The 72,089-nt window shown below is 37.8% G+C and overlaps 4 protein-coding genes and 2 long non-coding RNA genes across 6 annotated transcripts; 3 read left to right on the top strand and 3 right to left on the bottom strand.

The window, feature by feature from the left end:
- Positions 1-16,390: 16,390 nt before the first annotated feature.
- LOC118485886 lies at positions 16,391-18,695 on the bottom strand. The gene is made up of 3 exons (XM_035982397.1): positions 18,600-18,695; positions 17,962-18,167; positions 16,391-17,201 (listed from the first exon to the last, which is right to left on the bottom strand). The coding sequence occupies exons 1-3, from the start codon at positions 18,693-18,695 to the stop codon at positions 16,856-16,858; spliced, it is 648 nt and encodes a 215-aa protein (XP_035838290.1). The 3' UTR covers positions 16,391-16,855.
- Positions 18,696-34,539: 15,844 nt separating this feature from the next.
- Positions 34,540-35,793, top strand: LOC110882002. The gene is made up of 3 exons (XR_002559965.2): positions 34,540-34,671; positions 35,212-35,265; positions 35,571-35,793. It is a non-coding gene; the product is annotated as an uncharacterized LOC110882002 (long non-coding RNA).
- Positions 35,794-42,457: 6,664 nt separating this feature from the next.
- On the top strand, positions 42,458-43,713 carry LOC110882003. The gene is made up of 3 exons (XR_002559966.2): positions 42,458-42,589; positions 43,130-43,183; positions 43,491-43,713. It is a non-coding gene; the product is annotated as an uncharacterized LOC110882003 (long non-coding RNA).
- A 17,344-nt stretch (positions 43,714-61,057) lies between these two features.
- Positions 61,058-62,343, bottom strand: LOC110881894. The gene is made up of 4 exons (XM_022130036.1): positions 62,248-62,343; positions 61,937-62,142; positions 61,695-61,839; positions 61,058-61,144 (listed from the first exon to the last, which is right to left on the bottom strand). The coding sequence occupies exons 1-4, from the start codon at positions 62,341-62,343 to the stop codon at positions 61,058-61,060; spliced, it is 534 nt and encodes a 177-aa protein (XP_021985728.1).
- A 6,097-nt stretch (positions 62,344-68,440) lies between these two features.
- LOC110881893 (uncharacterized mitochondrial protein AtMg00810-like) lies at positions 68,441-69,670 on the top strand. The gene has a single exon (XM_022130035.1). The coding sequence runs from the start codon at positions 68,441-68,443 to the stop codon at positions 69,668-69,670; it is 1,230 nt and encodes a 409-aa protein (XP_021985727.1).
- Positions 69,671-69,847: 177 nt separating this feature from the next.
- Positions 69,848-70,852, bottom strand: LOC110881891. Its single transcript, XM_022130033.2, has 3 exons — positions 70,757-70,852; positions 70,439-70,638; positions 69,848-70,354 (listed from the first exon to the last, which is right to left on the bottom strand). Exons 1-3 carry the CDS (start codon positions 70,850-70,852, stop codon positions 70,075-70,077), a joined length of 576 nt encoding a protein of 191 aa, XP_021985725.1. The 3' UTR covers positions 69,848-70,074.
- Positions 70,853-72,089: the final 1,237 nt, after the last annotated feature.

Here is a 72,089-nt window from a genome sequence, read left to right as displayed (position 1 = left end):
TGTATTATAACAATATATATAATACTATATAACACCATATAAACACCGTATAACAATATGTAACACCATATAATACCATATAACACTATGTAACACTATATATCATTATATAACAAATATAACACTATACATCTATCATAGACATGCTATCAGACAACCTATAGTGTTATATTTGTTATATAATGATATATAGTGTTACATAGTGTTATATGGTGTTACATATTGTTATACAGTGTTTATATAGTGTTTATATGGTGTTATATAATACTACCTCCGTCCCACTAAAAGTGTCATATTTTGAATTTTCAAAGTCTTTATTTATAAACTTTGACTTTAATTATATATTTTTGTGTTATATAAAACTTGATGAAAATTAACCCGATAAAAACACTTGTAAATCACACTCAAATCATATAACTTTCTTCAAGTATTATCTAACACAATTAAAATTATTTAAGGTCAAAGTTTATAAATAAAGACGTTGAAAATTCAAAATAGGACACTTTTAGTGTGACAGAGGGAGTATCATATATAGTGTTATAATACATTTCTCACACTTTGAGCACTTTTTACACTATCCTTACCCTATATATATATATATATATATAGGGTAAGGTTCATGCGAAAACCATCCTTATTGCGAGAACCGCGAGAACCAATGTGAACACAAAATAAAATCTAAAAAAAATCAAAATGCACTCAAAAATTTTTTTATTTTTTTTTAATATTTTTCCTAAAAAAATCGCTATATTTCGTTACCATAAAAAAACGTTTTTTTTCGGTTAACAGTTTTCCATGCACATCTGCATATGTATCATTACTTCGACAAATTCGGTAATACGTTATTAGGAATAGACAATTGCACTTTAATTTACAATACCATTCATAATACACTACTTTTTACATTACCAATATTCAAAATGCACATGTGCATCATTATGTATAACCATGATATAACGTGTTTTGGTACAAAAAGTTTGTGATTTTGAATGGAGAAGTATGCCCATATACATGTTTTTTGGTTAGTTATATCTAGTGGTTGATGGTTGGTTATAGTTGTCAATTTATGATGTAATATGTTGATTGGATGGTATAAATGGTGTTTACATACATGTAATAAAGTGAAAATATTGGTGATGGTATTGTATTATGGATGGTAGGAGGTAATGGTATTGTATTATGGATGGTGGGAGGTAATGGTAGTGTATTATGGATGGTATGATAGATGTAAAGGAAAGTGTATTCAAAGTAGTGTACCAAAACACCTTATTTCATGTTGATACATATAGATGCACATGTGCATTTCTAATATTGGTAATGTAAAAAGTATTGTATTACACATGGTAGTGTAAATGAAAGTGCAATTGTCTAATAGTTGTAAAGAATTACGGAATTTGTCAAAGAAATGACAAAAATGCACGTGTGCATGTTTGTGTATTATGGATGGAATGATAGATGAAAGAAAAATTAGTGTACCAAAACACCTTATTTGATGTTGATACATATAGATACACATGTGCGTTTCGAATATTGCTAACGTAAAAAGTAGTGTATTACACGTGGTAGTGTAAATGAAAGTGCAATTGTCTAATATTTGTAATGAATTACGGAATTTGTCAAAGAAAAGATACAAATGCACATGTACACATTGGTTCTCGCGAGAACCAGTGTGAACACAAATAGTAATACCTAAAAAAATCTAACTATGCGCTTAAAACGCTAAATATGCGATTTAAGAGCGTTTTCGGGTTTTCAAATTAAATCTGAGATTTTTATATTTCCAGAATACTTAAAATAATTTATTCATCATATAAAATCAGTAGAAAAAGGTTTCGGGTCAAAAGGATGTGTAAAACTCATTTTATGGCTAAAACGGTCAAAACCGACATAAGCCGAAATGACTAGGCGATCTAGGATCCGTTCAGCCAAAAATTAATTAAAAATCATCAAAATTCCCAGAATATTATATTACTTCTGTTGGTAAAGAGTTTCGTATCAAAACGTGGCCAGAAACGGGTTCTACGCGAAAAGGACCGTTTATGTAAATTTATAATATAGTTTTACGCTAATGGCCATAACTCACAATCTGGACCACCAACTGATCCGAAATTTTCGGTGCAAGTTTATATATTAGAAATAAAGATTTCTATCCTTTCACTTTTCCAAAAATCACGTTTTATATCAAAAAGGGCAAAATAGTCAACTTTATGCATAAATCGGAAACATGCATTCGAATCGGCTAAGCATAGACTTATGACATAAAATTTCCAGAAAGTTTAACTAAAATGCCAATGGTCAAAAATGCTCTAAAATACAGATCTCACACATGCATGTACGGATCCGAACCGATAGTTTACGAAAAAGTCGTTTATTAAGACTTTCGGTTCCAATCCGGGTTTACACTAAAGATCGTCGAGTTGATCGTGGTAAAATACATTCTTATATTCATAATAAAGCTTTCTATGAAGATCAAACAGATTGCATGTCATCTATATCATTATTCATGTCATTTTTCACAAAAATCGCTTCTGTTGACTTTTTAGAAATAGGTTTGACTCGACATTTAGCATGCATGTAGTGGGAATCAGAGAGTGCCCTTTAGAGGGTTTGTTTCCCACTTAAATACCAACATATAACAGGTTTCAATTCGAGAAATGACTGATTGAAAACCGTTTAATCAGAAAGTCAAAGCTTATGAACAAATAGTTTGACTTTTAGCAATAATCACAACAAGAACGGATTAAAGATTGAATTGAGAGCTTACAAGAGTCCTATAGGTGTTTAGTGAACACTAGGATTCGGCCTTGATGATCAGATTAACTCCAGAAAGCTTGAGAGAGTTCTTGAATGTAGAGAGCTCCTTGTTCACAACTTCAAGTGCCAAGAACAATGATCTAAATCTGATTTAAAGCTGGAAATTAAGTCTTGGGAGTAGCCTACTGTAGTAATAGCCATGCATGGCATTTTATTGGAGCAAAAGGAGGCAAGAACCAGCTGTTTACAACTCAAATTCGGACCCAAATCAGCCTAAAACGAATTTCCTGTCGCTGGCAGCCCCACGCGGCCCGCTTGGGTCATGCCAGGCGGGTCGCCTGACCCCTGTTCAGCAAAACAAGTTTCAATCTTTGACAGCTTTAGTCCCTGAGCTTGCGTGTGATGTTTCGGCTGCTTAAATTGACCCGTAAACCCCCAAACTTGGTTTTTAAGAACCTTAGGACTTTTACCAACATGGTAATGTCCTCGGTACATTTTGCGCTCAACCGAAAAGCCCTGAAATTCGACGTTGACGCTTTTAGTCCCTTAAGTACGGTTTTGGCCATAACTTTCTCATACGTTGACGAAACTTCATGAAATTTTTACCACATATTCTAGTGAGTATATTTTAGCTATACAAAACTTTGGGTCTGCCAAAAGTTCACTCAGAGGTATAAATTAAACATGTTGACACTTTTGGCCCCTATAGTTTACAATACTTCACTTTGGTGCAATTTCCGCGTCGTATGATCCATGAACCATCCGTTTAAGGTTATAAACATTATGTGGGGTTATCATAGAGTCTATTTATCCATTGTTGACACTTTGGACCCTTACGTTCCATAGTTTTCACCGTTTGTCACTTTTAGTCCCTCTAAAGTATGTTTTCACATAACGGAACCTTATGACATGTGTCAAGACATTATTGGACGAAATTTTTCGAGGTGTTACAATGTGTTAGGCACAAAAGACAGAAATTGCTGAATTCTTTTTTTTTAAAATTATCCCTTCGGCGCTTTTTTTGATTTTTTGGCCCGAAAGTCTTAAAAACATGTATATTACATGTGTTATTTTTTTCAAAAAAAAATGTCGGGAGGTTGGGTTTTCTAGGGTTTTTTATATAGATAGGGTTTTCTATATAACCCAACCCTATATATATATATATAAATAGGTAGAGGATCCTGTAAAAAGTGCTCAAAGTGCGAGAAGTGTATTATAACAATATATATAATACTATATAACACCATATAAACACCGTATAACAATATGTAACACCATATAATACCATATAACACTATGTAACACTATATATCATTATATAACAAATATAACACTATACATCTATCATAGACATGCTATCAGACAACCTATAGTGTTATATTTGTTATATAATGATATATAGTGTTACATAGTGTTATATGGTGTTACATATTGTTATACAGTGTTTATATAGTGTTTATATGGTGTTATATAATACTACCTCTGTCCCACTAAAAGTGTCATATTTTGAATTTTCAAAGTCTTTATTTATAAACTTTGACTTTAATTATATATTTTTGTGTTATATAAAACTTGATGAAAATTAACCCGATAAAAACACTTGTAAATCACACTCAAATCATATAACTTTCTTCAAGTATTATCTAACACAATTAAAATTATTTAAGGTCAAAGTTTATAAATAAAGACGTTGAAAATTCAAAATAGGACACTTTTAGTGTGACAGAGGGAGTATCATATATAGTGTTATAATACATTTCTCACACTTTGAGCACTTTTTACACTATCCTTACCCTATATATATATATATATATATATATATATATAGGGTAAGGTTCATGCGAAAACCATCCTTATTGCGAGAACCGCGAGAACCAATGTGAACACAAAATAAAATCTAAAAAAAATCAAAATGCACTCAAAAATTTTTTTATTTTTTTTTAATATTTTTCCTAAAAAAATCGCTATATTTCGTTACCATAAAAAAACGTTTTTTTTCGGTTAACAGTTTTCCATGCACATCTGCATATGTATCATTACTTCGACAAATTCGGTAATACGTTATTAGGAATAGACAATTGCACTTTAATTTACAATACCATTCATAATACACTACTTTTTACATTACCAATATTCAAAATGCACATGTGCATCATTATGTATAACCATGATATAACGTGTTTTGGTACAAAAAGTTTGTGATTTTGAATGGAGAAGTATACCCATATACATGTTTTTTGGTTAGTTATATCTAGTGGTTGATGGTTGGTTATAGTTGTCAATTTATGATGTAATATGTTGATTGGATGGTATAAATGGTGTTTACATACATGTAATAAAGTGAAAATATTGGTGATGGTATTGTATTATGGATGGTAGGAGGTAATGGTATTGTATTATGGATGGTGGGAGGTAATGGTAGTGTATTATGGATGGTATGATAGATGTAAAGGAAAGTGTATTCAAAGTAGTGTACCAAAACACCTTATTTCATGTTGATACATATAGATGCACATGTGCATTTCTAATATTGGTAATGTAAAAAGTATTGTATTACACATGGTAGTGTAAATGAAAGTGCAATTGTCTAATAGTTGTAAAGAATTACGGAATTTGTCAAAGAAATGACAAAAATGCACGTGTGCATGTTTGTGTATTATGGATGGAATGATAGATGAAAGAAAAATTAGTGTACCAAAACACCTTATTTGATGTTGATACATATAGATACACATGTGCGTTTCGAATATTGCTAACGTAAAAAGTAGTGTATTACACGTGGTAGTGTAAATGAAAGTGCAATTGTCTAATATTTGTAATGAATTACGGAATTTGTCAAAGAAAAGATACAAATGCACATGTACACATTGGTTCTCGCGAGAACCAGTGTGAACACAAACAGTAATACCTAAAAAAATCTAAAAAACACCCAATTTTTTTTTTTATTTTTTTACTATTTTTTTTTTGTAAAATTCGCTAGATTTCCTTTTCAATAAAAAAATAAAAAAAAAATTCTGGGTCACAGTTATCCATGCACATGTGCATTTGTATCATTCTTTGACAAATTCCATAAATCATTACAAATATTAGACAATTGCACTTTCATCTACACTAACACGTGTAATACACTACTTTTTACGTTAACGCTATTAGAAATGCACATGTGCATCTATATGTATCAACATAAAATAAGGTGTTTTGGTACAATAATTTCTCTTTCATCTATCATTCTATCCATAATACACAAACATGCACATGTGCATTTTTGTCATTTCTTTGAGAAATTCCGTAATTCATTACAACAACGATTAGACAATTGCACTTTCATTTACACTACCATTTGTAATACAATACTTTTTACATTACCAATATTAGAAATGCACATGTGCATCTATATATGTTAACATGAAATAAGGTGTTTTGGTACACTACTTTAAATACACTTTCCCTTTCATCTATCATACAATCCATAATACACTACCATTACCTCATACCATCCATAATACAATACCATTACCTCCTACCATCCATAATACAATACAATTACCAATATTTTCACTTTATTACATGTATGTAAACACCATTTATACCATCCAATCAACATATTACATCATAAATTGACAACTATAACCAGACCATCAACCACTAGATATAACTAACCAAAAAACATGTATATGGGTTATTTCTCCATTCAAAATCACAAACTTTTTGTACCAAAACACGTTATATCATGGTTATACCTAATGATGCATATGTGCATTTTGAATATTGGTAATGTAAAAAGTAGTGTATTACGAATGGTATTGTAAATTAAAGTGCAATTGTTTATTCCTGATAACGTATTACTGAATTTGTCGAAGTAATGATACATATGTACATGTGCATGGATAACTGTTACTCGAAAAAAAAGTTTTTTTTATGGTAACGAAATATAGCGATTTTTTGAAAAAAAATATTAAAAAAAAAAAATTTGAGTTCTTTTTTGATTTTTTTGTTAGATTTTATTTTGTGTTCACATTGGTTCTCGCGGTTCTCGCAATAAGGGTGGTTCTCGCATGAACCTTACCCTATATATATATATATATGTGTGTGTGTGTGTGTGTTTGTGTATATATATATATATAGAGAGAGAGAGAGAGAAACTGGATTAGGAGAAAACGCCATAAAATGTGAGAACATTGAGAACGGATCCTGGCCCAACACGTGACACATGATAGTGAAGGGCAGAGGGGCTTTTTTGTCATTTTATATTCTTTTTTTTTCAATGCGTCTCACAACATCGCTTCTTTTTTTGGCATCAAATATTTTTTTGACGTTTAGTTAAATTCATTAACTGTCTGGCGTTTTATTGTTTTTTAAGATCACGTGCATAGTTAATATTTTGGTGTGGTATCCCCAAATTCATTAAAATCAATTAGTAATTATTACCTCTTTTTGTCCATGGCGTTCCCAAATTCATTAGGCGTTTTTGTAGATTTCAACAGTTCATATATGTTATAAAGGTCAATTTTTTGGCGTTCATAGCGTTTTTAAATTCATTTGTAATTCAAAAGAGTACAGCTAAGACGAAATCAAATAAAAACTAATAGTCCGGATGGTATTACATCAGAGATGTAACCATCGCTTTGTTCATCACTCTCATCAGACTCATCATCATTATCATCATCATCATCATCATCATCATCATCATCATCATCTTGTTCATTGGCATATAACGCCATAATCTCTTCTCTTCTTTGTTGCATCCTATACTTAAATGTCTTCACAACGTTAGATCATGCATCGTTCGAAGGTGCTAAATCACATAGTTTTTCAAGAAGATGTAGTCTATATGTGTTCAGCACTTCGTCCATTGTCAATGAATAATCCACCCTGTGCTGTAGGGCTATTCACGAGCCGAGCCGAACTGAGCGGACCTTTGCTCGTGCTTCGCTCGTTTACAAACCGAACTGAGCGGAGCGGCTCATTTAAAACCGAGCCTCAATCAATCGAGCATTTTTCGAGCAATAAAAATTCCGAGCAAGCAATAAAAATTCCGAGCGAGCATCGAGCGAAATTCGAGCGATTTGGACAACCGTGTCGCCCGATTTAAATTTGCTGAAAGAGGTAGTGACAATGTTGGGTCTCAATTTTTTATGTCTTTAAAAATATGCACATTTAATGGCACAATATTTTTCTTATTAATAACAATGTTGTGGCCCTCGAGGCGATGATCATATTGCACTAACAATTACGTTGAGAGCAGGAGACGATCGACTTAGGGTAACGACATGAAACATTGAGATGATGAACAAACTATATTTTATCGGGTTAAGGTTTAACTTTTAGTTTTAATGTCAATTTTTTTATTGGCGTGGTTGGGCTAGTACCTATAGATATAGTTGTAAAATTGTATATCGTTCACCAAAATCTAATACAGTGGTACAAATAAAACTATAAATTTAATTTATATTTAAGTATATATGTATGTGTAAGTGTGTATATATATAGGTGTGTGTATTATGTATAATTTGTATATATATATATATATATTTGTGTGTGTGTGTATGCATGTTTAGGAGGCCGCTAAAATGAAAACCACATCCAGTTGTAAGAACCATGAGAACTACACCGTACGGGGCGAGTTGGACTAAAATTTTTTTTCAAACACGTAGATGTGTGTATCATAAACACATTTATAAAAAAAAAAATCAAAAAAAAAATGTCGTGTCTTTAGTTTTAAGCACCACAATTTTGTTTTTACGGGTACCGTAAATTTTATTTAAAATTGGGGAAATGGACTGTATCACCCTAAACTATGCAAAATTGGCCAATACCACGCCCAACTTTCAAGTTGGCTCCCACCACCATCTACTCGACATTTAGGTGGCAGTGTCACCCCTTCGTTAAAAAAACACTAACTGAGTTTGTTTATTTTGCTGATGTGGCTTTTTATCTGATGTGGCAAAGTGACATAGCTTTTTTTAATTATAATTAATATAAATATATAAACACAATACAATCACTTTATAAAACCTATTCTCTCTAACTCTCCTTTTCTCTCTACTTTGAAGGAAATGGCGATGACAACATCCTCCACCTGTAACTCTGGCTGCCACAGGAGCACCACCGCCACCAGTCCACCACCCTACAATACGGTTATCTATTTTCCCCTTCGACACCACCTTGCATCGCCGGCGACTCACACCACCTACAAATCTACTCCCCCACCTCCCTTTCCTCTGAAACCTTTCGGTGACACCACTGCCGCACCACCTACAACTCTCCTCCTTCCCCCAGCCGTGATATTTTTTGTGTCGAATGGAGCTTTTAGTCTTTTGTCTTATCATATAGACCTGACTTAATTTTTAGGGCTTGACAAGAATCATTTAATTGGGATTTAGATGTGAAGGATGGAGGATTGTCAATGGTGACGGTTACAGGTGTGAAGGTTGGAGGTTGTTGCAGCAGCTCGAGGTAGGAGTGGTCGGCGGAGGTGGTTTGGTTGCAGGTGGCCTGGTTGCGTGTGTTGGGTGGTAGGTGAAATGTGTTCGATGGTGACGGGTTGTGGTAGAGGGTAGAGGTGATGGAAGTGCAAACAAGACCTGGTGTCTCTATCTTGTCTCAATTCATCAACACCAAATTAGGGCTAAAAAGGTTGTTGTCTGTTTGTAAACACCATATTAATTTTTGAACATGTTGTTGATTTAGGATTTATTGAATGATTTGGGGATTGATTTAGGATTTATAAGTGGGTGGTTATGGTGGTTTGGTGTATGCTGGTGGTAGAGAGAAATGGCAGGATGGTGTATTTGAGGATTTATTTAGGATTTATAAGTGGGTGCGTGGGATGTCGGAGACGGAGGTGGCTACAATGAGGTGGTAGCAGTGGTTTTCGACTGTGGCTACAACTCGGTGGTGGCGGTGGTGTATGCTGGTGGTGGAGAGAGATGGCAGGATGGTGGTGAGACTGAAAATTTATAAATTGATTTTTATATGTATAATATATATATATATATATATATATAAGTATTTTTTGTTATTTATAAAATATGTTCCAGATCTACCAGCATGCCACATTGGATAAATTAGCCACGTAGGTTGTCCACCTCATCATCCCCATGCCACGTAGGATTAAAAATTAAACTCAGTTAGTGTTTTTTTAACGAAGGGGTGACACTGCCACCTAAATGTCGAGTAGAGGGTGGTGGGAGCCAACTTGAAAGTTGGGCGTGATATTGGCCAATTTTGCATAGTTTAGGGTGATACAGTCCATTTCCCCTTTAAAATTTACGGTACCCGTAAACACAAACTTGTGGTGCTCAAAACTACACTCACGACATTTTTATTGAATTTTTTTACAAATGTGTTTATAATACACGCATCTACGTTTATGAAAAAAAATTTTGGTCCAACTCACCCCGGATCAAAAAGTTCTCATGGTTCTTACAACCGGAGCTGGTTTTCATTTTAGCGGTCTCCTACATGTTTATATATGTATGTGTATATGTATATGTATATGTATGCTAATTAAAATAATAACTCAAGCCAAACCGAGCCGAGCGAACCTTTGCTCATGCTTGGCTCATTTACAAACCGAACCGAGCAAAGCGACTCGTTTACAACCGAGCGTCAAATCGAACGAACATTTTCCGAGCAGTTTTCGAACGAGCGGCGAGTGAGCGGCGAGCGATTTGAACGGCCCTACTGTGTTGATAGCTCACGTTGACCGTTCATCCAGACTCCAACTCCAACTGGTAACTTTTGGCAAATCAGTATCGTCAACATCATCATCATCGTCATCATCCTTCTGGAAATTTTCTCTTTAATCTTCTTGTTACCGTTCGAGTCCTTTCACAATCGTAGGCCACTAGAATTGTAACGCCTCGTATTTTCGTATTTCTATTTTAAAAATGTTCGTATTCGTATTCTAATTCCAGAAACCTTACATTCGTATTTTAATTTCAATCTCACAATTTGAGGCGTTAATCATCATAAAATTCATATTTTATACATATTTGTTATTCACACAATCGATCATTTAAATATGTATTTATACGCAAACCAACACTATTTATACGTATAAATACTTATACGCACCTCAATACTTGAATTATACTTTTATACTTTTTATATACTTAATTACAGAATATATACCCAAGAAATACCAAGAAATATACCAATCATCCTTCCACCTCATCAATCCTCTTCCACCTTCTTTAACCAATCATATTTCACCCTTTCCACCTCCATTTTCCAAGAATCATCTTTCCACCTCATCAATCCTCTTCCACCTTCTTTAACCAATCATATTTCGTCCTTTTCCACCTTCTCCACCTATAAATATCAACCTTCTTCTATCATTTTCTTCACACCATTCTTCTCTCCATCTCTCTAATTCTCTCAATCTCTCTAAATCAAGAATTCTAAGAATTCTAAAAGGACACTAAGTGTTCCAACCATTCTTCTCTCAACCTCTCTACTTCTCTCAAATCTTCCAAGCAAGGAAGAGAACTCTAAGAGTTCTAAAAGAAAACACTAAGTGTTTTAAAGGAAGCTTTGAAGCTCCAACCTCCAACTCTTCACGGAATCACCAAAGGAAGACTTAGCAATTTTGTGAGTATAATTGACCCATTTTACCGTTTTCACACTCTTTGGGTGTAACATGTTTATTTATACAAAACACATTTAGCACTCATATTATTATGCAATTATACAAATAAACAATCCAATACATTCTTACTATTTGTTATGCTCGATTCGTATTTTCTGGGTGATTCTTATGTGATGAACTTGTCATTAACTTCGATCAAGCCCCCCTTAACATGTATAGCGCTATAGGAGTAACTCACCACCTGTGAACGAGAGGTCATGTTAAGTTAATCATTCTTTATACTTGCGTTAATCTTTGGTTTGACTTGTTTGTTCACATGTCAGTTTATACGTTAATCTTGATAACTAGGTTTGCCATGTGGATTGTTCATTATCATTTTTATACTTATATGCTACTGCACCAAACTTGTATACTCGCCAATACTTTTGTATTGAACTACGCTTTTAAAACGTGTTGCAGGTTTAATGATGATGCTGATGATGCATGGAACATAGTAGGATGCCTAGATACTCATTTTAAATTTTGTATACTTATTGTAATGTAATTCTCTTATTTCAAGTTATTGTAATTGTATTTTCCTCTCCATGTTGTAATCGAATTCTTATAGCAATAAAATGAAATTCATATTTAAATACTTGTTGCAAATTTTAGTGTTACGTGTAAGGAGCAATCTATTTTGTCTCACTCCGATGTTTCCACCATCGGTTGTGGTGTGACAGGAATCACAAGGGCTAGAATATCCCTCTGAACGGCTTCATCCATACTAAGTATGGCCTTGATTGTCTTGACTTTCACCCTTCTCCTTCAGAGAACTTTAGAATGAAACGTCTCTCTGACCTCTCAAACCTCCATGCAATAACCTGAGCTATTTTTTAAGTTGTATGGTGTTTTAGACAGTGTGTGGCGTGTTTAGTAAATGTGTGGAGTGTGAAGCTTTGTTTAGATGTTGAACTTATATAATGGGTTTTTTTTTTGTTCCAGGTAGATATATGTTTTTGACGGTAAAATACATCAAGTAATTTTTTTGATGTGTATTTTGTGTATTAATTGTTGTGCAATGTAGGATGCAGACCTATAACGTGACAGGTAATTATGAAGATTTAAAAAGACAAATAAACTCAATTACGATGATGTGACTTTTAATATAATAAATGTTAGTAATAAATTTTTCCGTCGTTTCAGTTACAGTTTGCAGTTATTGTTTTGTTCAGCTTCATCTGTTAAGGCTGTAACCCTTCCCATCTTTTCAGGGTTTGGTATTTTTTTAATCGCGTTTAGATAAAGATGACACGTTGTTTCATACATTGTTTTCACAGTTTTCATACTATTAGGCGTTTGGTGTTTGTAGTTTTTGTCTTTTTATAAACATTTTTTACAGATATAATGTATTTTATTAGTGGAGAATTAGATAACAAACAATAGAAAATGATCCCCTAAAAAATAGAAAATGAAAAAAAATTATAAATGCTAATCTAATTTCTCATCCAAATCTTCACTGTCATCAGCCTCTTCTTCTTGAATTTTTTGTGTCTTGAACCTTTGAATACCCTAGCTAGATGCCGATTTTCCTACCTAACGCCCGTCTTTAGACGAAGCTGATTAGTGGCATCCTGTATTTTGGTGTGATATATTGTTGTTTGGTGACATGTGGTTGAAGATCAACGCTTGTGTGGATGCTATTAGTTAATGGTAGTGTATTATGAATGTTATGATAGATGAAAAACACGTTATATCTTGTTCTTACGTATAAATGCACATGTGCATTTCTAATATTTGTAATGTAAAAAGTATTGTATTACAAATGATAGTGTAAATGAAAGTGTGAATGTCTAATACTGGTAATGTATTACGGAATTTGTCAAAGAAATGGTACATATGCACATGTACATCCATAATTGTTACTCGAAAAAAATTAAGAAACTAAAAGTAGCGATTTTTCTATAAAAAAAATTGTGTGTTTTTTATGTATTTTTGATTGTATTCACATTGGTTCTCACGGTTCTCGCAATAAAGGGTGGTTCCTAACCGATCATTATCATATATATATATATATATATATATATATATATATATAGAGTAAGGTTAACATACAAAAAGCCTTATCATACATCACGTAGGAGACAATGGTAACCGTTGGATCAGGGGTATAATCACGCATGGGACCACATAATCACGCATGGGACCACATGGGACCACATAATCACGCATGGGACTATAATCACGCACGTTCTATGATAATAACGCATGTTATATTTTTTGTCATGTATGTTAATGTAGGTTAAGCCCTGAAGTACATTATACTTTCTCTATATATATATATATATATATATATATATATATATATATATATATGTAGTGTGGGGTTCAATATAGAACACAAAAAAAGGTGGGGAAGCATGGAACACTCTTAAAAATTCAACCTAACATGTTAAAAATCAATTTTAGATGTAAGAAGACAAAAAACGAAAGATTCAACAACCCAAAAACTCTATTGCATCGATTAAGTCAAACGAAACCATGTTCCTATTGAGATTTGTGGAGGCTTTGATCTAGGATTGTTTGGTTGTGATTTGCTATCCAAAGATACCAAACAAGTGATATCTTTGGATGACACACTATGGTATCAGAGTTTTTGACTCTTGTTCGGTTAAAATCTTTCAAATGTTTCGTACGTGGCTCTGTGGTGACAAAAATGAACAGAGTTTTCAAAGATCTATTGTCGCTGCTAGTAAGACTTGAACAACCACCACTGTAAATGACAACCAAACTAGACGTTATTGGTCATTTTCTTTTGTATTTTTTTAAATGCAGGTAATTAATTAATGTTTAACGTACGTTTGGGTACTTGTGGGTTTTATTGTTGACTTGCCTATTTTTACGATTTATGTAAAAATGTTGTAAACTCGTGTATCAATGTGACAACGTTATACATATAAATTTGTTTTTGTATATTCTCTTCGTAACGAGCTAGACGTTATTGTTTTATGCATATCGATGTATTTTTGTTTAATACACATCTTCATACTTGAAAGTTATAATCCCTACACATCCTAAACTACAAGGGTTTTATGGTAATTAAAGAGAAGAGTGGCGGTTACAAAGTTCAGGGGGGAAATTGTGACAAATCAGAACTTGGTAACTACCACCCCAAGGGTGGCGAAATCCCTTGGGAGGCACCCATTCGATTTCAGCCACACACAGAGAAGGGACACGAGTCTTGGACAAGAAGACACAGCCCTTCATGTTTAATTACATCCACATGTTTTAGAGACGCACCCGTTCATGAAGAGACGCGTCTATTGGATCGCACCCTTTAGAAACTATAAATAGGAATAGATTTCTCATTTGTAAATCACTCTCAACAATTCCATTGTATTGTATTCAAACTCTTAGTTTATATATTCAAGTTATTCGATTGTCTAGAGATCAAAGATCCATTTTGGGGCCAACAATTGGTATCAGAGCGTCAGGCTCTAGGCATTGGGAGTCGCAAGGCAACGAATCGGCGGGAAGTCATTCGCGATCAGGTTTCATCATTCTATTTTTCAATTCGCAAGTTTTTAGTTTTATGGGTTCAAGGTTATCGAACCAGGGTTAGGAATCTAAGGGTTTTTTGATTCCGGGGTTTACTGCGAATTAGATTGTTTGATTATTACGCGTTGGAGTTATACGGGGGTTAAAGATTTGAGAGTTTGTTGAATTCAAGGGAATTGAATTTACCGGTGCAGTGGTTCGTATTGGTGGCCAAGAAATTTTGAAACAAGAAAGTAAGGATTGTGAGAATTCTAAGTTAGCAATCAGACTAAGGGTTCGTGAGTGTATCGAACCAAGTACAAGAGCGCAGGACAGGGTTCTTTGTTTCATTTGGAGGGCCAGGAAGAATCAAAATTTAATTCGGTAGTCATACGCGATCAGTTTTATTCGCGGGTGAAGGTTTGAAGGCCTATATCATAGTATAGAAAAGAAAATGCGAATCAATTGGGAAAAAGAAAATCGAGTGAGTCGATTGTGAAGAAGAAGCCAGTAAAGACGGAATCATTCGAGTGATTCGAACTGTGTTCGAAGAATCTAGAATTACCAAGTGAAGGTTCCAAGTTTTTTCAATCAGAAACAAAGTACTATGCGGAATAGACAATTGTAGATGCAGTGAATGCAAAGAAACACGGTGATGCAGCGAATGCAGAAAATGGAAAGAAAGTAATGCAGTGAATGCCGGAAACGAGAAAAATGTTGCAATGAATGTAGAAAAATAAAGCGCAGTGAATGCAGAAAAGGTTGAAGTTATTGAAACAATGAATACTATTGGTGAGACATCAAAAGGGTTTGTGTGATTCGAAACCGTGTGAAAAAGTATAGTCGATTTGTGAGGTGTCGAAGGAAAGAAGAATCGTGTGATGCAGAGATAACTTGTGAAAGGTGCAATAAAACAATCCAGTGAGTGGATCAGGTAAAAAGGGAAGAATCCGTGATGGAAGCAATCAATGATGAAGAACCCGTTGTGAGAGACAACCGTGATGACAAGATTAAATCTATGATAGATCAAGAAGAAGACACGCGTATCCTGTGACTGGGTCAGAAAATTGTTGTGTGATACAACCGCAAGAGAGATCTGAGTGAGTCAGTTTATCAAAATCTATGCAAGATGGATTCCGATCATGTGATATGATAGTGGGCAAGTTAATCAAGACCGGGTGAAGTTCGTGTTGAGACAACTACACAAGAAAAGAGGTTCATGTGATACAAATCAAGTACGGTCAAGACAAGTGTGAAGCAAGTTCGTGTGAAGTGAGTTCGAGTGAAACAATGTTCGTGAGGAGCAAGGTTGGTGAATAAGAAGATCCGTGTGAAACGTCGGATACCGAGGAGTTTCAAGAAGATGGAATTGATCAAAGTTCAAGATCTACAACTAAAGGATGTTCGTGATTAGGGGGTGAATGAAAGTTATAATCCCTACACATCCTAAACTACAAGGGTTTTATGGTAATTAAAGAGAAGAGCGGCGGTTACATGGCGGTTACAAAGTTCAGGGGGCAAATTGTGACAAATCAGAACTTGGTAACTACCACCCCAAGGGTGGCGAAATCCCTTGGGAGGCACCCATTCGATTTCAGCCACACACAGAGAAGGGACACGACTCTTGGACAAGAAGACACACCCCTTCATGTTTAATTACATCCACATGTTTTAGAGACGCACCCGTTCGTGAAGAGACGCGTCTATTGGATCGCACCCTTTAGAAACTATAAATAGGAATAGATTTCTCATTTGTAAATCACTCTCAACAATTCCATTGTATTGTATTCAAACTCTTAGTTTATATATTCAAGTTATTCGATTGTCTAGAGATCAAAGATCCATTTTGGGGCCAACAATACTATGTATATACTTTCTTGGATGCGCATATGGTTGGAAAAAAATAGAAAGAGAGAGTGGAGATCAGAGGAGAGAAAATCAAAGGAACACAAAACAAAAAAAAAAAAACATAGACAAATAAAACAGTGTTACATGTTACACAAGCAATAGCGACGAATCCAAATGTTTCTGCGATGACACTTGTGGCTTCATGCCAACACTGATTGTTGGTGGTTTCTTGCCATCTGGGATTGTAAGTTTCTTGAGTTCTAGACCTACACACAGTTTCTCAGCTGCTTCACGACGTTGAGCCAAGGTATATAAAAAGTAATAGATGAGACCGAGAAGCACGCTCATGAGACCCATGATACCGGCTGCAGAGAAGAGCCCGGACATTGCATAGTAACAATATAACGCACCGTTGATGTCTGTCTGGACACTATTTATAAGGCTTAACTGTGCACCCACAAAAAATAAGACTACAGCAATAAAATAGGTAATCCTGTATAAAAATAAATAATGTTAGCTAAGTTTATTATTTATTGAAGTATTTTATTTGGTTTATCATTTATCTTTAGGTTTGTATGTTAGTCACTCTACCATATTTGGTTTGAATATAATGATAGTTATTGGACTTAGGGGGTGTAAAAGAGAGCTCGAGTTCGGGTTGTTTAACTTAAGAGAGCTTGAACTTGGCTCATTTAAAAATCTATTTTAAAGCTTGAGCTTGGCTTGTGCGTTAATTTTCAAGCTTGAACCTGGCTCATTATTGTTTATTTAATAATTTTATTTTTATAATTAGTTAACTTTCTCTCTCTCTCTATATATATATAGATATATATATAATTGCAACTTTTAGATATGACATAATATATGTCAATAAATTAGTTTTTATCATAATTTTATGCATGACGATTTTACGTAAATATATATTTAATATATTAAATAAAAGACTCGTTTAAGTTCGTGAGCAGACACGAGCTTTGGTATGTAAAGCTTGGGCTTGAGCTCGTTTATGAAATGTGCCTCAATAAAAACTCGAGATCGCCCTCGAGCTTGTTCAAGCTCGGATTGATTCGGGTTTTTAGCGAGCCGCTTCCGAGTAGCTTACGAGCGGTTAACCTCATTTACACCTCTAGTCATTGACTTTTTATTGGTATGCTAGTATCCTGTAATTCAGTTCCTGAATTTATCAAACTGTAACAAAAAAAAAAAATTGAAATCTTGAGTTAGAATGTTCGTTTTATGAGATAACTACATACCATGTAATAACCATACAGACTAGGCCGATTTTGGGCATCTTAGGGAGTGGTTGGCAACACAAACAACAATCTGCAGTGGTTGAATTGACTATGGTACGCGCTAGCACAAGAGCCACGGCCCCTGCTATGGCTAGACCAACGGCTGGACTACTTGGGTAGTGACATTCAGGTACGTGACCATAGTAAACCAATCTAACTTGAGATCTCTGCCATGCATGAGTCAATAAATGCATGTTATTATAGATTAACTAATACTTACTACAACCACTACTTGCTATCGGTAACCGAAACTTAGGATAAAAAACAGTCGAAAGTTAGCGACAGGTTTTTGATGAATCTAAGATTGCGACCACATACAAAACAATTGCTAAAAACAGACGCGCAAATGTCGCAATCGGAGTTCTCAGAAACGATCACAAAATATCGAATCACAAAACTTGACACCCGAATATTGGTCGCCAAAAGCCCTCGCAAATATTCACACTCAGTTTCGCGACTAGGTTTGTGACTAATTTTTGGTCACAAAAAAGTCACAATGATCTATAGCGACCGATTTACGACCAAGATGGCAGTAGCAAATAATGTTCCACAAATTATGTTTTTCATGATTTGTTGATTGTGTTAGCTATATGGTTTACCTTAGCCTTCGTGGCTTCAGCAGCGAAACCGGCAACCACGACTACTATTCCCAGTGTCGCCTGGAGAACTGTGACCGTAACAATTTTGCGCTCCATTTCTTCCTTCCTCAAAGAGATGGTGTTATTGTTAAATGAAAATGGTAATCTGGTTTTATAGTTGGGGGGACACGATAACGAAATGGAATCTAGCCTTGGGGGTGACGGAATCATCCTTGGGGGCGTACAACTAGATAAATTAAAGCTATACTAGTTGACAGATTTTAAAAGATATAGTAACATTAGTGAATATTGAGTGAAGTTTCGTGGATTTAATCAACTAACTTGTACTATGTTTTAACAAGCCGGTCATATGTTATTGTCAAAAATATGAATTCCTTCTAAATATAAAATAAACAAAAAAACTGTTAACTAACAAATTCGTTAGTAGACACTAGAGTATATGTCTTTAAACTATTTATAAAAACAAAAAGTAAAACCAGTGAATCACAAAATTAGGGATCTAAAAAAACTCTTAGCTCGGAGCTTGCTCAAAGCTCGCTCAAATTTAGCTCGGAAAAAGCTTGCTCGATATGGCTCGGTTTGAAAGTGAGCCGAGCCGGCTCGGCTCGGTTAGAAAGTGAGTCTAGCTCGGCTCGGCTCGTAACGAGCCGGATTGGCTTGTTTTGGCTCACTTGGTAGCTCGGCTCGGCTTAGCTCAAATTATTTTATTTATAATATATTTTCTTTTTATATACATTATAATATATTTCAAAATATTTATTATTATTTATATGTATTTTGCCTTGTATTTTGATATATATGGCATATTTAAAGGTTGGTTACCATGCTAATAAACTAATATTGTATTTCGTTGAAATATAAAACTTATTTTGCGTTGTTGAACTTGATTTTGTCTTGTAATATATTAGGTTGAACTTATTATGAATATGTTTTTTTAAAGTATTAAATAATATTGTTGACAACTGAATTTTAAAAGTTGTGTCTTAATTTTTCTTTTTAAAATCGAGTCAAACCATGCTGAGCCGAGCCAGCTCGGTTTAAAATCAAGCTGAGTTCGAGCTTAGATTTTCAGCTCGGTTTCAAATTCGAGCCGAGCCGAGCCAGCTCGGTTTATGATCGAGCCAGGTCCGAGCTTACCCTAGCTCGGCTCGGCTCGGCTCATTAACAGTCTTACACAAAATCATGTAGATCCGTAAATTACTTTTAAATAATAAACAAAAAACTGTTAACTTACTAGAAAAAAAAAGTATATGTCTTTAAATTGTTTATAAAAACAAAAAGCAAAACCATTGAACCACCTGCAAATTATGTATATCCGTATTGGTTTTCTTTGAAATAGTGTATTTTTTTTAATGAGAACTGTTGATGCAACAAACACGGGACCAAGGATGGTAGCTGAATTGGTTAGGTAAAAGGGCTGAAGGGTTCAGTTTTGCCTAACGCAGGTCGCGGGGTCCCTCCACGTTTGCAAAACGTGGAAGGAGGTTCACTAGTATGTAATTGTTATTTGCTTTGAAGTTCCTTCTCCGAGGCAAGCTCGAATCCAGAAAAGAAAGCAAATAGAATGAGTGTGTGGTGAATGTGATGAAGAGTAACTTGGAAGTGATCAAGTACTCTTTGAATGACCAGAGATTAGGGAATCTCTGTGTTTCGGAATGTCCCAGGAGTGAAAATGAGTTGTCTTCTTATAGGGGAAGACATCTCCTGAAATGGCATATACAAGACTAGCGAAACCTGTTTGCAATGGAGGGTTTCCCCTTTTGGGGTTGAAGGCTTTGGACCCCTGGTTAATAGAGTGTACTTGTGCAGACCTGCTCTGAGTTTGTGGGCGTGAGTTGGTGAGGTGAGTTCTCAGATGTGACTGATTACTGTTCCTCGCTTTTCTCACTTTACAGCTTTCCATCCGATGAACCTTTCAACCTTTTAAGCTCTTGCATATTAGTCATTTTATTTAACCTTGGGCTACCCCCGTCGTCAGCCCCCCAAGTCAGAGGTTTTTGGGGTAATATGCTCAAAGACTTCTGACTTTTATGCATATGTTTTAAAGGTTTCAAGGGTTCGTTGCTTGGAGGCTTGAAAGGCTTGAGGCAGTTACTTTTTGATTTTTGAATTTTAAACGATTGACAGTTGATTTGATTGATGTGTGTCAGGCGACGGTTTTGCAGGAGCCATTTATTTACCTTTATTACCCCTGTTTTAAAATCATATTTATTTTATACTTGTAAAACTTTTTCATTTTACTCACAATCATTCCAAGTTTCTTCCTTCAGGTTAGTTTTCTCTTCCATTTTCGTTTTTACTTTCTTCAAAAATGGGTGCCCTTAAAGATTTAGCAAAGTCATTCTCTCGAATGACACAAGAGGAAGTAGACTTGTTTTGTTTGGAATATGGTATTGATAAAAAATTTAACCCAACTGCCCCTGCTTGCGATGTTCCTGTTGACAAACCAAACCCTGGTTCGATTGCCTTGTATTGTCGTCATTTTCAGTGGTCTAATCTTCGTTACCCTTTTTCGTTTTTTTGTTTTGAACTTGCTTGAGTATTATCGTGTTTCTTTTGGGCAAGTTCATCCGAAGGGGATGGCTAGGGTTTTGCATTTTGAAGTGTTGTGTCGTGCTCTTGGGTATGATCCCTCTTTGTTGCTCTTTTGGAGGTTTTTTCGTTTAGCCAAAAATGGTGACTGGTTCACCTTTGAGACATCAAAGGTTGATACTTGTCTTATTTCGTCCATGGTTACAACGCTTGGGTCCTGGAAGGATCGTTTTTTCTAGGTTTCTGAATCTATCGTTCCTTTCAAAATGGTGTGGAGGCATCCGGATGCTGTTCTTAATGATCCGGAGCCTTCTGAATCTGAGTTGAACGATGCTTTTCTTACAGCCATTCGGGGGTGCCCTTCGAGGGTTCATCCCTTTCCCGAACATTTGTTAGTGCTTTTAGGGGTTAGTAATATTTGGGGAAAAGCCGATCGGGATCCGGTGTTAATGAGAAATGGCATTGGTATGCATTTTCCCCCTTATGCCTTTTCTTATTTTACTTTGCTTATGACTTATTTTCTTTTGTTTGTTTTTACCAGTTATGTCTGCTTTGGATTTTATCAAGAGTGACGACACGTCTGATGTTGTCTTTGAGGATGCCCCGTCTGTTCCGGGTGAGAATGTTGTGGTTAGGACTTCCGAGCAAAGGTTTGAAGGCACGGGTTATGCTAGTGTTGCCAACGTTAAGGGTTTTACCATGTCTAATGCTCCCAAGTTTTCAACTCGCCGATCTTCTCGTCGTTTGTTGAAAGCTGGTCCTCAATCCACTTCTACTGAGCCAGTGGATTTGAGTGATGATATTGAAGTTTCGGAGGATCAAGTTGAAGCAGGTGTTGAGAAGGACAAGGAGTTGGTTGTTCATGGTAAGAAGGTTCGAGGCAAGAAGGTTGTCTCTACCCCTGTTCAGGAATCTTCAAGCAGGGACGTTGAAGGGTTGAACCCTGAAGGTACTTATGTGCCTGCTTGGTTAGTAAAGAATGATGACACCTTCAAGGATGCTGCTGTTTGTGAGGATGCTCTTAGTCATCTTGCTCATCCTTCTGTGCACAAAACCATTGCTGAGATGGATGATCACTTGATGTTGTCTCGCATGGTTTTAACCACCTGTAACCTTGCTGCTATGCTTCCTCAAGGGATTACTCGCTTTCGCCAAAGGATGCAGGAATATGAGGACTTCTCCAAGAAGAAGGATAAGATGAAATCCTCCCTAGCATCAATGAAGAAGGAAATAGCTGGGTTTGCAGAGAAGGAAGCAGCGTGGCGGAAGGAGGTTAGTGATTTGAAAAAGATGCATGATATTGAGATGGGTGATCTGAGGAAGAGCTTTGAGGCTAACTTGCTGAAGCTAAAGGCTGACCGAGAGGCCTTGGCTGTTCAGCAGCAGGCTTTTCGTGAAGAAAAGGAAGGGTTGAAAGCTTCGGTTGGCCAAGTTACTGCGGACAATCAGTGGTTGATTGAGCATGGTTTCCAGCAGGTTGTCACTTACCTTTTACATTCCAAGGAGTTTAACTCTGCCCTTGGTGATGTTTACACTAAGCTTTTGAACCTGGGGAAACATCAAGGCCTTACTGTTGGTTACAAGCTTTATGAGTCTGGACAACCCTTGGAGAAATCACCTATGTTTCGCCCCGAGGCTTCTGATGTCTTCAAAGCTTCTGTTGAGCAGATGGAGAGGCTAACCTACCCCTACATTCATGAAGTTTCTTCCTGCTTTGGTAAGCCTTTATCTGTTTTACAGGATTTGAAGCCTGAGGGGTTGAATGAGAAAGTGTGTGCTTTGGTTTTGGGTTCCCTGTCAAGGAAGAGGTCTTACTCTGGGGATAGTGACGATACCCTCTCAAGTTTGCCTGATGCTTCAAAAGATGCTGGTTTAGAGACCTCTGCGGTTGGTGGTGATGAGGGTGCTAAGGCGAAGAAGACTAAGAAAGCCAAGAAGTCTAAGGTTGAAGGTTCCAAGCCTTCTGCCACCTGATGTTTATTCGTAGCTTTCTTAGCAAACACTTTATGTCTGTAATGTTTTAAACAATATTAGGTTTTTAGGAACCCTTAAGGTTCCTGTGGTTGGTTAGGCCTGTATGGCCGTTTGAACACTAGTTTTATTTGCAAGTTACTAGAACTTGCTTTGACTTCCTTCTGAAGGTCTTTTATGGCCTTCCTAATTATGGTATGATGGTTGCTATGTTGTTTGTGTTATGTTTGTTTACTTATTTTGCTTGGTTTGTTTTGTGGGTTTTCAACCCTTCAAGCCTTTTTGTGCAGTTGTTAATGGGTTGGAGCCTTTAACCTTTCGAGCTTATTTTCTGTTGGCTTGAAACCTTGGTAGCTTCTGGTTTGGTTTGCATGTTTAATTGATAAGTTTGTTTATTTTTGTCAGTTATTTTTATTTTCTTGCCTTGTCTTTGTTGAGTTTACTTTGTCTTTATGTTTTTTACACTTTAAAGGGTTCCGTGCTGCAGACACTTTACCTTAGTGTTTATTAACATCAAGACGTAGTATCTATCCTTTTCCTTATTTCTTTGTAGTTTGCTTGATTTCGTAAGTCTGTTTGTTGATTATGTTTCTAAGACTTAAGGAACGATTGGTGTAGGTTGTTCAAACCTGTCTATGAGACATTATTGTTTTTTCTTAATAAATCTCATGGAGTTGTATTGATCTAGGAACTCACCCCTTATATAGGTCCATTCAACCCTTGAACCTATTGAGCGATATGGCCTGGGAGCTCATCCCCTTACATGGCCCTTGCCATGGAGTTTTTTGCTAGGTTCTCAACCTGATATTAGGATAGAAAGACAAGTTTGATAAAATGACTTCATTCATTCAAGCAGTATCTGCTTTTACAAAAGGTTTTTGTTTTGATACAAACCAAACTTTCTAAACATAGAACTTTCTCAGGGTTTTTCCGTTCCAATGCCTTGGAAGCCTTTTGCCTTCTGAGTCTGCCAGCTTATAGGATCCGCCCTTGTGTGCTTCGAGGATGGTGTATGGACCTTCCCATTTTGGGCCTAGCTTCCCTTGATTTTCTTTTTTGCTAGCTTCATTGTTTCTGAGGACTAGATCCCCTGGCTTGAATCGTTCGTTCTTGACCTTCTTGTTGTAGTAGGCTTCCATCTTTTGCTTGTATTTGGCTTCTTGTATTGCCGCTTGATCTCAGGCTTCCTCTAGGACTTGTAAGTTCAAAATGGTCTCTTGTTGGTTTACTTCGGGATCCATGTTGACAATTCGTTGGGTTACAACTCCTATTTTAGCAGGGATTACGGCCTCGGATCCAAATACCAAGCTGTAAGGTGTTTTCTTGTGACTTGTTTTTTCTGTTGTTCTAATTGCCCATAAAACGCTAGGCAATTCTTCAAGCCAATTACTTTCATGCCTCCCCAATCTTGTTTTAATGCCTTCCACTATGCTTCTGTTGGTCCTTTCAACCTGGCCGTTTGACTGCGGGTAAGCCACTGAGCTGAAGATTTGGTTGATCCTGTATTCCTTGCACCAAAGGCTGAAGGGTTTCTCGGCAAATTGTTTCCCATTATCGGTGACAATTACCCCTGGCAGCCCATAGCGGCAGATGATATTTTCCCAAACAAAGTCTATGACTTGCTTTCCTGTGATCTTGGCAAGGGGTTTAACCTCTGGCCACTTGCTGAAGTAGTCAATTGCTACCAATAGGAATTTTACTCCCCCTTTGCTTGGAGGGAATGGCCCGACAATGTCCATTCCCCATTTATGGAATGGCCATGCCGAGGTTATGGGAACCAGGTCATGTTTGGGACTTTTTGGTATTGGGGAATGGATTTGACAGGCATCACATTTCTTCAGCTGCTCAACGGTGTCACGATGCATTGATGGCCAGAAGTATCCAAGGTTCATGAGCTTTGCAACCACCGACCTAGCTCCAAAATGAGCTCCACATATTCCTTCATGCACTTCCTTAACCAAATACTTGCTTTGTTCAGGGCCCACACATCTTAGCAAGGGTGCAAGGTAACCTTTTTTATAGAGGGTTTCTCCTTGCAACACATATTGTCTTGCTTTGATCTTTACCCTTTCGGCTTCTGTTTGATCATTAGGTAGTTTATTGTCTTGAAGGAATTTTTTGATAGGAGTCATCCAATTTGGATCTTCCTCGGTGACTACATCTTGCACTTCCAATTCATCAATCGACCGGGCCTTTAACACTTCAACCAACACCTTTTTCGTGAGGTGGGCGAACGTGAGGGATGCCAATTTGCTCAAGGCATCGGCCTTTTTGTTTTGGGACCTTGGAATCTGTTTGATGTTGCATGTCTGGAAGGTGTTCATTAACTCCTTGGATTTTTCTTTGTACCTTCTCATGTTGGGCTCCTTGGCGACATAGCTGTCATTAACTTGGCTTGATACTAGTAGTGAATCAGTGAACACTTCAAGCTTTTTGACTTTCATTTCTTTGGCCAGTCGTAGGCCAACGATCAATGCTTCATATTCAGCCTTGTTATTGGTGGTCTGAAATTTAAAACGGAGAGCATATGTGAATTCTAGCCCCTCAGGGTTGATTAGGACTAAACCAGCTCCTGACCCTTCAACGCTTGAAGCCCCATCAGTGAATAATTTCCAGGCTTCAGGGTTGGAGGGTTCAGCGGTTGTGGTGTTTACTTCTTCAATTGTTTGGTTTGGGACTTCAACTAGGAAGTTTGCCAGGACTTGAGCTTTAATGGCTTTTCGTGGGACATAGGTGATGTTGTGTTCACCTAGTTCCACTGCCCATTTTGCTAGCCTTCCTGAGTTCTCAGGTTTTTCAAGCACATTCTTGACAGGTTGGTCAGTGACCACTTGTATAGGATGTGCTTGGAAGTATCTCCTAAGCCTTCTGGCTGTTTGAACCAGGGCTAGAGCGAGTTTTTTGAGGGGAGGATATTTGGTTTCAGCTAGTTTTAGAGTTTTGCTGAAAAAATAAACGGGTACCTGAGCCTTGTCTCTTTCAATAGTGAGAACTGCACTGATGGCTTCGTCGGCAACTGAAAGGTACACCGATATGAGCTCCCCAGTTTCTGGTGCTGCAATATCTGGTAGGGAAGCTAAGTGCTGCTTCATTTGATTGAAAGCTTCTTCAGCTTCATCGGTCCATCTGAAATCTTTTTTATCTGAGCAGTTCTTGAGCGTTTTGTAGAATGGTAGAGACCTTTCGGCCAGTTTTGAGGTAAAACGCTTCAAGGCTGCGAGCTTCCCGTTTAAGCTTTCAACCTCCTTCTTGGTTCTCGGTGGTTTAGCTTCAAGGACAGCTTTTACCTTGTTAGGGTTGGCTTTGATACTTTGCTTTCCAACGATGTGCCCAGGAATTTTCCTTCATCGAATCCAAACGAGCATTTTTCCGGGTTGAGCTTCATGTTGATCTTTCTAAGGTTTTTGAAAGTTTCTTGGATATCATCAAGCATTTGGTATTCCGTTTTGCTCTTAATCACCAAGTCATCGACATATGCTTCCATGTTTCTACCGATTTGGTCTTCAAAGGCTTTATCAACGAGTCGCTGATAGGTGGCACCTGCGTTTTTGAGGCCAAAAGGCATCTTTTGGTAACAAAAAATGCCTTTGTCTGTGTGGAAAGCTGTCTTTTCTTCGTCCTCCTTCTTCATGAGGATTTGGTGCTTTGTATGCATCAAGAAAACATTTAAACGGATACCCTGTGAGGGAATCAACCTTGAGATCAATTTTCGGGAGCGGGTAGCAATCTTTGGGACAAGCCTTGTTAAGATCTTTAAAATCTATACACATTCTCCAAGAGTTGTCGGGTTTTCTGACCATAACAGGATTTGCAATCCATGATTGGTACTTGACCTCTCGGAGAATGCCAGCTGATACAAGCTTTTCAACCTCTTGGCAAGCTGCCAAGCTTCTCTCGGGTGCCAGGCTTCTTTTCTTTTGAACCACCGGCTTGACATTCGGTGGTATTCTTAACTCGCGTTCAGCAATGTTTCGAGGGATCCCAGTCATATCTTCAGGAGACCAGGCAAACACATCGCTGTGATGCTTCAGCAGCTTTTCGAGGTATGAAAGAGTCTCTTGGGAAAGGTTGGGGTTGACCCTTACTCGTTGCTCAGGGTATTTAGGGTTTATGACTAACCCTTGCTTGTCTTTCTCACCATTTGAGCTTTCACCCTCGATCAGGTAAGCTTCCTGAGAGGGTTGAAGGGTTTCTATCCCTCTTTCAGTAGGGAATTTGACTGTGCCATGGCCGATAGACACTGCCATGTAGAATGCACATTGTCCAGGCCTCCCTATGATTACGTCATAGTTTGAAGGGATGTTGATAACCACAAAGGTCAGTAATCGGGTTCTTTCTTTTGATCCCTCCTTAAAACAAACGTCAAGGGTTATCTGCCCTAAAGGTTTCAAGGTTACATCGGCGATACCTTTTATGGAGGTTCCGGAGGGTTGAAGCCTTGAATGTTCCTCATCGCTTAATCGGTTGAAAAATTTCTCAAACATGATTTCAGTGGTTGCTCCCGTGTCTATGTATGCTTTACATGTTTGTAATGTGCCCACGGTGGCTTCAACCACAAGGGGACCAGGAAGTGGGTCCTTCCTTGTTGGGGGGAAGCAGACACACTGAAGCTCCCGATCTTCCAACCGCTGCTTCTTGTAAGGAACCTTTTCATCAGAATACACCATGTTTACTTCCTTCCCTTTGCCTTCAGCCATTTTGTCTCGAACCCCTTTTACCAAATGAGCGAGCTCTCCTGACTTAACAGCCTCTTCAATTCTCTTTTTCAGTTGGAAGCAATCATTGGTGTGATGTCCCTTTTCTTCATGGAACTCACAGAATTGCGTGGAGTTCTCATTTTTTCGACTCTTGGGGAGAGGCCTGGGAGGTCTAAAGTCTTGCTTGACTTCTTCCGTTGCCAGGATTTCTTGAGGGGTTTTGGTGAGGGGAGTGAAACTCATGCCTTTATCTCTGCCTGAAGGGTTTCGTCCTTCAACCCTTCGAGGGTCTGAACCCTTTGGGCGTCTGTCGTAAGAGTTAAAGTTTCCTCTTTTTCTGGCTGGGCTACTGCTTCGCCAGCCAGACCCCCTTTTCCTTTGTTCTTTGATATCCACAGCTTCCTCTCCCCGAATGTGAGCTTCGGCCCTTTCAAGGGCTTCCTCCAAGGTTTTGGGTAGAGATTTGTTGAAATCTCGTGTGAGATATTTGGAGGTTATGGCGTTCATAAAACCGGCCACTCTCATTTTCTCGTCAGCCCCTACATAGGTTAGCCCTTCTTTCTTGTACCGTTCAATGAATGCCCGAAGGCTTTCATCGTCGCGTTGTTTTATCTGGAAGATTACTGTTGCGTCCTTAACGTATCGCCTTTGTTGGGAGAAGTTTGCCAGAAAACCTCTGCTGAGATCGTCAAAGCTTCGAATGCTTTGAGCAGGTAGGTCGTTGAACCAGATTCTGGCGGATCCAACAAGAGTCTGCATGAACATTAGGAAACATTCAGCATTTGACCATTTTTCTATTCGAGCGGCACCAGTGAAGATCTGGAGATGATCTTCGGGATCTTCGGTCCCATCATACGTTCTGATGTGGGCTGGCATCTTGATCTTTGACTGAAAATCATAATCAGCTATCTGCCTTGAGAAGCAGGAAAGGTTACTTGGCTTGTAAGGTTTAGCCAAGTCTTCTTCAGGTCTTGTACCTATATTGTTGCTATTGCCATGGTTCCCCTGGGTGGCTAGCACTTGATTGATGAAGTGTTGCCATGGGAAGTTGGCCATCATCTGTGACATCATGTTAGGTATAAGATTGAAACCCTGAAGGCTTCATGGACCAACTGAGCAGTTTACCCCGAGAGGGGTGCTAGTAACAGCACTTCGTGCTAAAGGGAGCACGGACAGAGCTTGCTCCCACGTGGTAGTTAGAGAAGCGGGACAGCTGGTCACCGGGGACTGTAGGAGTTGATCAAGTGTTAACTCGTGTCCCAGAGGAGTGCCACTAGCAATTGGTTGGGAAGAGAGAATAGGATGAACAGTTGGATTTGTCATAGTGGATAGATAAGGATGAGGGTTTGAAGGGTTGCTGGGACCAGCCTCACCTCTTGTAACAAAGGGTGGTAGGGGTGGCCCAGGAGACAACGTTGGCTCAGGTTCATCGTAATCTAGACGAATCCTTACCCCCTTTTCCCTTTCTCTACTCACATGCTGGTTAAGAAGTGACCTTAACTCGAGAAAGTTATTAGCGACCCCCTCGGGGGTAAGTTCAACACGTGCCGGGGTGTCCGACACACCAACGTTGGGAGACGGAGCCCCAGATCTGGATGGGGTTGGTGTGTTGAAGGTAAGGAACTCGGGTGTACTCCCCGGAGTTGAAAACGGTGTTGTTATAGTTGTGTGAGCTAGGCCACTACCCGGGGTGGAGGTGTTAGGGATCTGGTTCACCTCTCCCGGTGATCCACTTTCTGACATGCTGGTTTTGAGTGAAGGGAGCTACACTACTAGGTCTTTTTTGAGAAGAAACAGCGGCGTAGCCCCACGGTGGGCGCCAACTTGTTGATGCAACAAACACGGGACCAAGGATGGTAGCTGAGTTGGTTAGGCAAAAGGGCTGAAGGGTTCAGTTTTGCCTAACGCAGGTCGCGGGGTCCCTCCACGTTTGCAAAACGTGGAAGGAGGTTCACTAGTATGTAATTGTTATTTGCTTTGAAGTTCCTTCTCCGAGGCAAGCTCGAATCCAGAAAAGAAAGCAAATAGAATGAGTGTGTGGTGAATGTGATGAAGAGTAACTTGGAAGTGATCAAGTACTCTTTGAATGACCAGAGATTAGGGAATCTCTGTGTTTCGGAATGTCCCAGGAGTGAAAATGAGTTGTCTTCTTATAGGGGAAGACATCTCCTGAAATGGCATATACAAGACTAGCGAAACCTGTTTGCAATGGAGGGTTTCCCCTTTTGGGGTTGAAGGCTTTGGACCCCTGGTTAATAGAGTGTACTTGTGCAGACCTGCTCTGAGTTTGTGGGCGTGAGTTGGTGAGGTGAGTTCTCAGATGTGACTGATTAGTGTTCCTCGCTTTTCTCACTTTACAGCTTTTCATCCGATGAACCTTTCAACCTTTTAAGCTCTTGCATATTAGTCATTTTATTTAACCTTGGGCTACCCCCGTCGTCAAGAACCATTACTGGAACATCTAAGGGAGTTACCAATATCATATAAGCTAATAAGATCAGTTGAACGTAGATTGGGCTTGATGTGTGATCTTAAAGGAGGGTAAAGACACAAAACAGTGATAGGTTGATTTAAATATGAGACCTATAAAAGGACTCAAAAGGTTTACCATTAGGTAACTACTCGAAGGTTGGAATAGTGTAATTTGGTAGTTGAAGGGTTGGTTCCAAGTTAGAATAGTGTTATTTGGCATCTAGAAGGGCAATCTTTATCCATTTCTGGTAAAAATAGAAATTAATATATCTAAAAACTTGGTTAGAAAAAAAACGAAAAAAGAAAAAAGATAAGAGTTGAACAGAGAGGATATAGAGAAATTGCTAGTTATTGGAATCCACTAGGGTCGTTTTATTGGCACATTTGGGATTCTTAAAAGACACCATTAATATGGGCCGTATAGGTCTATACGATCCTATTGAGTAAAAATCAATTTCTAAGGTCTGTCAAAAGTTGACAATGTCATCACGTGCAAACGCTATACGGGTCGTATAGACTTATACGACCCATATCAAGTACGATGTTGTCATTTTGTCACTCAACAGTTAAGAAAGTGACGAGGGTAATATTACGACAGGCCGGTACGAGTCTTATAGGGCTATACAACCCGTATTGATATGTTAAGAATGAAGGCAGCTTCTGCCTTTATAATTGACGACGAGAGGAGGAAGATTTTATTATATTTTGATCTCTTCTTCCTTTCTTTCTTTCGACAAACAATTTCAAACAATCCGCCATGTCTTGGTTTGACCTCAATTACTATTTTTGCGAGTCGTCCAGCAACAACACGAGCATGTTTATTCCGGAGAGCAGTATTATAGTATTTTTTTAAACTTGTTTTGTTTATGATATATTTACCACATTGTTGTTTTAGAAGGGGTTTGATGTCCCTGATTCTTACGATGGGAGACTAAATGATGATCACGCGGAGAAGGTCGTGTCCGACTTTCGTTCTTATCACAAGGAATCGTTGTTTCTAGACCTGAATGAGGTTAGCATTTATTTACTTATTTTGTATTCGGTGGTAAATTTACCTTTATCTTTTACCTGTTGTTTTTTAGTTTGTAGTGTCTCGCAAACCATTGTTGCCATACTTGAACAAGGTAAACATTTATTTACTTATTTTAATTAAGCGCTAGATTTACGGCCATCTTTTAACTGCTAGTTTTTTCCGGCTGTTGTGCCTAGCGGTGATTATGGTTACGGGTGTCCGGGGTATCAAAACGGTTACGGTGCTTCGTTTGGACAAGAAAACTATGGCAATAACTTTTTCATTAGTGAGCCTTCTTACACCCAAGAGTCATTGGTTGACAAGCAACCCGCTTCCCGGAAGTTTCGTACCAAACTGATCAGGTATCAAAGATATATAGCTTGTTAAAAATATTACTATAAAAGTTATATATTTTTTAAAATGTATTATAAATGTTATATATTTTTGTTAAAAAATATTGTAAATGTTATGTATATTTTCCGTTTATGATGTTTAGGATTTTATATCCCGCAATGAGTTAGAACTTTGGGTAAACAAAGGGATTTTGACAACAGATACATTTTTGTTAATAAACAGTATGTGGCTCCATTACTGCCATAGCGGCTAACATGAAAGTAAGGCCATGTTTAGGAAAACTGACATCAAAAAACGCAGATGCCCTTTTATGGTGACAGGTCATCTTGATCAAAGTTGTCGCGCTTGGTGGATAGATTACCTTTACAAGAATTATACCACTAAACATAACCACGACCCTTTTGAACATCTAGATAGAGGGTTACGCGTAAGCTAGGATACTCACTCGTAATGAGTTTAGATTGGTGCAAGAGTTGATGAATCAAGACATAGAGCCCCATACAATATGGAAAGCTATACATGAGCGAAATCCTGAAAACAATTGTGTTTCGAATGACATACACAACGCTCGCCAAAAGACTAGGGCCTCAAAGGTCAATAAAAAACGTCTCCCATGCAGAGACTAAACAAATCCTTCAAGAGAAAAATATGACCTATTACATACAGAAGGATCCACCAATGCCGTTGAGAATATATTTTTTTGGTAAGAAAAATCCTTTGGAATGTGGCAGGCATTCCCGCATGTGCTTGTAATCGAAGCGATCTACATAACTAACATGTACAATCTTCCATTTTTGCAAGTTATGGGTATGCGTCGATAAACCACACATTTTGTGTTGCGCATGCATTTCTTTCCAACAAGCAGAAAGTGACGTACGTCTAGGTCCTAGAAAGGATCAGGTCTATGCGAAAACGATACAAACTAAATAGAAAGCCTAGTTCTAGTGGGAAACGCGATTGAAAGCACGGTCCTTAGTTTTGTCCTTCATGACTGTGTACCTACTCGGTAATCGCTGAATGTTGCAAAGCATAAAAATTGATCGGTTTGTGAACTTTCACAACATACTGAAAAATCAATGTGATTGTGTTTTCATTGTTAAAAGATTTAATTTTTTTTATTTCTTTATTTTGTTTAACCATTGGACATCCCCTGCGTATACGAAAGTATCGAACAGGATGTTAGTGCCCGAACGTTTCTGCTTTATTTTACTTAGTGTTTCGTTATGTTTAAATATTTGACTTTCTCTACGTATTGAAAGATCGACCTGATTGTTAATGTTTAAACATTATGTGTTATTTTTACACAAATCACAGTTGATGAAAGTTTAAAGGCATTACTTGAGTTAGTGTATTACACAATGAGGGGATATGTTGAGATCGTGGGGACCATAAGAACTTAGTAGCAAATTAAATGTACCTTAGCGTATCAGTAAGGATTACAAAAGTTTTTAGATTGAGTTTATATGGACAACAATACCGACAATCCATGTGAAATGTTTAAACTAAATGTTTCATAAAGATCAATGGTGCAAATGATATGTCTCAATAAAACTAAGATGATCCTCTACACATTTTTTCACAAAACCATTGACTATAAATATTTCATTTGAGTATGTTTACATTTTTGCATTTTATATTCAAAATCCATAAAGGTTTTCTTTCAAAATCTTCCATTAAAACCTAATAATGTTGACTGTGAGCCGGACAAACTAGACTGTTGAGAAATTGTTTGTGTGTAGATATCTAAAACTCAAATCTGAGAGACTCAGAGCATCATTCAAGGGGGAGACTGTGTTTTCACTTGAAGTTGTTGATCAAGAGTGCAGATCAAAACTATGGCAACATCCAAGGGAGAGACTGTTGATGCATATGTCTGTTTCCTACATCTTGATGTAATAGGGATAGATACTGTCAAATATGAGTTGTGTTTGTAAACCAAGCTCATCCTTATGGATGTAGTACATCCGCGATGTAGCTTATACGCACCAATGAGCAGGTTCGTCCGCACGAAGATACACGTCCATACGAATGTAAGACCTCTAGTCCGTACGAATGTAACTGTGTATATATAGTTGTTCGGACTGAGTGTTCGGTACACGTGTGACGGACTGTGAGGCGAAACGCTGTTAAAATTTGTACCAGAGCTATGAATTATATAGAAAACACAGAAAAATTGTGAAATCTTATGTTTCTACCTATTTCTGATGGATTCCGCACATCTGACTTAGGATTAGATATCTCCGTAAACGTGAACATCGGTCCGCAAACTGGACCTACTGTCCAATTTAAAAATCCCAATAGCAATTTGAAACAGTAATCCGAAACAATCCTTATTCGAAACAGCAATCCGAAACAGTTCGAAGTAGTGTATCCGAAATAGCAGCTATCTAAAATGCATTTTGAAATAGTGTATCCAAAATCTGCAAAACAACAGCTATTAGTAACTAAATTCTGAATAATCAGGGATCCGAAATCTGATAAACTTGGTAACTGAAATCCCGAAAAATCTTGTAACAAATTTTTCGAGATCTTCCAAGAAAATGTGATCCGAAATCAGTAGAGATTTATCTCAAATAGCAAAGATAATCCGAAAATAGTAGCAGATGCAGACAATCTTCAAACAACTTTATCTGAAACCACCAAGGATGATCTACAATTGATGAATGATGATCCGTGTAACACCCCAAAATATGCAATTTATTTATGTTATTTGAAATGTCTAGACATGTTATATTTAACCTAGTTAAGTAGTTATACTAGTAATTGATTAGAAGGAAGGTTATATGATAAATAAACAAACTAAGTAAGTGAAGGGACTAAACTTGTCAAAAAGATGGAAAGTTTTAACTAAAACAAATAAAAGATAAAGGGAAAACACAAACACACACTCTGGTGTGTTTGTGGGATCGATCAAGAGAGCAGAGGCCAAGAACAAACCCTAACTTTCAGAAAATCACAAGATTAGGAAGGAATTAAGGGCTTAAATTGATGCATGAGCTCCAATCTTTAACTATCTAAGCTTGTTCAACACAAGGTAAGTCGAAAATTCTGATTTGGTGATTTGTAGAAAGTGGGTTTTAACCCAATCATGAATTTATGTGGAAATCTTGTGTAATTGTGAGTTAGGAATTCATAATAGGCTGAGGATTTTGTTTAATTTTGATTGTTTGGATGATTAGGATTCATACCAACTTGTTGTAGGAAAAAAAAAAGATGGACATGATGAATTATGATAATATGCTTGTGGAGGTGAATTGATACATAATCTGAATGTGATAGAGAAATTAGATAAGTTAAGGTAGGATGAAAGAAATATGTGAATTCGATTGATTCCTGTTATACTAGTAAAGGGAACATGTAGGATTATGCTATGAACACTTGTACCTTGTGCTTTGTTGATAATGTGCACACCAAGTGTTTGACAAAATGCCTCAATGAAAATGTTAGTCTTATAAGCCATAAACTTTATGTGAATTGAATGTGTTTATGAAGCATGAGTAATTATGATGTTTTATCGATCGATATGAGTATTTGAATTGAAAAATAAATTAAAAGAATGAATGGTTATATGTAGGCGTTAAGGAAGAAAGTTCGAGTCAAGTGAAGCAACAAGGGAATCAAGACCGAGGTACGCTACTTGTACAAATTTTGGTTTTCATTATAGATATGTGTTTATCAATAAATGTGTTAATTCGAATCAAGTATGGAAAAAGATGTATGTATAGACCTTCTCTTGAACGGGTCGAATGATGTTATTGTAAGTCTAGAAGGAATGGTATGAAGTTCCGTTGGAACACATTACCGTGCAAGAATGAAAGAATGTAGTAAAGCACAAGTTGTGAATGTCACATTGGTTTCAAGTCCGTAAGTTAGATTCTTGAGTTAAAGAAAGTAATTTTGTTCTAATGAGTTTTCGATGTTGTGGTCATGTAGGTAAATCTCATGTCTAGCTATCAAGCTTTGCCCGGTTCGAACACGCCTCAAGCCCGTCAAGCGTTCCGCATTTTGTAAAAGTCAATGTTTAATACTTTGTCACTTATGTTTACATCTAGTAGTTAAACTTAGTTTCTATTATGTTTGTCTTTTGGAAAACTTGTCGTAAGTACGTACATAAACTTAATGGTTTTGTAAGTAAAAACATGGTATGTTTTGACGTGTATGTTGTGTCTTTCAAATGGTTGCGTATTTTTGAATGATATTTGATTATGAAAAACAGGGGACCGCTCGTTTTACAAATGGGTCATGCCCAAATTTCGTTAGAAAAGTACGTTGTTATTAATAAATCTAAAAAAAATTATGGACGTTACAAGTTGGTATCAGAGCCTAGGTTTGAGGGATTTGAGCATTGAATGCTTGAACTCAAACCGAGAGCTCATGTGAAGTGTGTGTTCGTACCGCGGCGCGAAGCAAGTAAGTACCTTTAAAGTTTAAATTTTTGCATTATGAATAATTTGGTTATGGAACATAATGGAATGTTAGGGAAATCATTACGGGATGATGTGGAAAGGTTTGGGATGAAACGGATGAGTATAGGTTAAAACGGGTCGGAAAGATGGCTGCAAATAAGAAAATTATCATAGTGTGCTAGGCGTCACCGTAAGCTACGGTGGCTACTGTAGCTTACGGTAGACACTGGGACAAAATTTCTCTACCGTAAAACAGTAGGTTCGTACCGTAAAGAAAAGGGTGCCACCGTAAGTTACGGTGGACACCGTAACTTACGGTGGGCACCATTTTCTTGGGGATTTTTACATATTTCCCCCTCCTAAGAGAGCTTATTACATATTTCCCCAAAAAAAAAACAATTACATATTTCCCCTTTTTTCTGAGAAATTACTCAATTGCCCTTTTCTTATTTTCTTAATCTTCTCCCATCTTCATAATCCTTTCCTCTTCCCACTCCTAACCCTACGAGAAAGACAACAGCTACAATGTAATCAAGAGCCTGGTTACCGAAGAACTAAAACAATATTTCTGCCCCGAATTCTTGAACAGATTAGACGAGACGATCGTGTTCCGACAGTTGACTAAACTGGAAGTCAAAAAGATTGCTGACATAATGTTGAAGGAAGATTTCGAGAGGCTAAAAGGTAAAGAGATTGCTGAAACAGGGTGGTTTCTGATTTTGATTCGGAGGTTTAAGTTATACCTGTAGGTGTTCAACTCTGAATTCTTACTCAGAAGTGTGGTTCTTTATTTATTTCCATGTTTTTTTTTGTATGTTTTTTATTTCTTTTTTAACCTTCTTTAATTATTTTAGTGGTTGTATATGTACTGAAGTTGTTTGGTTTGTATTTAGAGCTTTTTGGATATAAGCAAGAAAAAATCTCATAAATATTGTTTGTGTTTTTCTTTTAATCTGTTGTTATTATACAAGGTGTAATGAAACACCCAAAATGATGTAGTTATATTATTATTAACATTCGTACAAGTGTTGCTTAAGTATATTGTTGAAGATGAAAATAGAAAAGAAATGAAGGAAATTATTATTAACATTCGTACAAGTGTTGCTTAAGTATATTTGTTGAAGATGAAAATAGAAAAGAAATGAAGGAAATAAAGTACCAAGACTTGTTGTACACAGTATGACTTTAACACGAAATCGGATGGATCCAACTAAGAAGATTAGTATGTAAATTGCATTTAAACTAGCGATACATTACCCGCCCTCCGTGGCAGAGTGTTAAACGTTGTGAGGCGCGGTTTAATTAGAAAGGAGGAAATTGATTAATGATATTAGAAAGGAGAAATATGTAAATATTCATTTAATTAGTTCATTAAGGGTAAAATAGTCATTTAATATGAGTACTTTTAATGAAAAGGGGAAATATGTAATAAATATGGGTTAAGAAGGGGAAATATGTAATTGAATTTTATGATTGGGTAAATATGTAATAAGCCAGCTTAGGAGGGGGAAATATGTAAAAACCCCTTTCAATTGTGATGCTTTGTTTGATGTTTTCTATCATACGGGGATTAATAGAATGTTATAATAAGAGTCTAAAGAATGATATTATGTATGCATGTGGGGTTTTTAAAGGAAGTTATGTACTATTAGAATGATTATATGATAGAAAGAATGGTTGAATGCTTGAAATAAAGAATGATGTTTATGTGTAGATGACGGATACGAATGAGGATGAAGCCACACAACAAGAGCAGCTGAAAACTATGATCTCAGAAGAGATTGGAAGGGCAATGCAAGCAAGTATTCCTCATTTAGCCCAAGAAGTAGAAAGTCATGTGCTGGAAGTGGTAGAAACAATGATGGCGAGTAAGATGGATGAGCTGAAGGGAATGATTAGTGAAGTGCAAGGAAATAAAGGAACTCGTAAATGCACATACAAAGAATTTAAGGCGTGCAACCCGTTACCATTCAAAGGAGAAATTGATCCTATAGCATGTCAAAGGTGGATTGCAAGTACGGAAACGGTGTTCATAAGGAGTCATTGTGAAAAGGAGGATCAAGTGATGTTCGCCACCGGTTTGCTACAACTCCGAGCTAAAGACTGGTGGGATCTTTATAGTAAAGAGATTGGGGAAGAAAAAGTTCAAGTCTTGACATGGCAAGAGTTCAAGGAACCTTTTCTAAAGTACCACTGTCCGCAATCTGCCATTGACAAGATCCAAGAAGATTTCTTACATCTTCATCAGAAAGATGAAACCATTGATGAAATCACCAATGTTTTCCTTGACAAACTGAAGTTCTGTAAAGATATAGCAGGAACGGAAAGAATGAAGATAAACCGTTATTACGGTATGTTGAAGGCTGAATATCGGGAGTTCATAATTCCCGCTAAATGTGAAACTTTGAATGAGCTCATTGACTTGGCCCGAGATAGGGAGATTGAAATAAGAAGACAGGCAGAAAGAGGCGGAAAGAGAGTGTATGAGAATGTTTCTAGCTCGAACCCTTCAAAGAAACCAAAATTTCAAGATCAAAGCAAGAAGGATAAGGCGAAGGGTAGTATTCCGAAATGCAAAACGTGCGGAAAGTTACACACGGGGGAGTGTTTGAAAGGGAAGAAGGGCTGTTACAATTGTGGTCAAGAGGGACACCCATACTATAGGTGTCCTAATCCTTCCAGAACGTGCTACAATTGTTTCCAACCGGGTCATATTAAGGCAGAGTGTCCCAAGCTTCAACAGAAAACTGATAAGGAAGCAAGAAAGGAGGAGGGCCCAAGAGCTAAGGGGAGGATGTTTCAGATCACGACTGAAGAGGCAAAGGACCTTCCGAATGTTGTATCAGGTATATTCTCATTGAACTTGATGCCTACGTACGTGTTATTTGATACTGGATCCAGTAGATCGTTTGTATCAAGTGAATTAGTATCACACCCCTCTTTTAGAATCGAAAGAATGCATGTGCCTTTAGAAGTAGAAATAGCCGATAGTAAGAGTTATTTGTTGCACGAAGTTTGTAGAAATTGTGAAATTATCATTGAAGACGAGAAGTTTGCTATTGACCTTATTCCCATGGTTTTGGGGGAATTTAAGGTTATAGTTGGCATGGATTGGCTAGCTAAACATCATGCCGAAATTCAATGTGAGAAAAAGGTGATTCATGTGCTAACACCGGGAGGAAAACGAGTAAGCATACAAGGGGAAAGGAATATTAATTCAAAGCTTTGTTCTATAGTTCAAGCATACAAGTATGTACGAAATGGAAGCAAGGCATTTCTAGCCTACGTGGTGGATACTAAGCAGAATACCCCTAAGATAGAAGAGGTTGAAGTCGTTAACGAGTTTCTTGATGTTTTCCAGAAGATTTACCGGGGCTTCCACCAGAACGCGAAGTGGATTTTAAGATTGAATTGTATCTCGATGCCAAACCCGTAGCCAAGGCTCCTTATAGGTGGCCCCAATTGAAATGCGGGAGTTAATGGTACAAATACAAGAATTGCTCGACAAGGGATTTATACGCCCGAGTGTATCGCCATGGGGAGCGCCTGTTCTTTTTGTCAAAAAGAAAGATGGTTCGATGTGCATGTGCATCGATTATCGAGAGTTAAATAAGCTGACAGTAAAAAACCGATACCCGTTGCCCCGAATCGATGATCTCTTCGATCAGTTACAAGGGGCAAGTTGGTTTTCAAAAATAGATTTGCGGTCCGGGTACCATCAGTTAAGGGTGCGAGATGAAGATGTGGCGAAGACGGCTTTTAGAACGCGATACGGGCATTACGAGTTCTTAGTAATGTCCTTTGGATTAACGAACGCGCCCGCCGCGTTCATGGATCTTATGAATCGAGTTTGTCGGCCCATGTTAGACAAACTCGTTATAGTTTTTATCGATGACATCCTGGTTTATTCCTGAAGTAAAGTCGAACATGCACGCCATTTACGTGAAGTTCTTGAAGTACTCCGCAAGGAGAAATTGTACGCGAAATTATCTAAGTGTGCTTTTTGGCTTAGAGAGGTACAATTTCTCGGTCACGTGATTAATGCGGATGGTATCTTAGTAGACCCGTCAAAGGTGGAAGCCGTTATGAAATGGGTACCTCCAAAGAACCCAAGTGAAGTGAGAAGCTTTTTGGGTTTAGCAGGCTATTATAGGAGGTTTATCCAAGACTTTTCTAAATTGGCCTTGCCGTTGACTAAGTTAACCAAGAAGGATGAGAAGTTTTCATGGGGTGCAGATCAAGAGGGGGCGTTTCAAACTTTGAAAGAAAAGCTGTCGAGTTCCCCGGTACTAACCTTACCTGATGGAACGGAAGACTTGGTGGTGTTTACGGATGCGTCACACCAAGGGTTGGGATGTGTTTTGATGCAAAGGTGTAGAGTGATTGCCTATGCTTCTAGGCAATTGAAATCACACGAAAGCAATTATCCAACCCATGACTTGGAGTTAGCTGCAGTAGTGTTTGCTTTAAAGATATGGAGGCATTATCTATACGGTACGAAAAGTGCAATTTATTCTGACCACAAAAGCCTTAAATACTTTTTTGAGCAAAAAGATTTAAATATGAGGCAACGAAGGTGGTTAGAACTTCTTAAAGATTATGATTGTGAGATCCTCTATCATCCGGGCAAAGCTAATGTAGTGGTCGATGCCCTGAGCCGAAAGGATTACCCGCCTCCAATTCAAGTAAAGTCCATGAGGATGGTAGTTACACCTCGATTTCTCGAAATGATTAAGGAAGCCCAAATCAAGTCACTAAGCGGAATGGATTCTAGAAAGGAAAGAACAAAGGGGTTTGTGGATAAATTCGAAGAGAGATCCGATGGAATTAAAACCATGTATGGTCGTATTTGGATACCTCGGTTTAGCGAAGCAAAGGGTGTATTACTCGAAGAAGCTCACAAATCCCGATACTCGGTTCATCCTGGAGCTACAAAAATGTATTTGGACTTGAAGAAAAGTTATTGGTGGCCCGGTATGAAACGTGATATCGTCAAGTATGTTGCAAAATGTTTGACGTGTTTGCAAGTGAAGGCAGAACATCAGAAACCATACGTGTGCAACCGTTAGAGATTCCGGTATGGAAATGGGAAGAATTGACGATGGACCTAGTGACCAAGCTTCCTAAGACAAGGAAAGGTCACGATGCTATATGGGTGATCGTAGACCGCCTCACCAAGAGCGCGCACTTCTTACCCATTCGGGAAGCTTTCTCTTCTGAAAAGATGGCAGAGATCTATGTTAACGAGATAATATCACGACACGGAGTTCCTGTATCTATTGTGTCGGATCGAGATACCCGATTCACATCTCGATATTGGCAAGGTTTTCACGAAAGTATGGGTACAAAATTACATTTCAGTACCGCCTACCACCCCCAAACGGATGGTCAGTCCGAGCGAACCATTCAAACACTTATCGACATGCTGCGAGCATGTGTGATAGACTTCGGGGGAAGCTGGGATGACCACTTGCCGTTGGTGGAATTTTCATACAACAATAGCTACCATAACGGCATTCGAATGGCACCGTATGAATTGTTGTATGGAAGGAAGTGTAGAACTCCAATTTGTTGGGGAGAGGTGGAGCAGAGAGAAATTGCACCCAATGAGGTAGTGGCTAAAACTAACAAAAAGATCGATCTTGTGCGAGCCCGTTTAAAAGCGGCTCAAGATCTACAAAAGGCCTATGCAGATCGAAGGAGGCGACCCATCGAATTTCAAATAGGTGATTATGTGTTATTAAAGGTTTCCCCATGGAAAGGTATAATCCGTTTCCGTAAGCGAGGAAAGCTAGGTCCCCGCTACATTGGACCTTTCAAGATTTTAGCCCGGGTTGGGAAGGTAGCATATCGGTTGGAATTACCGCCAATTTTAGATGGAATACATGACACATTCCATGTGTCACAATTGAGAAAGTGTTTAACGGATGAGACAGCATACGTGCCTCTTGATGATATTGAATTGGACGAAAAATTGAATTATGTTGAAAGACCGATAGCTATCAAAGATTCCAAGGTAACCCACCTTCGGAACAAAACTATAAAGCAAGTCTTGATGCAATGGCAACATCGGAAAGGATCAGATCTTACATGGGAGTTAGAAGATGAAATAAGGAAGCTCTACCCGACATTATTTGGTACGTATTAAGGTTTCGGGGACGAAACCTCTTTTAAGGGGGGTAGACTTGTAACACCCCAAAATATGCAATTTATTTATGTTATTTGAAATGTCTAGACATGTTATATTTAACCTAGTTAAGTAGTTATACTAGTAATTGATTAGAAGGAAGGTTATATGATAAATAAACAAACTAAGTAAGTGAAGGGACTAAACTTGTCAAAAAGAAGGAAAGTTTTAATTAAAACAAATAAAAGATAAAGGGAAAACACAAACACACACTCTGGTGTGTTTGTGGGATCGATCAAGAGAGCAGAGGCCAAGAACAAACCCTAACTTTCAGAAAATCACAAGATTAGGAAGGAATTAAGGGCTTAAATTGATGCATGAGCTCCAATCTTTAACTATCTAAGCTTGTTCAACACAAGGTAAGTCGAAAATTCTGATTTGGTGATTTGTAGAAAGTGGGTTTTAACCCAATCATGAATTTATGTGGAAATCTTGTGTAATTGTGAGTTAGGAATTCATAATAGGCTGAGGATTTTGTTTAATTTTGATTGTTTGGATGATTAGGGTTCATACCCACTTGTTGTAGGAAAAAAAAAAGATGGACATGATGAATTATGATAATATGCTTATGGAGGTGAATTGATACATAATCTGAATGTGATAGAGAAATTAGATAAGTTAAGGTAGGATGAAAGAAATATGTGAATTCGATTGATTCTTGTTATACTAGTAAAGGGAACATGTAGGATTATGCTATGAACACTTGTACCTTGTGCTTTGTTGATAATGTGCACACCAAGTGTTTGACAAAATGCCTCAATGAAAATGTTAGTCTTATAAGCCATAAACTTTATGTGAATTGAATGTGTTTATGAAGCATGAGTAATTATGATGTTTTATCGATCGATATGAGTATTTGAATTGAAAAATAAATTAAAAGAATGAATGGTTATATGTAGGCGTTAAGGAAGAAAGTTCGAGTCAAGTGAAGCAACAAGGGAATCAAGACCGAGGTACGCTACTTGTACAAATTTTGGTTTTCATTATAGATATGTGTTTATCAATAAATGTGTTAATTCGAATCAAGTATGGAAAAAGATGTATGTATAGACCTTTCTCTTGAACGGGTCGAATGATGTTATTGTAAGTCTAGAAGGAATGGTATGAAGTTCCGTTGGAACACATTACCGTGCAAGAATGAAAGAATGTAGTAAAGCACAAGTTGTGAATGTCACATTGGTTTCAAGTCCGTAACTTAGATTCTTGAGTTAAAGAAAGTAATTTTTGTTCTAATGAGTTTTCGATGTTGTGGTCATGTAGGTAAATCTCATGTCTAGCTATCAAGCTTTGCCCGGTTCGAACACGCCTCAAGCCCGTCAAGCATTCCGCATTTTGTAAAAGTCAATGTTTAATACTTTGTCACTTATGTTTACATCTAGTAGTTAAACTTAGTTTCTATTATGTTTGTCTTTTGGAAAACTTGTCGTAAGTACGTACATAAACTTAATGGTTTTGTAAGTAAAAACATGGTATGTTTTGACGTGTATGTTGTGTCTTTCAAATGGTTGCGTATTTTTTAATGATATTTGATTATGAAAAACAGGGGACCGCTCGTTTTACAAACGGGTCATGCCCAAATTTCGTTAGAAAAGTACGTTGTTATTAATAAATCTAAAAACAAATTATGGACGTTACAATCCGATATCTGGAACAGTAGTAGACCATCAATATTAAATACGCAGAAACTCTAAACAGCCTTTTTTGCTTCATGTTTTCAGCCTCCAAACAGCCAAAATCTTCAATTTCTACAACAAACAATTCTGAACCGAGTCAGTCAAGAGTCATATGCTCTGATACCAATTGTATGTCCCTTAATCCTGATATTTCACAGAATTGTTATCTAATCTATAGTTCAGAATCTTCTAGATCAGACTGTCACAGAAAGGTGTAGAAGCAGAAATCACCACAAACTGATATCTACTGATTTTCTATCAAACTTATTACAATCAATCAAGATCACAAACAAACACAAATTCGTCCAATCCTTTTTCTATTACGAATTCTATCTCTAATCTGTCTATCAACTGTGTCTCTAACCTAAACCCTAATGAAAAGCCTTGTTTATATAACACAATTTTGCAACATGGACTAGGGTTAAAGCAAATGGGTTGCGAATTGGACAAGCCCAATTCGCCTACCATTCTACCAATGTAGGTTTGGTTTAGCCCAATCACTACTAACTAAGCTAAACTGTAAGACTCAAACTTGACATTCCAAAATGTGATATTATCATACTATTACTTAACAAAATTCGGGCATGACCCGTTGGTATTATGAACAATTCCCTGTAAGACTAACGTGTAATAACTTGAGATACGACACAGCGGAAAATAAGAGCCCATAAATTTCTTTCTTTACTAGACATAATACTTACATGAAGGTTCAACTACAAAATTTCATACATTCATTGAAAAGGATTTACCACGTTCCATTTTATTAATTCTTCAAAACTTATATTTGTCAAACTATGTAACCGATCCCTTCCCGTACAACCCTCGCTCTTAACTCAATCTTCAATCCCTCTTTTCTTCATAATGAAACTAAGTCCACGTCACCTGCATTCACCACATACATTCACATCGTTAGCAACCAGTGACATCATACATAAGTTTTAAACATGCATAGTTAGGCATCAACATCTCATGCTTTCGCTTATGTTAATCCATTCATCCATCCATTCGAACACCATCATTGGATTTTAGTGTCAAACCTACAACTTCCATTATTAGTATACCTGCACTTCCATTTCATTCTCAATAGAAAAACGGTTAGCATCATTAGATTTCATTCATATGAATAAGTCCACATATACGCATAAACAAGTCTCATTCATTCGTGCATATATTTAAATTCCAATTCATGCATACATACCTTTCTATTCGTACAAATACTTACAATTTACATCTTATACAATATTACATGCAAGTCCTAAACACACACGTCTATACATGTAAATTACATACACATAAATCTCCATACTTACGCGTTCATAGTCATACTCACCTACGAGTTCCAATTACTTACATACAAAACATACCCACATGTATAACTACTTATTTTATCCTTATGCATACCCACAAGCAAGTTCCCTTCTTACCCATACTTGATAGAAACTCTCTCTTAAATTTAGGTTGCATTTCGAAAGCTTTAAAACGGGTTCCTTAATCATCCATAACTCACACAACTATTTGGTAAAGTTAGGGTGCATGTCGGGGGTCTAACGGGGCTTAGGAATGGGCCATCGGGGCCCGATAATCAAAGAAAACAAAGAAACTGGCTTAACTAGCAACATAGGGCATCGACCAAAACCCACCAGCGTCGGCGACGCTGGTAGCAGCGTCGGCGACGCCCCTCTGCAGATCTGCTCTCCGTTTTTTGCTTATTTTCACTGTTTCGACCCTGATCGTGCACCCCTAACATCCCAAAACGTAAAATAACATTTGTCCAAGCCCTTAAATCATTCTAATACTAATACTCATGCCTTAATGGTCGAAACCTTACCTTACCCCGCTACCTAGTTTTGACCCGTTTGATCTTTAATACACATTTTCCGACTTAGTTAACATTTTTGACCCATTACCACAAAACTAAACTTAGAACTTCATTTGATCTTACGTTCTCACATATCTCACTATTCGCAACGTATGACAAAATTAACAAATCTTTTTAAATACTAAAAAGAGGTTCGGAACTTACTTACACTTCATTATGTTATGACAACAAAACCTCATTTGACCCATTCGATCTACTTAGCGAGAACCATCGTTTTCATTCAACCAAATCCATGTTTGACTTCGTAACATACACAATTATCTAGAACACTACCTTATTTAAAACAAGCTAAGAAGTGAAATCAGAATCACTTACCTCGAGTGTCCGTTTCGTACATGCTTCCTCATCCCTTTTCCGTTTGCCTTCCATGCTTTCCCCTCTAAACATGATCCTAAACTTTCATACCATCAATATTACTACTTCATTAGAATAAACACACATTCTAACAGTGCATTCATTTTCGCATTCGTAATCTATTTTAACTTTACTCGTTAATTTCCAACAATGCAAAGTATTAACTAGAATCATATCTTTTCATTCCTTACTCACATAGTAAAACACATATACAACCACAAGATCATATATGCACACAACACAAACGATTTCTTCCGTACTAGTCAACTCATAATTCACGATTAACAACATCATTAAAAATTAGCTATTTTAACCCTAATCTTGAACCTGACATCATCCTTACTAGTAACCCACAAACTTGTTCTCTTGAGCATTTCATCGAACACTTGGCGGGCATCATAATTAAGGTACAAGGTGCAAGTCTATTAAGCATATTCCTACTAGTTCATCATCACACAACAATCACATTCCTTTGAATTTACATAGATTTTTCATCCTAAATCAGTTTGTCTAGCATTCAAGTATTACAAACAAAATCATATATCAAACTATCACATAATCATAATCATTATAAGCTTCCTATTCATAACACAATCTTTATAAAGTGGGTTTTTACTACACCTTTCATACAACCTAAATTCAAGCATGATTCTTGTTCTAAAACGCAATTCTAACTCAGATTTATCATATTTGACACAAGAAATCGAGATTGGGATTAACCCCTCATTCAACAAATCATAATTTTAGAAAATTAAACTCACCACTTCACTAGTTAGGGTTAGATTTTCGAAAAAAGAGGACTCATGCATCGAATTTTCTTGTGATTTAGGCTTCAATTTCTTGATATCTAGCAGTTTGGCTCCCATTTCTTCCTCCCCTGGTTCGCATGAACACAATAGTGTTTGTGTTTTAATTTTGTTAATTTCTCAATTAACCCTTTTTATTCACTAGTTACACAATTAGCCCTCCCACTTTGGGAGAGTTTTTAACTTTAGCCTTTTTATTTAACTAATTATCATTATATCATGACTTTCATTAATCAAGTTAATTTCTTTATTTATTATTTATCATTTTTGGGGTGTTACATAAACCCACTAACCATTCATCGTTTCATTACTTACAAGATATCCAAAGACCCAAATCTAAAAGTTGTTCTCACAAACATGCACCAACAGTTCATTTATGTTTATCTGTATTCATTAGACTATATTTGTTTGTTCATGTTCGATTGTATATTCATTTAATTTTGGCAAATTGGATTTAAATAATCCCAACTCACTGTTACTGGCCAATAATAATCCCAACTCATTTAATCACCAATAATAATCTGAACTATTCACTTTTGTTTGTAAAATACTCTCAGTTAAAAAAATACTAACTAGGTTAAAAAATTGCCGATGTGGCATGCCACGTCACCTGCCACATTAGCTGCCACGTCATAAAAAATGCCACGTAGACAGCCACGTCATCTGCCATGTCATCAAAAAATGCCACATCAACTGCCACGCCAGCAAATTTGCTGATGTGGCATGCCACGTCACCTGTCACGTCAGCATTTTTTTAACCTAGTTAGTGTTTCTTTAACTGAGAGTATTTTACAAACAAAAGTGAATAGTTCGGATTATTATTGGTGATTAAATGAGTTGGGATTATTGTTGGCCAATAACAGTGAGTTGAGATTATTTAAATCCAATTTGCCTTTAATTTTTAAGGCCAATTACAATTTATTTTTATTTTATAAAATAAAAACACCATCATTAAATTTTTAGGCTAACCAACTGATGTTCACGTTTAGTTTTAACTAGGATTTCCCCACTGCGCGTTGTAGTGGGGAATCCGTGTATGAGCCAAACGGTAACGACCAGTATGGAGCTTTAAAATATAAATATTTAAAACAACCAAAAACGAAATAAAATATAACAAATAGAAGAAAAAATGATGGCGTAATACATATGATTTAGTGTTGCTACCTGACATGCTGGAGATTACCAACCTGCAACAGTCACCATTACCGCTACTCGTTGTTGTTGTGTCACACCCCAACCGATGACGGAACATCGGAGTGAGACGAAAACGAGATTGCTCATGACCTCATAACTTGCTAATTGTGACAATAATTTAAATAATCCAAATTTCATTTCATGCTAAACGAACATACATTGTTTTGGAATGAAAAGTACGACATACTACAAGTAAAACATAACAACATAATGCAAAATACATAAACTAAAGTTTAGGTGTGATTCTAGTCCACCCTAAATAGCATTCTTCATGCGCATCACTACTTTCTGCAACATGTATTGAAGTAAAAGTCAACATAAAGTTGGTGAGTATACATGTTTGGTTACATAGTATAAGTGCGAATAAAGTTGTCTCGTATCCAACATGGTAGTTTGCACATTGTTTCATAACATACTAACATGAGTAAACTATAAGTCAAACCAAAGTATATACGGAATTCGTGTGTATCCTTACGCCGAAACGACAAGTTCGTAAAATAGATTACTTAATAATACCACAAGTATGGGCAGTGCTTTAATCCTATAGCACTATAATTGTTAAGGTAGGCTTGCAAAGTTAATGAGCATGTAGTACATAAGAATGAGTATAGCATGTATAAACAAGAATATAACAAGTATCATGTTTCAGGGGTTAGAGTGTTTATATGAACAAGTTTCATCGTGGTATTTGATTTGTAATATAGTGTACATGTTGCACCCAAAGTGTGCAAAAAGAAAAATTGGATCGAGTATACTCACGATTTGCATAGAGATTTCTGTGTACGTGAGTTGATGCGATGAGTGTTTAGGGGAACCGCCGAGTTATCCTACAAGGATAAATGAGGCACATGAGTTCGACGGATTGTGGATTAAGAATGAGTATGAGGATGCTTAGTTTTAGTATGAAAATACATAGAAGATTATCTTGACAAACACCCAAATTGGGACACTATAATTATGTGTTCTTCAAAGGCATAAGGTTGCCTATTGGAAGTCTAAATATGAGATGTTTCAATCTAAGATATTATAACCATGGTTGTAAAACAAGGTCTCCTAGGTCGAGTACTCCCCGAGTAGTCGCTACAAGGCAGGCTGCCAAGATGACTTTCTTCAACTCCGCCTACTTACTCCGAGTCGATAAGACGCGGTCAAAATCAGTCAGAATCGGATCTATTAGGTCAACTCGGGCCGAGTTTGACTTAAAAAAATAAAACATAATTTCTACGTCTATCATATTAAAAAATGAATATCATTTTTACGTATTTGGTTATAAATATTAGTAAAAATTATGTTATTTAACATATATTTAGTTTCCGAAAACTAATCTCTTTATAATTTAACATGTCCGAGTACTCTCCGCCTAGACCGAGTACTCTCAACTCCCCGGTCGACCGACTAGGGAGCGCCTAGCGACTTTTGCAACCATGATTATAACCATAGCTCTTAACAACAATCCATTGGTTAGTGTTTAGGGTCCGGTTATTAGTATTATAGTATTGGTATCTATATATTAAGTCTTACGGTCAAGTATCACCTAATATGTCAAGCAAGGAGGTGGGATGATTTCCATCCATTAAACCTCATTATATGATCCACCAAAGCACAAAATCATCAACTTAGTTGATGATTCCGGTTGGTCGTGAATAGAACTTAGAATAAAAATACACATCAAATTCACCAAGTAACTAAGTAAGCTTAAACTACACTAGTGCATTCCAATCATGGAAAATGTTTAGAGACTTGGTGTAATTTGCTCACTTTGTTACTTGTAAGTTTACTTGGTAACTTATAAGAAAGATGAAATAATAAATTAAGCAAGTAAAGTAGTGGAACATAGTCGGAGAGCCAAGGCTTCCATGGTTCACACATTACCAAAACACAAGTCTCTCTACACTTGTCTAGGTTACTTAGAACCTTTATAACAGAAAGTTTAGAAGGCATTTGAACCCCTAATGTTATTGAAATCAACCATACTCAAGTCCCACAACCCTGAGTTTGATTGGGAAAAAGATAGGCATAAGATTTCTCAAGATTAACAAATATGTAGAAAGTTTCTGTAAAAGTTTAACGAAAACAGAAAGTTTAGAACTCGAAATGGTGATATTCCACCTTAGTTTACCGTGGTAAGCCTGTGGAAACACTACTAGATGTGTTCCAAAGGAGTTTGAAACAAGAATTCATGACAAAGAGAAAAAAAAAAGTGAATTTGAAACTCACTTATAAACTTGCAAGTAATCTTCCCTCTTGATGTAATTTCAATAGTTAGGAGAGTGCTTTGAGTTTGTGGGAAGAAAAAATGTGTTAAGGAGGCATGTATTTATAAGGAGGTGAAAAAGGTGACCAACCCGTGGATGGGAAACAACTCGCTACGAATTGAGCATCCCCGTGCCGCACGGCGAAGAAAGCCAAGGGGAACGCGCGACGTGGCGTGCCTTTTTCCTAGCTGAAGTTTGTTTTTTTCCACTTTGGCCCCTAAACTTGTTTGTTGATGTTGTTTTATGCTAAAAGTTTGTGTTTTAGCTTTTTTTCGAGTATGGAACGTGTTTGTAAGTATGTGATCGATGAGTATCGTGTATGTAAGATTGATAATTCACGCGTATAATAAGTCTCGATTTTGCATGTAAATGTGATTTCAAAGATTGATTGCGTATAATGCAAGTATGAATGTAACACGTATAAGTATAAAAGTGAATTTCCATTATGATCAAAGTCTCGGATTACAATATTAGAAATGTGAATACAACTTTCTAAATATGGAAAGTATAGAAATGTGAAGCGTTACATGTGGTCGGAAACGTATTTAATTTTTGTAAAAAAAAGATTTAATAATTTTTCAGTGAGTACTAGGTCAGTCCGTTAAAAAATATATATGTCGAGTATATAGTTTTTTTTGTAAAAAGAATTAGAACAATAGTTAAAAAGAAAACTATACATCAAGTTAAAAACATATATTATTTATAGGGTAAGACCACACGGAGTTGACATTATTTTTTGGGGGTGGAAGCCTGTGACACCCCAGGAAAACCAGTGAACGATATAACTTACCTAGCTTTCTCAGTGAGTGCGTACCAAATTTCGGGACGAAATTTCTTTTTAGTTGGGGATACTGTGACAACTCGTAATTCGAACTTACTTTGTGTAACATTACGTGCTTACGTGAACTATGTTAATTGAATGAATGTATGAATGTTATGCTTTATTATATGTGAATGTGTGTATATACAAGTGATCCGACCGCACAAGACTCACGAACGCACAACACTTACTTGAACGCACAAGGCCGTTTGGGCCACATCCTTGTAATCGGATCTTAAGGGCGGCCCATTGAGGGGTCCGGCGGCGGTCCATTGAGGGGTCCGGCCCACCTCTCTTATTCGTACAACACACACCATGAGGGAGTTGTTCCTCATTTGTTACAAAACACAACACACACACTCAAACCCTAGTTCGGTTCCTCTCTCTCTCAACTTGGCGGTAAGCATCTTCCCTATCGAAGATCTTTTCTTATTCGGATCAAACCTCGTTCATCCTCTAATCGGTTAGTGTGTAACTATTTGCTTCCATAAATTCTATGATGATATGTTATATACGCTTACATGATGATGTATTGTTATGGTTTGTTTGAATGATACGTGATAATGCATGAATGAATTATTGGCCACATATGTGTTGTATTCGAATCCGATTGCAATTGAGTATGAGAAAATGGTTGTGGTAAACGGGATTCATACAAGGCTCGGATTCGGATGCTTGAATTAATCGGCTGTGATATTGTTGAACTCGGGTAATATGGTTAGATTATAGGGTTTAATCCGATTATATGTTTTGTGATAAATTGATGTTCATGTTTTGATCATGTTAGGGTTCATGAGATTTGATGTTAAAAATGCTTGTTTGATTCGTTGGATTATAGCAAAACTGTTAATTGATTTGATTTGAAACTGCTAAATCTGTTTACAACTTGTTACGGAAATCATGGACTACAAATCAGGAAGTCAGTTACACACCTTGTCTCGACAAGAGATTGCGAGTCGAGAACTCACTGCCTCGACTCGAGACCAACACACCGGCACAAAACAACACAACTCGAGACCACGGTTGCGGGTCCGGTTGCGACTCGAGACCATGTAGTCTCGACTAGAACATGAAAACTCGAGACCTCCTTGTTGCGGCTCGAGACCCCGAAACCAGTACAACCCGAGACCGTCTAGTCTCGACTCGAGATCTCTGGTCTCGACTCGAGACCATATACACGTACACACTGTTAGACTTGCACACTGTTACGAGCCCATCTGATTGGGCCGCATATTTGGACTTTGTTTATGTGAGGTTACTGTTGAACTGCTATGCTTATACGTGAATACAATGGTCAATACTTGTACACAACTTGTTACGAGACGTGTAGAACATACGTGCAATACTTGTATACAAACCTGACTTGTATGATAAACATGCTAGGACGTGGTTGATCACTTTGTAGCTTAATTGAACTGTTGTGTATCATACCGAGCAAACCAAGGTGAGTTCATTGCATTTCTCAAGCATGCGTCCCGGTGGTTTGGGACAATTAGTAAACATTTGGAAGGGAAACTTGGGTAAACAGTTAAATCGGTTTTGGTTATTGAACATGGAATCTATCATTATCGGATTGCCTGTAGGGCAATGGGGTAATTAGTTGATAGCGCTATTAGGTGGGATACCTCACACCGGGCCGTAAGGACGGGCGTGAACTAATTATCTGGGCATCATTACCAATGCTTGGTTAGGAGCATTGGGGTTGTTAAGGGGCACACTCCCCGGATACATATGGGCACACTCCCTAGGGTATCTAGCATGTTATGAGCAACATCGTATCGCAACGTTAAATCGCATTAACATACATCTGGTAACAAAACACGTTAACAAAACTTTGAACTCACCAGCGTAGTCTGACACACTTATTTGCATGCTTGTAGGTCGTTAACCTTGGGACATGGACTTGCTATCTGGGAGTGCTGGAGTGGTCATGGATCGAGGCTCTTGGATTGACTTATATTTGATACATTGGTTTTAAGTATTATTATGAAACAATTGCTAAACGATTTATTACATGTTTCCGCTACACAACATCTTGAGAATTGATATCATGTTTGACATTTTCTACTGGTAATTAATGGCATGTCTTATTTAAGTATTTACCATTGGTTCAATGTGATTGGTGGCTCGAACTCTGATGCGTAACACGCCTCGCGGGGTTTCCGCAGGTGGAATTTTGGGGGTGTTACAGTTTGGTATCAAAGCCACTGGTTATAGTGAACTAGGTTTTAAAACGTTTTTGTAAAACCAGACTATAACCGAACACCTTCGAAAATCGATCATGACACTCAGCTCCAGATTGCAAGGTTCGTCTCTCTCTCACTTTATACATTACTTGCTTAGCAGTCACACACTCACAACATATATGAAATGAAACATTAAACACCATAGTGACTTGATAGTGTGACACTACTATTCGACTCATGTGAATCATAGACTGTGATACCATCCGTTGTGTTGTTTGAACGGGGGAAACTTCGAGCGCAAGCTAAGAGGCACTGAGATAAGCATGCAAATTTCCTTATTATTAGGGGTGCACACTTAATAATAACGCGGGGTGCATGCAAGTCCTAGTGAGGCTTATCAAGCGTGAGGAGGGTTCTGCCTTACTATGTGTGAACTTGGTAGTACGTAGATATCAGTATGATACTTGACTCCCATCTCGTTTGATTCCTAAATCGGTTCATCTCCATATATAGAATCATGAGTGGACGAGGACACGGACGTGGCAACATCAACATGACTCAGGCTGAGTTGACTGACCTAATCAACACCCGTGTGGCTGAGGCTTTAGCAGCCTATCAAGCTGGTCAGCAAGTGCAACCTCAACCTAACCAGCCTGCGTGTACGTTCAAAATGTTTATGGACTGTAAGCCACAGACCTTCACCGGGACTGAAGGGGCTGTGGGGCTTCTGAGATGGTTTGAGAAGGCAGAGTCCGTGTTTGCCATCTGTAACTGTCCCGCTGGGGACAGGGTGAAATACGCTGCGGGTACCTTGGCGGATGGTGCCCTAACATGGTGGAACGCCCAAGTTCAGTTGTTGGGCCTCGAGGCAGCAAATGCCATAACTTGGGATGACTTCAAGGAACGGATTAGGGAAGAGTATTGTCCTCGAGATGAGATCCAGAAGCTGGAAAACGAATACTATGACTTGAAGATGGTAGGTTCTGAGGTCGAAGCTTATGTGAAACGATCGTATGAATTGGCTGATATGTGCCCGAACTTGTCTCGCCCCATGCCACGGAGGATTGAGTTGTTTATCAAGGGGCTGCCTCCACGTGTAAAGAGCTTGGTTACTGCAGCGAATCTGAACGATTTGACACAGATTGTTCGATTGACCCACAAGATTGTGGATCAAGAGGTAGAGAGTAACTCGTTACCGCCGCGTGTTTCGGCCACTACTGCTGCTGCACCCACTGCCACTGCATCTTCTAATGATAACAAACGGAAGTGGAACGACTACGACAAAGCATCCAGTGCTGGTCAGACTCAGAAAAGGCCAGACAACAACAACAACCGTAGCATCAGCCAGTCGTCTTCCGTCAATCCAGGCCAAGGGAGTGGCCAAAGCCAGGGTTCGTATGCAGGGAGGAAGCCACGGTGTAACAAGTGTGGCTATCATCATTTTGGGCCGTGTGGTCGGATGTGTAACAGGTGTGGTAAGTCGGGCCATGAGTCCAGGGATTGTAGGGCCTCCCAGCCCAAACACCAGCAGCAACAGAACCAGCAAAACCAGAGACAACAGGGACAACCACCCCATCAGAACCAGGGTTTCAAGAAGGGGTGCTATCAGTGTGGTGACGAGGGTCACTTTAAGCGGGATTGCCCTCAGCTAAACCAGGACGCTAACGACAACAACCGCCCGAATAATAAAAATGCTGGGAACAACGACAACAACGGCAACAATGGGGGAAATGGTGCTAGAGGCAGAGTGTTCCAGCTGGGAGCAGGGGATGCCAGGAATGACAGCAACGTTGTAACTGGTACGTTTCCTGTTAACAATCGTATTGCTTCTGTGTTATTTGATTCTGGTGCCGATTGGAGTTATGTGTCCCTAGAGTTTAGTCAACGATTAGGGATAACCCCAACACCTTTAGAAGATAAACAAGTAGTAGAACTAGCAGATGGTAAGACGATAGAAGCCTTGAATGTCCTTTTCGGGTGCAAACTAGATCTCGTGGGTCAGGTGTTTGATATCGACCTCCTTCCCGTTACGCTCGGTAGTTTTGACATAGTAGTAGGCATGGATTGGTTGTCTAAGCACCAAGCAGAAATTTTGTGTAAGGAGAAGGTTGTGCGTATTTCTCTCCCTGATGGGGAGTCGCTATTAGTTCAAGGGCATCGTAGTGGGACGATGGTTGGTATTATCTCGGTCATGCGTGCACAGCAGTATCTACAAAAGGGGTATCCTGCAATGTTAGCGTTAGTTACCAACGCTCAGTCTGAAGAGAGTAAGATCGAGGATCTACCAGTGGTGCGAGAATTCACTGATGTGTTCCCAGAGGAGCTACCAGGGTTACCTCCTCATCGTCAAGTAGAATTTCAGATTGATCTTGCGCCGGGAGCGACTCCAATTGCTCGAGCTCCTTACCGGCTAGCACCTAGAGAGTTACAGGAATTATCTAATCAGCTACAAGAATTGTTGGATAGGGGCTTCATTCGACCCAGTTCTTCGCCTTGGGGAGCCCCAGTTCTGTTTGTGAAGAAGAAAGACGGGTCATTCCGTATGTGTATCGATTATCGGGAGCTCAACAAGGTAACCATTAAGAACCGTTATCCGTTACCCCGGATCGACGACCTGTTTGACCAGTTACAAGGGTCAAGTTTCTATTCCAAGATCGATTTAAGATCGGGGTATCACCAGGTAAGGGTTAGGGAGGAAGATGTTCCCAAGACGGCTTTTCGAACGCGCTACGGACACTATGAGTTTTTGGTCATGCCGTTTGGATTGACTAATGCACCAGCGGTTTTCATGGATCTCATGAACCGCGTATGTAAGCCATATCTCGACGAGTTTGTTATAGTGTTTATTGACGACATCTTAGTCTATTCCAAGAACAAGGAAGATCACGAGCGCCACCTACGTCTCATCTTGGAACTTTTGAGAAGGGAACAGCTGTATGCGAAATTTTCTAAGTGCGACTTTTGGATTCGAGAAGTGCATTTCCTTGGGCATGTAGTTAATGAAAAAGGGATACATGTGGATCCTGCAAAGGTAGATGCAGTTAAGAATTGGGCGGCACCAAAGACTCCTTCTGAGGTGCGACAATTTCTTGGTCTCGCGGGATATTATCGAAGGTTCATTAAAGATTTCTCGAAGATCGCGCAACCCCTCACCTCGCTGACACAGAAGAACACGGCGTACTCTTGGGGAACGAAGCAGGAAGAGGCTTTTCAAGTTCTAAAACAGAAACTTTGCAGTGCACCAATCTTGTCTTTACCAAAAGGCACCGAAGATTTTGTGGTATATTGTGATGCTTCGATTCAGGGTCTCGGTTGCGTGTTGATGCAACGCGAGAAGGTGATAGCTTATGCTTCTCGTCAGTTGAAGGTGCACGAGAAGAACTATACGACTCACGACTTGGAGTTAGGAGCGGTGGTATTTGCGTTGAAGATCTGGAGGCACTATCTGTACGGTACCAAATGCACTATCTACACCGACCATAGGATTCTTCAGCATATCTTCGACCAGAAGGAATTGAATATGCGACAATGACGATGGGTGGAATTATTGAACGATTACGAATGTGCCATCAAGTACCATCCGGGCAAGGCGAACGTTGTAGCTGACGCCCTCAGCAGAAAGGATAATGCACCTAGGCGTGTACGAGCATTGCAACTCACGATCCAGTCCAATCTTCCTTCCCAGATACGAGACACTCAGTTAGAAGCGTTGAAATCAGAGAACGTCCGAGCTGAAGCTTTACGCGGCTCAAGGCAATGACTAGAACGAAAGGGAGACGGTGCTTACTACGTAACCGGACGCATTTGGGTTCCATTCTATGGCAACTTACGGGAACTTGTAATGGAAGAGGCACATAAGTCATGTTACTCCGTACATCCTGGATCAGATAAGATGTACCACGACTTGAAAACTACGTACTGGTGGCCTAGCATGAAAGCTCACATAGCAACCTACGTCAGCAAATGTTTGACTTGTGCTAAAGTCAAAGCGGAACATCAAAAGCCCTCAGGTCTACTGCAGCAACCAGAGATACCCACATGGAAGTGGGAACAGATCGCCATGGATTTTGTAACAAGACTACCCAGAACTCAGGCTGGAAACGATACCATTTGGGTGATTGTTGATCGCCTCACGAAGTCAGCACACTTCTTAGCAATCAAGGAAACAGACAAGTTTTCTCAATTGGCAGCAATCTACCTTAAGGAAGTAGTTACTAGGCATGGAGTGCCAACTTCTATCATCTCAGATCGAGATCCACGTTTCACTTCTGATCTTTGGCAATCAATGCATAAGTCGTTCGGTTCACGACTCGACATGAGTACCGCCTATCACCCGCAGACTGATGGTCAAAGCGAGCGCACCATCCAGACACTTGAAGATATGCTTCGGGCATGTGTACTCGATTTTGGGAAAGGGTGGGAGAAACACTTGCCGTTGATAGAATTCTGCTACAACAACAACTACCACACCAGTATAAAGGCAGCTCCGTTCGAAGCACTGTATGGACGGAAATGCCGTTCACCCCTCTGTTGGCTTGAGGTGGGTGATAGTCAGATCACAGGTCCTGAGCTTGTGCTCAAAACATCGGAAAACATTGTGCAGATTCGAAACCGTATGGCCGCAGCTCGCGATCGTCAGAAAAGCTACGCTGACAAGCGTAGTAAACCATTGGAATTCGAAGTTGATGACCGGGTCATGTTAAAGGTCTCACCCTGGAAGGGTGTGGTGCGTTTTGGGAAACGCGGCAAACTCAACCCACGTTATGTAGGACCATTCAAAATTCTGGAACGAATTGGAAAGGTGGTCTACCGGTTGGAATTACCTGCTGAGTTGGGTAATGTCCATGATGTGTTTCACGTATTGCAGTTAAAGAAGTGTTTGGTTGAAGAAACACTAGTTGTACCATTTCAAGAGCTGAAGATAGACGACAAATTGCAGTTTGTCGAGGAACCAATTGAGATTATGGATCGGGAAGTTAAAGTTCGTAAGTACAGCCGTATACCGATTGTGAGAGTTCGTTGGAACTCAAGACGTGGCCCAGAGTTCACGTGGGAACGCGAGGATCAAATGGAACTTAAGTATCCATATTTGTTCCCCAAAGCCAAGTCAAAACCTAGCAAACCTAATGTTGATGCAACTAGTGAATTTCGGGAAGAAATTCCCATTCAAGTTGGGGAGGATGTGACACCCCAGGAAAACCATTGAACGATATAACTTACCTAGCTTTCTCAGTGAGTGCGTACCAAATTTCGGGACAAAATTTCTTTTTAGTTGGGGATACTGTGACAACTCGTAATTCGAACTTACTTTGTGTAACGTTACGTGCTTAAGTGAACTATGTTAATTGAATGAATGTATGAATGTTATGCTTTATTATATGTGAATGTGTGTATATACAAGTGATCCGACCGCACAAGACTCACGAACGCACAACACTTACTTGAACGCACAAGGCCGTTTGGGCCACATCCTTGTAATCGGATCTTAAGGGCGGCCCATTGAGGGGTCCGGCGGCGGTCCATTGAGGGGTCCGGCCCACCTCTCTTATTCGTACAACACACACCATGAGGGAGTTGTTCCTCATTTGTTACAAAACACAACACACACACTCAACCCCTAGTTCGGTTCCTCTCTCTCTCAACTTGACGGCAAGCATCTTCCCTATCGAAGATCTTTTCTTATTCGGATCAAACCTCGTTCATCCTCTAATCGGTTAGTATGTAACTATTTGCTTCCATAAATTCTATGATGATATGTTATATACGCTTACATGATGATGTATTGTTATGGTTTGTTTGAATGATACGTGATAATGCATGAATGAATTATTGGCCACATATGTGTTGTATTCGAATCCGATTGCAATTGAGTATGAGAAAATGGTTGTGGTAAACGGGATTCATACAAGGCTCGGATTCGGATGCTTGAATTAATCGGCTGTGATATTGTTGAACTCGGGTAATATGGTTAGATTATAGGGTTTAATCCGATTATATGTTTTGTGATAAATTGATGTTCATGTTTTGATCATGTTAGGGTTCATGAGATTTGATGTTAAAAATACTTGTTTGATTCGTTGGATTATAGCAAAACTGTTAATTGATTTGATTTGAAACTGCTAAATCTGTTTACAACTTGTTACGGAAATCATGGACTACAAATCAGGAAGTCAGTTACACACCTTGTCTTGACAAGAGATTGCGAGTCGAGAACTCACTGCCTCGACTCGAGACCAACACACCGGCACAAAACAACACAACTCGAGACCACGGTTGCGGGTCCGGTTGCGACTCGAGACCATGTAGTCTCGACTAGAACATGAAAACTCGAGACCTCCTTGTTGCGGCTCGAGACCCCGAAACCAGTACAACCCGAGACCGTCTAGTCTCGACTCGAGATCTCTGGTCTCGACTCGAGACCATATACACGTACACACTGTTGGACTTGCACACTGTTACGAGCCCATCTGATTGGGCCGCATATTTGGACTTTGTTTATGTGAGGTTACTGTTGAACTGCTATGCTTATACGTGAATACAATGGTCAATACTTGTACACAACTTGTTACGAGACGTGTAGAACATACGTGCAATACTTGTATACAAACGTGACTTGTATGATAAACATGCTAGGACGTGGTTGATCACTTTGTAGCTTAATTGAACTGTTGTGTATCATACCGAGCAAACCAAGGTGAGTTCATTGCATTTCTCAAGCATGCGTCCCGGTGGTTTGGGACAATTAGTAAACATTTGGAAGGGAAACTTGGGTAAACAGTTAAATCGGTTTTGGTTATTGAACATGGAATCTATCATTATCGGATTGCCTGTAGGGCAATGGGGTAATTAGTTGATAGCGCTATTAGGTGGGATACCTCACACCGGGCCGTAAGGACGGGCGTGAACTAATTATCTGGGCATCATTACCAATGCTTGGTTAGGAGCATTGGGGTTGTTAAGGGGCACACTCCCCGGATACATATGGGCACACTCCCTAGGGTATCTAGCATGTTATGAGCAACATCGTATCGCAACGTTAAATCGCATTAACATACATCTGGTAACAAAACACGTTAACAAAACTTTGAACTCACCAGCGTAGTCTGACACACTTATCTGCATGCTTGTAGGGACTTGCTATCTGGGAGTGCTGGAGTGGTCATGGATCGAGGCTCTTGGATTGACTTATATTTGATACATTGGTTTTAAGTATTATTATGAAACAATTGCTAAACGATTTATTACATGCTTTCGCTACACAACATCTTGAGAATTGATATCATGTTTGACATTTTCTACTGGTAATTAATGGCATGTCTTATTTAAGTATTTACCATTGGTTCAATGTGATTGGTGGCTCGAACTCTGATGCGTAACACGCCTCGCGGGGTTTCCGCAGGTGGAATTTTGGGGGTGTTACAAAGCCACTCCACGCCGGGCACACAAGCGCTTGTGATGGCATGGGGGTGCCGTGGTGGTGTGGACGGAGGTTTTCCATCGGCGTGGAGGGCTTTTGTTCGGTGATGTGGAGGCTCTTGATTGGTGGGTGTAGTTTGGGTTGGTTTTGATTGGTTGATGTTTATTTTATATAAAAAAAATTAATAACGCCACTTTCATGCCCCTTTCACTCTGTGGTTTTTTTTATCACACCCCTCTGTTATTATTTATCACGCCCCTCTGATGACGTAGCTGCCATATGACGCTTCATGTCCCTCCACTCAGTATGGTGTATGAGGTTAATTTGAAGCTTCAAAGGATTAAAAAAAAAAAAAAAAAAAAAAAAAAAAAAAAAAAAAAAAAAAAAAAACCATTGTAGCCACTAAAATGGTTTTTCTGATGTATTGTTAAAATCCGTTCACCTTTGTTCTTTTTAACAAATGAACACGCATTAGAAAACACCGTTCGTTTAATTGTCCATATTAGATCATATGTTTCGTTAAGTTAAATGAACAAATACAAAAATACATTCTTCGTGTTCTTTATGTTCAATATGTGAGAGAATAAAATGAGGAAAAAGACAACAATGAGAATAAAACATGGTTAATATTTATTCCACCAACAACGAATTCAATTTTCCAAATAAACAGATGCATGATCGACAGGAAGTAGACAAAGAAGATACATGATCAAAAGCGACTATTCCAACCAAGAGCTAGTGCTAATATTGGTTATTCAAGCAAATATAAAAAGTAGACACGTGGTTTCTGGAGTTCTAGATCTACCCCTGATTTCTCGGCTGCCCGATTTCGAGCCAGCAAATATAAAAAGTAATAGACGAGACCAAGAAGCACGCTCACGAGGCCTATAATACCGGCTGCACCGAAGACCCCGGGCCTTAGAGTGTAACAATAGAACACATCATTGACATCTATCTCCACACCTTTTTCACCACTTAATATTGCCCCCACAATAAATAGAATGACAGCTCCTATAGACATAATCCTGTATAAAAACATATAAATGTTGTACTTGTTATTTGTATCATTAGTCTGTTAGTCATTCATTCATCTCTAGCTTAAATATCAGAATACTTACATACCATGATATAAGAATACAGAGTCGGGCGACTTTGGATGCGCTAGGGATAGGTCGGCAACATGAACAACAACCACCAGTCGTTGCTGTGATGATGGCGCGCGCTGTCACAAGAGCCACGACTGCTGCTATGGCTATACGCATGACTGGACTACTCGGGTAGTCGCATTCATGATCGACACCATGGTAAACCACTTTTAGTTGAGATTTCTGCCATGCATATGTACATTACAACATGCATATTTATTAGTATTTGTAAAGATTAATGCATATACAACAGCTTGCATTTGTTTTCATTTTTTGTTGATGGTTTACCTTAGGCTTCAATGCTTCAGCAGCGAAACCCGCAAGGGCAACTGCGATCCCGAGTGCCGCCAAGACAAGGCTAACCAAAACTGTTTTGATCTCCATTTCCTATCCCCTAATTAAAAACGGTTTTATTATTGTTATTGATAAAAATGGTATCTAGTCTAGTTTATAGTTGGGGGACTCTGCCTTGGTGGTCACGAAATGGAATCTGCATTGGGGGAGTTTACAACCATGGAGAAACTAAATGTTAGTTATTTAAGTTTTGTGGATTTCATAAACTACAGTATATGTCTTTCTAACGCTTTAGGTAAATCCCACATATGTCTATCCTGAACAAAAAAGATGCTGGATTCTATGGGAATGGCCTGTATCAAGCATCATTAACTTGTTTTCGACGCAGTAACTCCACAGGCAAGTGTGATGGGTGATCTGTTCGTAAGTACCAATATAGGCAACTACACACAAATAAGCAAGCTACTTGTGAGAAATGTTGCCCAGAATCTTGATAACGAACAATGAATATCACAATGAACGAAATAAACACAAACTAACCTTGATTGAATAAATACAAATCTTGAATGTATGTACAAGTGAATGAATGAGAGAGTGTGTAAGTTACAAATGAATCTAACTATCCCTATTTATAGTTTCCTACGGGTACGAGTGAATAGACGTGTCTCTTCGTGAAAAGTCATGTCTCTTGGATGTGTGGTTGTGATTGGAACTTGAAAAGGTGTGTTGATTCTCGTCCGCATGATCAACATTCGCGTCCCTTGCTCCTTTCCTTGGTGTCGATTGGGAATGGGTGTGTGTGTAGAGACACACCTATTCGGTTATTGAGGGAAGTTTCAAACTTCCATCTTGTCAACTTTGGTCCTTCAACTTTGTAACCGCCACTTACTAATAAATCTAAACTATCTATCTAACTATTAACTAATTACATAATAAACCCTAATACTTATATAGGATGTGGAGAGTATGTAGTTTTTGTATAAATTTTTTTGGGTATATACGGTTTTGACCCCCCGGTTTTATAGAAATTTTTGGTATATACGTTTTCAACCCCTCGGTCGGAAATCTCAAGCTTCGCCACAGTCTATCCTGAACAAAAAAGATGCTGGATTCTATGGGAATGGCCTGTATCAAGCATCATTAACTTGTTTTCGACGCAGTAACTCCACAGGCAAGTGTGATGGGTGATCTGTTCGTAAGTACCAATATAGGCAACTACACACAAATAAGCAAGCTACTTGTGAGAAAAACTTGCCTTTTTTACAACCGCGTTAAACATTATTTTTAAGAATTACTTTCAACTTATCTTTCTTTGGTTTTTAATCTCAAATACATATTTGTTACACCAACAAACATAGATTTATTCTTTTAACTACTTTCTTGACGTTTTTGCAAGGCATACCTGAAACCATGTGCTGTCGAGATGTATTTAACGTTGTCAAGAAATCACCGACTCATGGTAGGTTATGTTAATGAGGAATGGGATCGTCATCTGAAGTTGCAAAACAGTGATCTAACAGGCATTAGGCATGCAAATTTGTTATCTTTGGACCGACAGACCGAAGCAACAATGTGTTATGTGTGAACATCATTAATCTTAACCGGAAACTCTTAAAAATCTGTTTAAAACATGAATATTTACCTAACCCAATTTCAAGTCCACATCTCCACCCTCCACGCAAACACTATTAGTGCTCGATTAGAACTCCGCTCGCTAACAGAATCACATATTTTCACCTCATAGTAATGCTTAAGGGTTAGGTATAGCACAAGTTTTTGAAACATATCACCTGCTCGACCTTTCCACTTTCACCCAATCACCACTTGCTCGACTTTTCCACTTTCAACCACTTTTCAAAAGATATCACCTGTTTTTTCTTAGGGGAAAAAACCATGGCATTAAGACTCCAACAACCAGCTTGCAAACTTCTTCACAAAAGGTTTTTTTGCCTTCTCAACATGATTTCTTTGTTGATAAATTATCCATGCACAGCATGTTCGGAACTTGTTTATTTTAGCTCTCTTCACACCTTCCCGTTATCCCCCTGATAATCCGTTGAAAAGAAAGAAAAGCGAAGGAGCAAAATGCCACGAACGGATAATGATAGCGATCAATAATGAATAAGAAAGAACAAATAATAATGCAATTATAACTGCAGGACAGAATTCAGTAACTTTATCATACTACAAGAATATCCATCCAGCCCCGATACATAATTTAAACCAAATATAGGAGAATCGGGTATAGCTAGCCCAAGAACCAATATACCATGGTACATGGGCATACCGCATACATACAATTCATCCACCAAAAATACTAATATCTTTGGATCTCCATAGGCCTTGAAAAATATAACTGGCACTCCTTAGAGTTCAAATCAGGGGAGATGCCATGATTTAGTCTCACCCTCGATGCCACAATGACATACTTATGGTCACCCCCACAAGTAGGGGGTGCTCGGGTCCAGAATACAGAGGTCAAAACAGATAACATATTTGTATTGCTCTTGTATATTAATGTGTATAATCCAATATAATAGGCCAAATTTTCAATCGCATGAGTACAATTTAATTTAATAATACCACATGTAATATGGTTCTAAAATTAGGATAGGTGAATGTAACGGATATGAATAACAAGTGAATGTTAGTTAAATCATAATACAGGATAATAGTTTGAAAAGTGGATCAACGAATCAAGTTAAAAACCCACACTATTCATATCTTCCTATACTAATAAACAAACATCCTTTTTGGACATATGTCATTCTTTGGAATATTTCTCACATTTATTTTTCTATTTATCTCTTTTGTTAAATAATAATAATAATAATAATAATAATAATAATAATAATAATAATAATAATAACAATAATAATAATAATAATAAACATCAATTTAACTAAATCTATTTATCTCTTTTGTTTTTATAATCTGAAATTGATTTCTTTTCCACTCTAAAGTTTCAATCTTTGTCAATTTAAGTCTACATCTGAAATTGATTTCTTTTTTAATTCTAAAGTTTCAATCTTTGGCAATTTAAGTCTAAAGTTTCAATCTTTGGTAATTTAAGTCTAAAATTTGTAGAAGATATTTGATGATAAAGATAAGTGATAACCATATATTAATTATTAAAATTAAAAGATTTTAATGATAAGAATAAGAATAACTGATAACCATATATTAATTAATAAAATTAAAAACTATATATTAACATTTTTATTATTTATAAAGATAAAGATAGTTTTAATTGTTTATATAAAAGTTTATAATCTTTATCTTTATTTACTATCTAATAACTGACAGGTAATGAAAATTAAAAAAAAATAACATTTTTTTCTTTTACTTTTTCCGATTATTAATAACTATTTAATTTAAAATTTCATCGATTTAACCATGTGTAATATTTAAGTTTCTAACCTATTAATAAATAAATAAAAAATAAAGTAAAATGTTAACTTGTGTAATACACAAGTTTGTAATCTAATAATAAATAAATAAAAAACAAAGTAAAATGTTATTATAATTCAAAGTTCATTTTTTTTTCAAAAACATATATTGACGACCATATGTGTTAACCGATTATATTATATTTAATCAAACCGTGTAATACACGTGTTTATTCAACCTTGCAATACATGTTTTTAAAGATGTAGGGAAAAAAAATAAAAATCCACATCACAACGGTTACCTATGAAATAGATAAAAAAAACCCTTAATTTTAATGAAAAATGAATGTTAAGTTATCTGATTGGAACACTTTTGAAACTTGAGTTACCTAACTGGAACACTTTTAAAATTTAGTTAATATTCTTCAAAGTTACCCCATAATATATAAAGTTATATTTATTCAACCCGTGTAATACACGGGGTTATAACCTAGTAATAAATAAAGAAAGATATACACACCTTAAGCACTCGTAATTTTATTTTGAGCCGGAGGTAAAAACATAATTTTAAACTGATGGCAAAATCGGGATAAAATTGTAAATTAGTCTGACCCAAATTTTACAACTAAGGACATACTTGTAATTTCAATATTTAAAATATTATATAATTAGTATACATCAAATTTCCAAAATGTAATAGATATAATATAATATAATATGTATACTGTTATCATTATTTATATGGTTATTATTTTTATTGTATTTTGCAGGTATTTCATGGGGTGTTAAAATGTACATATTTTAATTTAGGGTGGAGATACAATAGGAAGTTTATTTGGGTAGTAGGATAGGAATTGATCTTGACCATTCATTAAGTTAATCAAGGGCTAAGATTAAATCAAGGAAATTGAAAGAAAGAAAAGAGGCGCGTGAGTTTGTTCAAGGGCATTCTAATCAATCTAAGCCAGTAGTTTCTCTCTCCTCCAATTCCCCCCCCCCCATTTTTTAAACGTTAATAACTCTCTCATACGACATTATTTTTTTATAAAAATTGCACCAAAAAAACGAGCGTTTTTTTATCTTTAAAACGAGTATACTATTGCTATATTTTAAAAAAAAAAATTTAAAACCCAGTTGCGTAAAACGCAATAGAAAAACCACCAGTTACGTAAAACGCAATGAAAAAAAAACTAAAAAATTACATTTTTCTAAAACGCAATGCACCAAAAACACAAAGAAATGACTTATTTGTAAAACGCAATGGCCAGAAAACACACAGAAATGTCTTATTTGTAAAACGCAATGGCCAGAAAACACATAAAAATGTGATTTACCTAAAACGCAATGCACCAAAAACACAAAGAAATGACTTATTTGTAAAACGCAATGGCCAGAATACACTTAAAATGTCTGTTTTCTAAAACGCAATGGATTGAAAACACATAAAAAAGTGTTTTACCTAAAACGCAATGCACCAAAAACACAAAGAAATGTCTTATATGTAAAACGCAATGGCCAGAAAACACTTAAAAATGACTCATTCTAAAACGCAATGGACTGAAAACACCTAAAAATGTGTTTTACCTAAAACGCAATGACTAAAAACACTTAAAAATGTGTTTTTTTCTAAAACGCAATAGCCATAAACCACATAAAACTCTCTTATTTCTAAAACGCAATGGACACATAAAACTGTCTGCCCCTTGGACCCCGCCAGGGGCTGCCGCCTCTGGGACCCCGCTACCGGGGGCTGCCGCCCCCGGACCTCCGCAAAGATCGTAAAACGCAATGACGAAATCAAAAACCCAGATCATGAAAATGAAATTAAAGAATTTCTTACATGGATTGAAGCCGATTTCTTCATCAATTGACGAAATTTGAATGATAGAAACACTTATCAACGCTCGAATCGAGTGATTATCTCCAAAATCACCGGAAAAAACGAGATTTTTTTATGAAAATTAAACTTGGTTTTATTCAAAAAAAGCTGAAGAACACGTTGATCTGGTTCTGAATCATTGATTGGTGATGAAAATCGCACTATAATGTAGTGATTATTGAGATAGAAAGTGAAGAAATAGTTGAAGATGGTGGGTTTTTGAATTTACTGGGTTTTGAAAAAGGAAGAAGAAGGAGTTGGATTGACTAAAATACCCTTTCTCTTTATTTTAAAATTTGCCACATGTCATAATCCTATGGCTTCCTATCCTTCCTAGCGAAAATTAACTTCCTATTTGATCTTTTCCCTTTTAATTTATACTTTGCTAATCCTTTTGTTTTTCTTCTTGCAAAAATTGTGCCCTCTTCTAAATTTTCTCCTTGCTGGGCTTTAATGTTGCGTTATGTTTAGCCTAATTGTTAGATAATAGTTATAGTTTGCATATTATTTATGTTGTAATCTTCTTTATTCTTTGAGGTGTCTAGGTGTAAGTTTTTGTATCTATATATAGCTCTCTTGTAGTTTGTATTTTTCAATGAAAAACCTTTTCAATGCTCTTGACAAGAATAATACTTGGACACTTGTTCCCCGTCCAACTAACGCCAATGTTGTGGGTTCCAAATGGATTTTTCGAACTAAATGTCGATCCGATGGATCCATTGAACGATAGAAAGCCCGTCTGGTTGCTCAAGGCTTTAGTCAAATACCTGGTCTTGACTACTCTCATACCTTCAGCCCCGTTGTTAAAGCTACCATTGTTCGTACTGTTTTGGCATTAAGTGTTATCAATAATTGGCACCTTCATCAACTCGATGTCAATAATGCCTTTTTACATGGCCATTTGTCTGAGCATGTCTTTATGGAACAACCCAAAGGTTTCATTAATACCCAATTTCCCGCACATGTTTGCAAATTGAACAAGGCCATTTATGGATTAAAACAAGCTCCACGTGCTTGGTTTCATCGTTTGAGCTTATTCCTTTTGGAAAATGGTTTCTCGTGTAGCCGTGCCGATCCATCCCTATTTGTCTACAATCGTGATTCTCGTATGATGTACCTTCTCGTATATGTATATGTCGATGACATTATTCTTACGGGCAACCATAGATCTACTATCGACTCCTTCATTACTGTTCTACATAATGAATTCGCCATCAAGGATCTTGGTAAACTCAACTACTTTTTGGGCTTGGAGGTTACCTACACTCAAAATGGTATTTTCTTGAATCAATCCAAATATGCCTTAGATATTCTAACTCGCGCGAAGATGTTGGATGCTAAACCTGCTCCAACACCTTTAAGCACAAATGTTTCCTTTGTTTCTACAGTTACCTTGTTTCCGGATGCTACCTTCTATCGCTCAATTGTAGGTGCTCTCCAATACTTGACGATCACGAGACCTGATATTTCATATGCTGTTAATCAAGTCAGTCAATATCTTCATGCTCCAACTACGACTCACTTTCAGGAAGTGAAAAGAATCTTGCGCTATCTCAAGGGTACTCTTGCGTTTGGATTACATTATACGCGTCCCACTACCACATCGCTTCTCGGATATTCTGATGCTGATTGGGCTCGTTGCTTAGAGACACGTCGCTCTACTTATGGTTATTCTATTTTTTTGGGTGGGAATCTGATCTCATGGAGTGCTAAGAAGCAACCGACTGTTGCTAGATCTAGTTGTGAATCAGAATATCGCGCTATGGCTAACACTGCTGCCGAGATTGTTTGGATAACTCATCTTCTTCAAGAACTTCATGCTCTTCCTCCGAACAGACCCACTATTCTTTGTGATAATCAAAGTGCTATTTTTCTAACTCAAAATGCGGTTGCACATAAACGTGCCAAACACATAGACCTTGATTATCACTTTTTGCGAGAATTGGTTAATGCAGGAAAGCTAGCTACCAAGTTTGTTCCAACCAAGCTTCAGGTGGCTGACATCTTCACAAAGAGTCTTCCTAGTTCTCAGTTCAATGTTTTTCGCAACATGCTTCGAGTTGGTCCCCCACCGTTCAGCTTGCAGGGGATGTTAGATAATAGTTATAGTTTGCATATTATTTATGTTTTAATCTTCTTTATTCTTTGAGGTGTCTAGGTGTAAGTTTTTGTATCTATATATAGCTCTCTTGTAGTTTGTATTTTTCAATGAAAAACCTTTTCAACTTATCTCACACTAATCACCTCAAAAACCTTAATATGTGACCCTACCCGAAAATGCCGACGTTGGTAACTAACAGAATAAAATTTAGAAAAAGAGACAACATAGAAAAAATGGACGTTGGTAATCAAGATAATAAAATTTAGAAAAAGAGACAACATAGTAGAAAAAAAAAAAGACAAGGTTATTTATTCCACAAATAACGAATTAAATTTTCCAAATTAAAGAAAGTAGACAAATTAAAAGATTCAGGAGCAAAAGCACGGTTCCAAGAGCTGGTGACCAATATTGGTTGTTCAATTTTTTTGCAACGGCACCTGTGGCTCATGCCATCACAAATTTGTTGGTTCCTTGAAATCGGTGACAGGTGGTTTCTCGAGTTCTAGATCTACCCCTGATTTCTCAGCTGCACGACTTCGAGCCAACACATATAATAAATAATAGACGAGACCAAGAAGCACGCTCACGAGGCCTATAATACCGGCTGCGCGGAAGACCCCGGGCCTTAGAGTGTAACAATTGTACACACCATTGACATCTATCTCCCCACCTTTTTCACCACTTACTTTTGCGCCCACAATAAATAGGATAACAGCTATAGAAGACGTAATCCTGTATTAAACATATAAATATTAGCTGACTTTATTATTATTAGTCATGCATTTATCTAGCTTGAATATCAGAATAATTACATACCATGATATAACAATACAGACTCGGGCAAATGTGGATATGTTAGGGGTACGGCAACACATACAACAACCACCAGTTGTTGCTGTGATGATGGTGCGCGCTATTACAAGAGCCACGATTGCTGCTATGGCTATACCGACGACTGGACTACTCGAGTAGTCGTCGCATTCTGAGCTATAGTAACCCATTGTGGGTAGAGAATTCTGTCATGTATATGTAGAGAACAACATGCATGTTTATTAGTATTTGTAAAAAATAATGAATACACAACAACTACGAAATCCCGGTTGTATTTGTTTCCATGTTTTGTTGATAGTTTACCTTACGATTCTTGGCTTCAGCAGCGAAACCCGCAATGGCAACTGCAATCCCGAGTGCGGTCACGAGAAGGCTGACCAAAATAGTTTTGATCTCCATTTCTTACTTCGTTTAAAGATGGGTTTATTATTTGTTAGATAAAAATGGTAATCTGGTTTTATAGTTGAGGGACTCGGCCTCGGTGGTCACGATCTCCAAATGGAATCAACATTGAGGGGTTTACAACCATGGAAAAGCTATGTATTAGTCATTTTGGTGTTGTGGATTCAATAAACAACGTATATGTTTTTGAAGAGGATTGTTTGGTAATAGGATCCATGATCCTCTCAGTTCTATTCATCTCAATATGTACTCATAATTACATGTATCTATTTAGGGAGACTTACAAGAGAATAGGAGTCTTATAAAAGACCATGTGTAGTGGTTTAGCCAAATAATGCCTCCATTATGGGGCGTTTTACGACACGTGGCAGTCCAGTCAGCATGGGGCATTATTGAGGGTTATTGCAAAAGTGCCGTAGTGGGAATAATGCCCAATAACGCCCCTTCCAATCATTAAATAACTATGTTTTTATAGAGAAAAGGATAAAAAAAAATAAGAAAATGAAACTTATACAGTTGGACCACTCCCATTGGCCATATGCAATTCTCAGTTGGAGCTATTCAGCGTTATTATAAAAACGCCAGAATCAATTTTTTGAATTTTTTTTTTAAAAAACGCCCGGGTGAAATGGGTGGAGGGCGTTTTTTGGCGTCTTTTTTGATTTTTTTTTTTTAAAAACGCCCCACTACAGGGGGTCTAAAGAGGGTAGGGGTGGTTATCACTCACCACCCATTTATCACTCACAACATCCAATCAATTTCCGTCATGTCATCAACCATTATTCCATCACTCACAACCTTTTTTAGTGAAAATGCTCATCACTCACAACACCTAATAATAAACCCTCACACCCCCTCACATCCTTCTTTCCCTCACGTGTCAAATAAATAACGGAAATTGAAATTCACGCGTGGAATTTGAGCAGTGGCGGTGGTTTGTTTGCATGTATCACGCGTGAAAGTTGTTTATCACGGGGAGTTTTTCTCCCACCACGGGTCTCCTAAGGGGGGTAGAGGCGCCCATCATTCATCACTCACTCATCACTCACAACTTTCAATCAAGTTCTGTCATGTCATCAAGCATTATTCTCCATCACTAGTGATAGATTTTAGTGGAAATGTCCATCACTTGTGATTGAATTCCATCACTCACAACCTCTTTTTTTTGTTTTTAAATTATAAATTAACAATAAAACAAAAAAAAATATAAATTTTATTTAAATTAAAAACAATA

This window comes from Helianthus annuus, chromosome 13 (genome assembly GCF_002127325.2).
Source record: "Helianthus annuus cultivar XRQ/B chromosome 13, HanXRQr2.0-SUNRISE, whole genome shotgun sequence".
In the NCBI taxonomy this organism is placed as follows: Eukaryota; Viridiplantae; Streptophyta; class Magnoliopsida; order Asterales; family Asteraceae; genus Helianthus; species Helianthus annuus.
Note: the sequence above shows the minus strand (reverse complement) of the source record. Positions and strands in the feature narration are given on the sequence as shown.

Excerpts from the sequence above, each read along its gene's own strand:
- LOC110881893 (XM_022130035.1), top strand. The coding sequence starts at position 68,441 with ATGGAACAACCCAAAGGTTTCATTAATACCCAATTTCCCGCACATGTT.
- LOC110881894 (XM_022130036.1), bottom strand. The coding sequence starts at position 62,343 with ATGGAGATCAAAACAGTTTTGGTTAGCCTTGTCTTGGCGGCACTCGGG. Across the intron at positions 62,143-62,247 it reads CTGAAGCATTGAAGCCTAAG|AAATCTCAACTAAAAGTGGT; the intron begins GTAAACCATCAA and ends TATGCATGGCAG. Across the intron at positions 61,840-61,936 it reads CTCTGTATTCTTATATCATG|GATTATGTCTATAGGAGCTG; the intron begins GTATGTAAGTAT and ends GTTTTTATACAG.
- LOC110881891 (XM_022130033.2), bottom strand. The coding sequence starts at position 70,852 with ATGGAGATCAAAACTATTTTGGTCAGCCTTCTCGTGACCGCACTCGGG. Across the intron at positions 70,639-70,756 it reads CTGAAGCCAAGAATCGTAAG|AATTCTCTACCCACAATGGG; the intron begins GTAAACTATCAA and ends TATACATGACAG. Across the intron at positions 70,355-70,438 it reads GTCTGTATTGTTATATCATG|GATTACGTCTTCTATAGCTG; the intron begins GTATGTAATTAT and ends TGTTTAATACAG.
- LOC118485886 (XM_035982397.1), bottom strand. The coding sequence starts at position 18,695 with ATGGAGCGCAAAATTGTTACGGTCACAGTTCTCCAGGCGACACTGGGA. Across the intron at positions 18,168-18,599 it reads CTGAAGCCACGAAGGCTAAG|AGATCTCAAGTTAGATTGGT; the intron begins GTAAACCATATA and ends CATGCATGGCAG. Across the intron at positions 17,202-17,961 it reads GTCTGTATGGTTATTACATG|GATTACCTATTTTATTGCTG; the intron begins GTATGTAGTTAT and ends ATTTTTATACAG.